Here is a 72,089-nt window from a genome sequence, read left to right on the forward strand (position 1 = left end):
GGTTTACGTTACTGTGACCTTGAGCACTGTGAGCACACATTGCAAATCTATAACAAGTGAATATATATTTTTTGAGACTATAGCTTTTGACTACTCTTGCAGCTCATTTATTTTACAGGCAATATGTTGCGCTGATGGTGTTTGGAATAATGCAGTGTGGCCAGGTAGTTGAGTTGAAAACACATCCTTATCACAATCTGGTACAGTATCTGTTAAGCAAATTTGTATTCCTTAAATATAAAAGTTCTATCTTTGAATACTAAGATAGAGCTTTTAAGAAAGCTGCATTTCGCCCACAAAATATACAGTCAATTCACTTTAGAGTATATTCTGTGAAGTGCATTGAGACGTCTCAAAGGTGTGATTAGGTACTATATATAATGCAAGGATTATTATTACTAGGAGAAACATCAACTATAGAAAGCAGCTCATTTAAAAATTGATGTTTCTATGGAGTATAATTTCGCTGCTGTATTTGTCATTAGAAGCAAAGAGACTTCTTAACCATGAGTGAATGCATAACTCGAAGGAGGTATCAGAATGATGTTGAAATTCAGTGTTAATTTTGTGCACTTTTGGGGGGGGGGGGGGCGTTGATTTATATTTGATTAAAATGGTCCTATCATTTGCAAGGATTATTATTATCATCTATTAATGCTTCTTGGGTCGTATGGAGTTGACCTTTACTGAGAATATCTTAATAAGATCCTTTTTACTGGGGATTGATTGCTTTAAATACTCCATCCAGTGTTCTATTGGATCACGTTCTTATGAAACGTAAGGCAGCAAAGCTCCACAGGGAATCTTGTAGTTTAGAATCTAGGATATAATTTCGAGAATGTAATTTGACAAATGAAATTAAATGATAATGCTAATTGTACAAGTCTCTGTAATGATCGCTGTAAGTTCATAAAAAGCTGATTAGAATTCTGCTGCTGCTTTCCTGTTGCACCTGGGGTAATTGCTACCTTGGCCAAAGACTGAAGTATGTTTATTGAATAGATTGATTTTTTTCAGATCCAGCAGTAATGTTAAGAAGGGACTGAATTCTGCAGTAACCCAATGTTGGCCATATCCTGTTAATATAGTAAAGGAGTTTGAGGATACATTCCATGTTTCGCTCACAAAAAGACAAAGTCAAATTACAGTATATTCTGTGAAGAGCTTTGAGACGTCTCGAAGACGTGCAAATGCAAGGATTATTATGATTATAGATTGGGGCTCTTAAAAGGGATGTGGATTGATCTCGGAGCTGGTACTGTCTATTCTTATCTCTATTTTGAGGTGAGATGAGAAAATTTGGATATTTAGTAGCTGGAACATTTTAAAATAAACATTACAATCTATTACTATGAAAACTCTTCTCCATGTTGCATGATACATAAAATACATAATAATCTTTTAATGATTGCTGGTCATTACCACTGAAATGTGAGCTCATTCAGCCCAAGTTGCTTTTTCTCATGAAATTCCTATTTTGTTAAATTTCTGTGATAGATGCAATATTTTTCTAACTAAGAATATTTTGAACAAGGAAAAGATGCTCAAACCTTCAGAATAAAGGGCTACCAACAGGAACCTTGCAAAAAGCCAAAGAAGGACGATGCCTTAATGTTCACTGACCCCGTTACAAACATGGCTGAAGTACACATTTTGACACAATTGATTCATAACTTTCCCCGATGTGACTTGAGCTGTGTTTAATGGGTTCTTTAACCCACCGACCTCTGACTGGCACAGATGTAATTCTCCTTAGTTTTCGGAAATAATGTAAAGATAAGAAATCTTCCTTGTTTTAAAGGCGTACTATTAATAGACACATTACTTTGGTTCTGTGGCTTGTTCTTGCTGAAATTTGATGTTCACTCGGATGTCTTTCCACAACATTTGATAAAAAACTGGTTGGAAATGTTCCTGATTTAACACAAAGCAATTTACGGGATTGGGCTTTGCTCTGAGATTTCCCTCGGTCAAACAGCTTACTGGCACTCGCTGTCAAGGGCTCACAAGTGAAGAACAGTCACTTGGGTGATGTAGCAGAACCTAAGGATCAGCATCCCAGTGGAAGGAATGCCTTGGAGGGGAATAGGGGGAAGAGAAATAGTGATGGCGGGGACAAATCCTTTTAAATTTTTAAATCTTTTTTTCAATGTATTTATATATAAAGACTGAACAGGCGATGGAAAGGAATGTAGAAATATATCATACAATGAAGAAATTATACATTTTAAGAGTTGGATTGTGGCAGGCTATTATTTTGGCAGGCTGTGTGTGGGTAAAGCATCCACATAAGTGGGACAATTACCTCAAAAAAGCAGCAGCTGCAGTGAATTGATGTTCAGGAGCTAAATGAGGTGACAGTGATTGGAAGACAAGTGAACCCATCTCATGTCAGATCCGAAACCTTGACAAATTAATCTCAGGCGATAGATCATGACTAAGCTGAATGTTTTTGTTAACGTAAAGTATCATTTAAGATTCTTTTAATTTTCTTCTGTAGGCTACCTCTCTATAGTAAAATACAATACTTTCTCAGACAGCGATAAGATGTGATGTGGAAATCCTTTGGACTCTGAAGCCACCGCAATGAAGTTATATGCGCTATTTGCACCTCTGCTTCCTTCCTTGGCAAGATAATCGGATTCGCTTCCTGACTCAGTGTCTGCTTTTCATTAATGGTGAATCTGGATGAAGGCCAAAACTGGTAGAAATGTCCAAAATACACACAAAAGGAAAAGGACATGATTAAACTGGAAAACAGTATCGGGGAAAAAAATAGATAAAAGCCAAGACTTTGTGGTTAGCACTCCAAGACACTATCCTGCATGAAGTATGATGACAATCACAAGACGTATATGACATAAGGTAGTGGTAGCTTATCTCCGAAAACTCGCTTGGCAAAAATCACAATCCGGTTGGAAAGCGAGGTCCTAGAAAGAGCTTTCCAGCTATGGGAGCAGTACTCAATCTTCATAATAATAAAAGTAATAATCCTTGCATTTGACACAGTGCTTTATCATGCTGTTGAGACGTACAGAATGTACTATAAAGTGAATTGACTGTATAATTTGTGGGCGAAATGCTGCAAACGATTGTGCACAACAGTGTCCTATAAACAGTCGTGGATTGAGAGACCAAACTATTATTATTTATTATTGTACTGCTCCTAATGTGGATATAAGGTACAGGAATCAGAAACTGGAAGGATTGGCACTTTTTTTAAGTATTTAAAAGTTAACTGAAATCCTAGAAGTGAAATTGTGGTTTTAATTACATGACTCATTTCCTTCTCCATGGACCATGTGAGATGATACAGTGTTATGAGTAAATTATATCAGGAGTGACTCTTATCTGTAAAACAAATCACTAATTGTATTTTGTAACAAGAATTCATTCGTCTTTCCTCCTGCAGTTGTTAATATTATAAAGAATGACGGTTAATAACATGAATCGCATGACCTATTCACATTGAACATCATACATTGTCAGTGGATACAATTTCCTACACAGATTTTAAAAAAACATTATGAAGTAACATTGTGCAGAGAAAGTCTCTTATAATGACTAATACTTGGATTTCCTGATTTAGTTGCTACATATGTTGTAAGATGATGCTAGTTTATCTTCAGAAACTTGGCTGGCTTAGCGTAAAATCCAGTTGCATTGCTGCTTCAGTGATGTAATCACTTGTCCATGATAAAATGGTAATGGATTAGTTGCTCTTTGGTATCCTGATGCAAGACAGACACTTGTGTGTTCTTCAGTGACTCTCTTTTGACTGTTAAGAAGTGCCCTTATCTCAAAAAGATTGCCTTCTGACCGCATTTAACTCTTGAAATTGCGGGTGGTAATAAGTTAAAGAAAATCGCTTTAGTGTGCCTTAAAATTGAATACTCGTAACATTGTATTAAAAAGTGGAAAGATGGAATATTGGAACCTACGTACGGGACTCAAACTAGCTTCCTCAGTGATAGGAACCATTGACTTGAGCATTGTGATAAGTCAAGCATATAAGCTCACATATGTTCATAACCTTTGATTAATTAGAGGGGCCCATTTTGTTTTCTCTTCTATTTCCAGAATGTAACCTCTGTCTGAATGTCACACATGTCATCATATTAAATGCACTTATAGTCAGATAGGTACATTAGCCTTTCCCGTGCCGGAAATCCATTTGGATGCACAGCGGAGAATCTGTGGTTAGCAGGTCAAAGGTTAACAGTGCTTACTGATGGGAGGAAGATAAATATTGAGCGGGTAACAGCTATTAGAAGGGAAAGTGGTCCATTTAGAGCAGCTATTTAGCCAACAGTCTTTGCTCTGGAACAAACCCTGGATCATTCAAAGGCCTTGTTTGTTCTTCTAAGATAAATTTAAGCAGCCGATTCATGGGTGTGTAATCCAACATGACAGTGGTCATGGGATCTGGTATAATATATAGTAAATATAGTAATGTGCTGTAAATATCCTGCAAAGTGCATTGAGACTTTTTGGCACAAGGATTGTTATTATTAAATCATACCTTTAACATCATTCAAAAATCAGAAAATAATTATAAAAATAGTCCTTGCATTTGATATAGCTCTTTACCACAGCATTGAGACATCTCAAAATGCTTCACAGAATATACTGTAAAGTGGAGTGACTGCATTTTGTGGGCGAAACACGTCACCTAATTGCACGTAGCGATGATGACTCCTTGGAGGGACTCAATGGGTGGAGCAATGCAGTTTCCAGGAAATTGCAGATTTACTGGAATTATAGAAAGTAATCTCAGTGATCAAGGATTCAAAGGCAGTCAACTTATCATTTTTTTACAGTCTTCATGAGCAAATGCTGCATAAAATGTATGTGCTAGTGAACGAACAAGACTATACTCGACAGTGTCTCGGTAGCTGAACCTGTAGAACGAGTAGCATATCTACCCTTATCATTATCGTAACTTAGTTTGTAGAAGAAGTGAACAGAGCCAGAATTGGTCAGGGATAGGAGCCATGTTATGCCAAGTTGTAAAATGCGGAGCAAATTCAGACTATAATTGCTTACATCAATGGTGGTCAGCCAACAAAATAAATGTTCTTGATTGAGTATATTCTTAATTGATGCCATAAATCAAAAAACTTGTCAATCGAGAAAAAACACTACAGATCGAAACACAGACTTACCTAGACTCGAGTGAATGTTCGGGGGAGAGGGGATTGCTTCTTGACAGGTTGACTATCACTGGTGTATATCTTTAATAACAATGGTTTATCGCTGTATAATTTGACAGTCTCACTCAGACTGGAGTGATGGATTTAGGGCTGACACATTGCCAGCCAGATTAGAAGGAAAGGTCACCTGAAGCAATGAAGTCCAAGGCTTCATTCTTGTGGTTTGTCATAATTAGAAGCTCTGAATTGGATAACTTTTATTTCACCATGAAAATGTATCCATACATTCACATATCAATCACTGAATATTTCATGCACCACTTGCAGCCCACACTGTTGTTATCTTTAATGCTGCCAAGAGGTCCCAATCCAATAAGATTTGCATTATCCAGTTATGTTTTCTGATATCCTGAATCTCATTAAACAAATAAAACTATTTTTACTGTGGATTTATGTCTGCCTTGGCTATAGCAGCTGGCATTTGATTTGATGAATATGATTATTCAATGAATAAAATCACAGTAAAATAAGCCTGCCACTTTATGTGGGCACCATTGTAAATGGTCGATCCAAAAGAAAGTTTAATCAAAAGTATACTCACATAAGATGTCTCAAATGTTCATCAAATATTTACAGACATTAATGCTAAAATAAAAATAGGAATAAAAAAATGAATCGAATTGCAGCATCAGAAAATAAGTATTACATTTCTAAATATAATAATGCAAGGTAGGATACACGGTTAAGCCAGCAGCACACTTTGGTTAACTTTTAATTCACTTAAATGAAATTACTTATTCATTTGTAAATTGAATCTGAGGGTTTAATAAATCATATTATGGAAGTAATAATCTAAAGGTGTGAATTATTTATAAATAAAGTACTAAAGGGTGCTAAAGGATGTAGACAGTATACCTGTTCTCAGGTCTAGGCATTATTCAATCTTGTTGTGAGATGTGCCTTCGAGACAGAAAGAGAGAGGGAGAGGCAAAACCCTGTTAGTGCACATCAGAGATTGCTTCTTCACTGTCCTTGGTTTGCTTGCTGAATACAAATCTATTTCTTCACCAGACATATCACTAGGGCAAGTAAAGGATGCAGGACTGAAGATAATTCAAGCAGAAGGATGATAAAACTACTGGGGATAAATATGCAAAATAGTTTCCATTTGCAGTCCAGCAACACAGTGCAGAAAACATCACAAGTATAAGTATAAGTAAGTGTAGAGTGATATCTTACACTGTGTTGGAACATTCAGCTACATACACTCTTTACAATTTTGAGATACTGAGATTGTGGCAATGGAATTCAAACACCGGATTTCAAGAATTAATTGACGTTTTTCTTATTTTAAGAAATAAATAGTGTAGAATCAAAGAAAATAGGGTCATCATCATAATAATAATGATCCTTGCATTTGTTACAGCACCTTTCACATCGGGAGGTCGTCCCAAAGTGCTCCACAAGGATTTCAGTGCAGAGTGTAATGACTGTATTTGTAGGCAAATGCAGTCTTGCCTACTTTAAGTGCTCCTGTATGAAGGATGCTATATAAATGCAAGTTATTGTTGATGTAGTTGCTCATTTGCGGACAGGAAAATCCTATAAACAGCCTTGAAGTGACTAACCAATTTAATCTGGGAGATTGTTGGCCAGGACATCAGCAGAAACTCGGTTGATTGTGGCAATTCAACAAAAAGTTGCACAAAACAAGTTATTTCCTGAAAAGAAATTGACTGAAGTCTAAGTCACATGTGGTTTCCAAACCTTTGGCAAAAGTTGCCCTTTTTTCACTCATGAACATATCTTTGTTGACCCAATTTTATTTGGAGTTGAATTCACTCCAAAGTCTAACAAATTTCAAGGTGAATAAGTACACTCACTCTGGCTGTACACACCAAAATCAGTGCTATCACAAGAGTCATCTGCTTTTGATAATTACAACGCAGATCCTTGTGCAGTAATACATAGCAGCTAATTAAAATCGGAAGCAGCTGTTCTTTGTGTGTTCTTGAATTGTTAGACTTCAACAAATTTATGATGTGTTAATTGATTCTTTTCCATATCCATTAGTTGTATTGCTTTGTGTGGCTCAGTATGTTAGTCAAGGTTATTTAAAACTTAGGTGACTATCCTCCTTGGGATAGGATGGAGGAAAATGGGACACAAAACAAACAAAATTGCATTTGTATAGCGCCTTTCATGTCGGGAGGACATCCTGACACGGAGGAACTCCTTGGAGCTTCAAAGTGATATATTTGGCAATGGAATGTCAGAATCAAGCCAACCTTCTGTGGTGGTCTCGGTGGTCCCATTCCTGAGCCAGATGAGTCAGCAGTACTCCAGGGCACTGCTGATAGTCCAGGCAGGACACAACAATTTAGAAGATTGTGTAAAAGTCTTTTATAGGCAATGGATAGCTGTGACATCAGCACTTGTCTTCTAGCAATTATTGCACTCCCATAAGCTGCAACCGTAAATTAAGCTTGCATTTTCCATTTCTTATATAGCCTGTACCTCTGAAATTCTGTGGGCCATTATCTTGGAATATTAAGCAAAGTGTTCGACTGCAATGAATCCCTTTCTTTTGATGTGCAGAATTAACACCAATTGTTCGATTTAGAAGCTAACCAAGTTATGTATGAAAATTAGCGTTGTTCCTGTGCTCCAATCTCAAAACTGTTTAAAGTGCAGGTATTTGAACAGAGAACACCTTTGGTGATTTGTGTTCTTTTCCATTATTGTGCAGATATATGACTGGTGCCAGAGTTTTCATCAATGTTGTAAAGCAATCGGTAGGAAAACTATACTACTTCTAAGTCTCAGGATGGCAAGTACATCGAGGAGGTCACAAAGTGGTGCTTTGTCATTTATGGGTTTAAAAGCCAGGGACTTGCAAACAGCAAATCAGTCATCAGCCTTTGCGTAAAAACTGTAGCACATATGGCTCCTAGTTCTTGTTGAAGGCTTGATGTAGCAGCTCAGAATTTCTAATTGCCATATCGGAGGGAAAGATAAATTCACTATGTCGTCAAAAATAGACTTGTCACAACCTGGAGTTTGCTATGGTACATGCTCAGAGGAGTTGTATAAGTGTATGTGTCCATGTGGGGTAGGGGTGGAGGGGAGGATGCGGGAATTTGCAGAAAGATATAGTCCAGAAAACTAGGTCATTTTTGTCACAGGCACAGCAAGAATGTTGGTAACACGGTACAATGTGCATAACGTTGACTTGCCACATAAAGAACACTAAAAAAAATTATATTTTTACATCGTGAAAGAGCTAACCTCAGTTTAAAATAGTAGTTTTTTGACAAAGAACAAAATATAACAAAAATCCTGGCAAAATAGCTCTTTTAAGAGCTGCTGTTTTGGGGGAACCAGGCAAGTATATTTTTAACCTTTACTCTCTTTATGCATTCCATCAGCTCACTGGTGTGTCATCCAATGGGATAATAGCTACAGGCTGAAAGCTGCCACAAGCCTAAAATAGGAAGCTGAAATATCCTCCATATTAATTGGATTTCTCCAACCCCAGAGAAAAGAGGTGACCCTGAATGCTGACAATTAAAATGTTATGTATGATTAAAGTCCAAAAACAGCAGTTTCTTGTTTCTTCAGCCCACAGGGCATGTTCCATTTTTTAAAAAAATGTACACATAATTCAGAAAAATATCTCAATTCCCTGATGGAAAATGTTTAGTGTTTATTTATGTATCCATAAATGCAATTGAGAGGAAGAACCTTAAATGATGGCCCCTGAGGGTTATATGAATGACTGGGAGTCTGTATAAAGACAAAATATGAGGATATTATTGCTCTATTCAGGCCCCTTTTGTTTAAAAATAAATCCCTGGGATTTGGAATATTGGCAAGAAATGGTCTCTCCTCTAAATCCCACTGATGTTATTTGCCCTGCAACATGGAAAATGTTATTTTCCCCATGCCTTGGTGCCCTATAATTTTCTCTTCCCCTCTGCAAAAGATTTAACATTGTTTAATACATTTGAATGCTTCAGCCAACTGGATTAAATACTTAATTTTAGGCACAAAAGATCTCTTGTTTGAATCATTGAAGAAAAACATAATTTGACTGGAAAAGACCATTCCTTTTCTGATCGCTATCAATCACCAGCTGCCTTCCTCTGTACCATATTTCTTAACTAAATCTAATTGAGGACACATATTGATAGTTCATCAATAAATATGGTGGACTAGTATCACAATTTTCTTTTGGGTTCCTGAGTTTCACCACCTCAACTCATTTGTTAGTTACCTTTCAATAAATGATACAGCAGCACAGGGATAAGACATTGGGATCAGCAATGGACATGAAGCAGCAAAGAGGAATGCATTCATAACTGATCTAGTCGCAGCATGTAGTGGGAATATCGATGTAGTGATTCACATCATTAACTTGTCCAATATCAAATTATATTGCTTGACTGCTCCTGCACAGAAATGTATTGTGGCTTGTAATCTAAGCCTCTGCTTTTTGGCTATAAAAGGAAACAAATGCATTGGAGCCACACTAACTCTCCAGTTTCACTTACTGGTCCCAATTCCTTTTTATTGACTCCTGGTTTACCCGTGTGAATCATATGATTTCAGGAATGTCAAACAACGATGGTAATTCACTAAAGATTCAACAGTATTGAAGTCCATAGGTGTGGTGAAAAGATATTCCCGTTCTATTTTTTCTTTCAATTGGAAAATGTTGCGGTCTGTACAGTGCTCACTGTAAGTGCTGCGAACCGAACCATTTTGATCACTATAAATGTTCCTATAAATCTAAGATGACTGAAGTCTAAACTGTACTGGGTTCACTGTGCTAACATTGTTTCCATTTTCTGCATGTTTAAATGTTTCCGAAACTAGTTTTTGAAACATGCTCAGTATAATTTGAAGTATATTCACATCCAGTTTGTTGTTCACATTTGATCAGAATTTAAGTTTCTCTCAATAAAGGAGCACTGCACAAATGTGGGGGTAAAACAAAATTTCTCTTGAGCTTTCAAAAAAAACATTTGGCTTAAGAAACACAGTTGTTTTGTGCAACTAAATAATTTGAAAAAGATTTTGCTTAACAGGCCAATAAATTGAGGCAATTTGGATCATTAATCAGGAGAAGAACAATTTTTGAAGACCTTAACTGATCTGTCCTGGTGCCTAGTTCATTAGTCTGGTCAATTGTGGAGTATCTACTGGGGAAAATCTCTGCAGATCAATCCTAACTGAAATCAGATATCTTCAGGGCTTGATGAAGGTGACTCTTAAACCTCAAACCTAAGGCAGTTAACTAACTGTTGAAAAAGGGAATGTAGAATTAGTCTTCTGACATTTTGACATTCTTTCGAATGCAGCAATAAACTTCATACTTGTATCAAGGGCAGATACAATGCTGTAGAGGACCAATTCTGGCTCTGAGTTAATTCAACAGATTGAATCAATCCATCTCAACTTTAACTCACTCTGTTTAAGCGCACTGAGACACTACGTGAAGTCCACTATGTAAATGCTCTTTGTTGTTAATAAATGTAATGACCCTTTAAAAAACTGCTCATTGCTCCCTTAAACCAAAGGATGCAAATGCTAGAAATGGAAAGTAAGAATAGAAAATTTAGGCTGGAAACGTGTCTTTATACAGAGCAGACATGTGTATCAGGATCAGAGGAGAACAGAGAGAGTACATGTGCTAATTGTATTCACAAATTGATCATTGTTCAATTGTAAAATACTGGGACTTGCTGTAAACTAAAATAATAATAATCCTTCTGTGAAGCGTCTCAAAGCGCTTCACAGAATATGCTGTAACGTAAAACTACTGTAAAACATATGTTATCTCAGACAGTAAATGTTCTTCTGGTCTGGCTTCTGATTGTAATTCATAAATTAAACAAATTTATTGTATATTTGAAAACCTCAGTTTACAGATGGATATCTGTCCTCCAGCTACTGCAGGCCGGGGTGAACAGAGGAAAGATTGGCTGGATTAGTAAACCAGTTCTGCAATTATTTAAATACAATTTTTAAAAATTAATCTGAGCAACTGAGAAACAAGGGAACATTAAATTATTGTTTTTAAAAATAAGTGTTCATAACCCCCTGAAAGTATAACCTTATTCATACATGAGGGCATACATGAAGCCTGTATGGATTGATGTGGCTGCAAAAACACAATGCACTCCAATTTGTGCTTAAGGTCTTTTGGGGGAGGGGGAGAGGAGTGAGTCACGCCTTCAATTACATTCCGTGCTAATCAGATTTTTGTTGTCTTCAAACTAAATAATTAGAGCTGTTAAACATCTGCTCCAAAATGTTTACACTGGTACTTAGTCTGTGATATTCTGTAAGGAATAACAACTGTTTTCATGGTTACTTGAGTCTTAATTACTGCCGCAGATCAATGGTTTTGTCCTCCTCCTCTGACAGTCACTGAAGTTTGGTTTCTTTTACATTAACAGCAGTAGTTCTGTAACCTCAGGCAGCAATCTGTTAAATGGACACTTTGCCTGGCAGTAAATTTGAAATGATGAAAGAAACTCCCATTTGTACAGAGACTATCAAATGTAATTCATTGGGATATTTAGCTCATCGCTGTTTAGGGACATTATGATTTTATTTCATGTGTTTAATTGTTTAAAAACTTTCCTTAATGATCACCCCTTTCCAAAAAAGCATTAATACCAGATGGTCGGGGTGAATTAAGAGATTATAGGGTCTGTGGTTCTCAATCTGGTTTAGGTCATTATCCATCTTCCTGCCAATGCAACGAATGTACCTCTGGGCTCAAATGAGTCACCTCTAAATGTTCACTTCAACACTGATCATCTGTTTGCACAATTTTCCCTGCAATTTTCAACATGAGCAATGGGTAATTGACAATAGGTTAAATTAACTGCAGAGAAAATAGGGAGCAGTGAATGGTAGATCTCAGCATCACCTAATCTACTCTGATCTGTGTGGTACAGGGTAGGAATGAGTTGCGTGCATGTCGGCAGCTTCCTGTACCATTCACTCTGATGTGCTGAACTAGGAGCAGAATTGAAGTAGTCAACTGGCTTCCCCCATCACACCACAAAGTGACATGCTTTGAATTGTGCCTATTTTATCCTTCTGTGACCTTGGACCTTCACTTTTTTCAAGGCACAGATGGTGACTTTATTTTGTAATGCTTACCCCAATACTTTGTCCAGACTAGTCCTTGCCTGGCAAATATTCAAGATCTAATACAGATGGAATGAAAGATGGTCTGAGTCAAATATGAAAACTGACAGCGGTCACAAAGCAGAAAATGACCTTAGAGGAAACTTAAAAAAGAGAATGATGATTCACAAGTTAAGCCAAAACAATTGGAGATAGACCCAAATCATTTTGCACCAAATTTCTCACACACTGCACTGCACACATAATCCAGCTTTATTGAAAAATGATCACTTCCCTCTAGGCTCACTCTCTTGCTATTCCCTCTGCTTGCAAATTCGGGTCGATGACGCAACCCTCACAATTTTTGTTCTCATCACCGCCGACTGAGTTTTCAGCCGCTGTGCCTCAACTCTCTGGAACTCCCAACCCCAAATCTCTTCCAACTTGGTGAATTGCTTTTCTTCAATTCTCTTTTGTCTTGCGGGAGAACTAGTTGCTAAGGATATTGCACACATGACTGTGTGCTGTGTGTTATGGAGGTTAATTTAGGGAGTGGAAAATTGACAGCATAAACAGTAAGGTCATCATTCTACTATAGCAGACTCAAGAAACAAAGTAAAGCTACATGAAGGCTATAGGAAAACATTTTTTCACACAATCCCACTGATTTAGATTTTTGAAGAAGGGTTTTGTAATATACAGGATGGCAAAGTGAATAGTTCCAACAGTACGAACAAGAGAAAATATAGTGGAGACGAAACCCAATTGTAGGAAATACTTTTAAAAAACTGGACAAAGGAAAGTGAAACATTAATAAAGATTAAAAATACAGAACAAGCCTGAATCCACTAAATAAAGATATTGAACAGAAGCACATGACTTTAAAAAAAAAGGGTGATAGAATGGAGCAGCAAAGTAAATAAAGGAAGAAATAATCCTATTTAAAAAATGATACGAATCCATGCAAGGGAGGATTGCAAGTACAGTGTATTGAAACTGGACAGTGATGGGGGAAAGAGAGCAGATAAACAGCAACCATTTATAACTCCAATACACATTGGAGTTCAAGATATTTAATGTAGAAGGAGTATGAGTTAAAACACAACCAATATAACTGACCTAAATCCTTTCTGGTAGTTTGAGAACAGAGCAGAACCTTTCAGATTTTGGTACCAGAAACTATTATACTCTTTGCATTATTGCATTATCAGCAATGAGATCATGAAAATCCAGCTAAATATATAGAACTGTGCCTCGGGAAATGTGCTGAACTAAAATAGTGGGTCTCAAAGTAAGCATGAACAGCGAGGTTTAAAAGGCTTGAAAGAGTCGAATGTATATGTCTTCAATTGTTCAGAGGCCGTCTTGTTGTTTGTATAACTGTAATGTATAATACATTTCAAAGATACACTTAAAATGAACAATGTACTTTGTGTGTACATTATTGCTTACTGCTGTTGTTTGCCAGAATTGTATCGCAGGATCTTTTTTTTACTGTGCTTTTGTGTTTTGCCTGATGCATGAAGATCCTAGTAGCAGTAAGTGATGATGTGGTGAGCAATCCAACTGCATCTGCACCAGGCAATGTATTCTTAACATTTTATGAAAACAATAAATACTAAAGATTACAAACCCACAAATATATAACAGATGCAGTGAAGTTTTAGACTTTACTTAAAGGCATTGTGGCTACAATAAATGCAGAACAGGGCAACTCTGGACTTTATTAAGTTCCCCGGGGTCTTTGAATACACATCTTAATACACTTCCCTTAAAATTCTGGGATAGATTTATTTAGCAAAGTGGATGTATTATGACATTATAATCAACATATGAACAGTAATATTCTGCACTAAGCTATAATAAAAGGGGACTGGGAATCGAGGAGCATGTAAATTAATCAGAGTTTAAACTGGTTTCCATCTTTAGAAATTGTTTCTGTGGTAATAAGAAGCAATAATATTTTGGTCAATCCTGAAATTAATCTGGTTTTAAACTCGTCTAATAAAGAAAGATTATACAGAGATCACATGAGCATAATCTGATTTCTGCTCGTTTTAAGCCTTAATGGACTGTAGAGCCATGTTTCTGTATCTGGGCTAAAGCTGCTTACATTCAGAATTTCCTTCTAAGAAGTTTATTCCTGTCCAGATGAAACACAAAGTAACAACTTTACTTCTGTTTCTCCCAGTTTTTTTTCTCTTAAGACATTGATTTAAAGGAGATTTATCTGATTATTTTTAAAATTTACCATTGCAGTCGCTTTTTTTTTTAACAGTGAGCTCAATCATCCTTGGACCTCAGGTTTGCTCCTAAGATAACCTTACTCAAGAGAATGAACAGTGGTTTTCCCAGCAATGCTGTAGAATGTCGCATATTGAAGTTAAAGCTATGTTGCCTGTTTAGTGAAAAAAAACTTTAAACTCCAATGCATTACCTGCTATACTCAGCCCAGTCTGAGAGAGTGACAGTGACTTTGGCTGCAAAACATTTTTCTAGTGCTAATACTCCTCATTTTGAATTTTCACCAACAGCAAACTTCTTGAAAGGATGATCCAGCAGTATTTTTGATTGGGTGACAATTTGAAGTTGTCTGTTATGGCTGCCGAGCCAAAAGAATTTTAATGCTTAAAGCTTTATTATTTTTATTATTATTATTAAAGCTAATTTGCTTGTCTGTGGTTTACATTTTAGAATAATCAAAGCATGTTCAGTAGCGTATTTCACCAATACATCACAGAGTTACTTCTCAAGTCAAACATAAGTAACACAACACTGAACTGACAGTTTTCTTGGAAGAAGAAGTGATGTAATATACTCTTGCCCTTGGAACAATAGTTGCATTCTATCAGAGTTTCAGGTCACTTACCAGAATAATTCTTAAAATGATCCCTTATCCCTTGCTTGCCAACCAACCCCACCACTATACTGCACTTTGAGAGGTTATCCTATGTGAAAGATAACATCTCTGTTATTCTACGCGCTATAATAATGCAAGTTGTTGTCTTAAAATCCTCTGATTTTTAGCAACTTTCAAACTGCATGAAAAGTGTAAAAGATTTACTGTACACCCACACAGTGAATCTCATTCAACTTCTCACCTCATGAATTTGCTTGGTGAGTGCCTTATTTTAGCCTTTGTGTAACCTGTCCTAATTGAGCCATGAGCTACAATTGAGTAAACTTGAGCCATATTTTTGTATTTAGATTTTAGTTCAATATTTGGTTGCAGTCACCCATTTATTATTCTTGTGCAAATCCAGTTTATTTAGCAGCGCAAGAGATGTAACTGGGCACAGTACAGTCATTGTCTGAAAGCATATCAAATTATTCCAGTAAACTCATGTTTTTAATTAAAATTCTTGTGATCGAAAATTCACCTTTCTGCTGTCATTTGCTGCTAGGATGCAGAACTTGTTAAGCTTATTGAAGTGGTGCAGTGCTGTTTCTTACATTTATTACCAGAGGAGTTCTATCGTGCTCTGATTATTAATTTTTTTTCAGAGCCTTGATGCCATTTATTGGTCGTTCAAATTTTTCACAGGTCAATTAAATTTTCTACATGCACAGTTCATGCAATTTGCTGGGGACCATGTTTGCAACGGTGTGTCTGCTAATCAGAACAACATTAGCTCAATCAGGTCTTCTTATCAGCACATCAAAGTCAAATTGTTGCAACAAAACTCCCTTTAACTCCAGCTAAAAATAGAATAACCTGTAAAATAAAGCAGAAAATCTCTGTGGTAGCTCCGTGGGTACCATCCTCTGTGCTTTTGATTCATAAAATATGGTTGCAGAGTGCATAGATGGTTGATGTTTGACCTGTGCAAAGTTCACTTCTCACAGCTGGGGTGACGATGAGTGTATTTCTGTGCAGGGAAAATAAATATTAAATAAAGACTCTTGCTCTTGATTGCTGTTGAGTAACCCTTGCTGTTTGGTGATCATGTTGAGAGAGAAAAGAGTTGTGTTTGGCTGTGGAGCCACATAGTCAAATAGCTTCCTGCTAAAGACAACTAAAGTTGTCTGTTATCAATTTTCACCAATAAATACCTGGATTATTAGGATTATTAGCAGTTTCTAAATTCAAGAAAGTTTCAATTTGTTGTTACACTGCACCTTAGATTTAAAAAGAGGATTAAACAAATCTGCAACGGGGGCAGTTTGCGTAGGAAATGCCTTTAAGAATCAAAAGCTAATTAAGAAAGAGCCAATGAAGGTAACTGCTGTTGTGGTTTTATGTTTGGAGTATTGGAGTATGAGAAAAAGGAGTTACGTAATACACCAGTGTTGTGGATTGAGAATCATTGCAGTTTGAGTGAGCAATGTACTGTACTGTAGCAATGATAAGCTTCCCAAATTTTACTTTCTACATTAAATAAAGTGAAGTGGGGAATTGGGAATCTCTATCGGGGTTGACCAGATTGACCTCATTAATGCTTTCTGGTTATGTATGTTCCTGAGTAGATTGTATTTATGTTCATATTTGGGAATCTACTATTTTGACTGCATGATGCACAGCCCTTCAGCACATTGAAGGCATTCTGTTCTAATGGACTGAGAATTAGTGTCCCACCAGTCCATAGGACAGATTATACAGCTGATGACTTGAAGATTAGAATGCCAAGCCTCTCGGAGCACGAATCGCTTTATGTCCTCTGAGAGTAACTTCATGATCCCAATGGTGTCTTCAAATAAGAGCACCAGCTGCACAAAGTGCATTGCATTCATTTCAGCTCCAAGCTTAGGTTGTCACAATGTCAGATGATTTGATGACTACCAACTCTGCACACTTTGAAAAACCTTTGCATTTAATGTGATTTGTTTATATCAAAGTCACAGGACCATTGTGATTTAACCCTATAACTACATGATTTTGCCACTCTAAATCCACAACTCTGTTGGCTGTTGTTATTGGGTTTCAGAATGTCTTTCATGCCTGACCATGGACTTCCTATGTGTGCAAAATTGGACTGTAGGGGTGGAGATAATATTTATCCCATCGAAACTTACAAGATTCCGGACTTCAAATACTCCCCCACTCTCCCCCAAGGAGTCGCTCTTTGTAAATGCACCTGGATTATAACGTGTGGCAGTTTTACCCCTCGCTCTCTCCCCTCTTTGTGGGATCATCACCATTGAGTTCAATCCTGTTCTTGCCTGTTGCCCACTCGCACACGTTTCCACCAGAATTGTATCCCCGTATAGCTCCAGGATGGCTTCTGGTAATTCAAAGTCAGTTTAGAAATGCTGCTTAGCATCTCTTTGTTTATTGTCAATTTACACTGTTTGATCTTGGATAACAAACAAGCTATCAACCTTAGAGTAGCAGAAAGTACTTTTGTAACAAAAGCCAACGATTTGGAAATATACAAACATTGATGAAGTCCATTAGTAAATAAGAAAGAGGCAATAATGACAGGCAACATTGGCAAACAAATGAAGTATGCAGACGTCTTCCCAACGTGAAAGACGTTATATAAATTTGTATTGTTGTACTGTAAGGATTTACCACTGTATTCTGCCACAGAAGAATTTATAACACGTGAAACTACAACAACATTCACTCATCAAAGATTAATAACAATTATTTTCAGTTTAAATCGACAAGTAAAATCAAATCTGGTGGAATAAATGTGTAACTGAAATGAAGTATCTTAAACTGTGTGGTTCATACAGTTTCACATGTTGATTCTCCAACATTCAGTCTCTTTAAGGATTCATAAGGGGGAATCTATATGTCAACTAGAATACTGGAAAACACTCTCAACAACCCCTCAACTTCTGTTCCCTGTTGCTAAACCCTGCAACTCCTGACCCAGCTAAATAGCACTCAAGCGTTAGGAACCCTGATGTCATAGCCCGGGATTCAGCTGTTTATTTTCTCCATAAAGAATAGTTATTCCCTAAACATGTGCCATCTCAATCCTGAATTTCTGAAAGTGGGTCAGGCGACAGCTGTAGAGTGGCTCCACTGTGTTTTTTGTGCTGTGTGGGAAACTGACAAAGCAACTGATGAATGGGTCAGCATGGCATTATCTTCTTTCAAACACAGTATTCTTGTGTGTGCATGTGCACGCATATCTGTGTACAGCATCGTTTCTGTGTAGTGCTTTGAGACTTTCCCCTACTTAAGCGGTGCTATATAAATGCAAGTACTTCTTGTTATTTGTCGATCAAGGCAGGGGGCTATCGCCAACTGAGCCAAGCTGATCATGTGTTTAGACATGGTACATAATGGTCCTGATTGTATATTTGCAAGTGCTTCATCAAATTTATATTAGTTCCTAATCAGAACGTCAATTTAAATGCTTAAGGGATTAATTCGATTATTTGGAATTTTGAGATTTACCGCTTATTGGGAAGAGGTGTGTTTTTGTGCTATGGCAGGAAGATGGTGGTGCTACTCTCATGCCTTTCATGCTGAGCTGTGGTGCTCACCAAACAAAAAAAAATCTATTGACATTCAGCCATGTATTACTTTCCTACTGCTATAAACTGAAAACTCCTCAAATAGAGTATTTCTTAAAAAATCTATCTCGAAAACTATTGTTTGCAGAANTTTTTTGAAACGCACTTCAAGTTTGACCAGTGATGGATTTGCTACTGTGGTAGTCCAGTATTAGGGAGCTTACATTGCTTGTGTTATGGGTTTAGGAGCGAAATCTCGATATCCCACGGGTGATCGAAACATCTTCAAATCGTTGGAATGCGATATGAAGTCGAAGAAAGTAATTGGGTCTTATTCCTGGAATTAATATTATTATGAGATAATGAATATATTTTGGTCTAAGAAAAGTGAAACCATTTTGTTTAGAATATCTACTGTGTCTATTTTTCTAATGGGGTTTGAGTCCCTGAAGTCATGGTATGATCCCCATTGGACTTGATTGATTTTTAAATGGGATTACTTAAAGTCCATACAGATGGTGTTAGTGTGAGGCACTTACCAACAGCTCCCACAAAGTATGCAATGACACACAATCATTCCCATTAGCATCTCTTTCCAGGCAATACAAGCTTTGTGGCACAGAATAATGCTTCTACCACCAGATATATCTTGTTTCTATGCACAAAAAGCCTCACATACTGAAACAATACTGTTTCTAAGAACCTCAAGGCATGAAACTTTTCCATAAACTTCAGACTGAGTTTATGGAAACATTTCTTCTTTCAAATATTTACTTATTTGTGTATTTGCATGAATAAACAAATGCAGCTTGCATCCTAATGGAACCCATTGACCCAGTAACTTTAATTTTAAAAATAATTACTTCCTGTAGCAATCTGATCAAAGCCTTAATAAAAACAGGAAATGTAAGCAGATCTGATGGGATATGATCAGATGGTGAAACAAAGCATGAATATAATACCAAGTCTCTGGAGTTTGCTGTGTTCTTGGTAGGAAAAAAGGAGACCTTGAGGTGACTGAAAGGAAGTTTTCAAATTTGTGAAAGAAAGTTAGCCTTGGTCTCCAGGTGCATTTTGAAGATGTCTCCCCTCAGTCCTTTCCTCATCAATAGAAGGCAAACATTTCTGGATTGTTTTGTTACTCTCCTCTGAAATCCCTCCCATTACCTAAATATCCATTTGAAATTAGGATGGTAGTATATTTTCGTAATATTCCAAATATGGCATAATTTGCAAGTCTACTGTCCAGTTTGGCTTGTTCCTTTGACTTGCAAAGACTTTCTATTTCAAAAGCATTTAAAAAAAAGTAATGGTGTTTTAGCAGAATTAATTTTACCTGATGTTTTGTCGGACTATTGTTCCCAAAATTGAAACTATCCATCCTTCAGATGAGACGTTAACCTGAGGTCCCGTCTGCCTGTTCAGGCGGACTTTAAAGATCCCATTGCACTATTTGAAAAGAGAAGGGATTTTCTCCCAATGTCTTGGCCAACAATCCCGCAAATAAAACTGGTCATTCATTTCATGCTGTTAGTGTGACATTGCTGTGCGCAACTGGCTGCTGCGTTTGCCTGCAAATACACTGTCACTCCATTTCACAGTAAACCGCGTGAAGTGCTTTGAGATGTCCTTCCGACACAATAAGGTGCAAGGATTAATATGTATTATTATTCTACATTGCTCTGGCATGTCTGCCTAAATATAACCACAACTGCAACTAACACTGATGATCATCAAATCACACCTATATCAGCATCCACGACTCTCCTGACATCAGACCAACATTTCCGAAATTTAAGCTGTTGTACTGCTCACGTTAATTTGTAAAATCTGCATTACCTATAATTCCTAAAGAATGAAGGATTTGCAACACTTAGAGATTCAGGCCAGGGAATTTCACATGCTCAAGGGTAGCATAATGTCTTAAAATTAATACTGAAATCTTGCATTTCAATCACACAGGGTTGGAGAGATTGCCTACAGTAGTAAACCATTAGTATACACAAACATTCACTTTAAGTACTGTAATTTCAGTTTGGGGAAGATTTAAAATTCAGAGTTTAAAATTGTATTAATTTCTTTTGAATTTCCATTCACCTCAACTTCATGAATTCAATAATGAAAACAAAATGAGTTTAAAGGAATCTTGTTTTGTCGAAGAATAAATACAGTTAGGCACCCAGAGACTTCTATAACCGGCTTCTTGAATGCAGAACAAGTACACAGCGCAAGAACTTGAATTTGCTTCTCTCTCCAAAGACTACTAGTGCATTGGAGAGATGCTCTTCATTGCTTCTAATTGCTTTGTAGCTTCCTTACTCTTCCTTTAGGTTACCTCAGATGCAGAGTAAAGATTGCAACAACCTCCTTAAATGGTTGAAACATGAGGTGTTTTCACCCAAAGGAAAATTTACTCTTATTGGTCAGTTATTTAAAAAATGGTACCTATTTCACTTAGAAATTAATTTGACTGGTGCTTTCTTGTTTTTCGATTGTAATCATTCAAGGATGAAGAATGAGACATTTTAGAATTTGCTTAGAGGATGGTTCTTACATCAATTTAGCGGGAGTGAATCTATGGGATGTGGCATAATTAGTTCAGCAAGGATGCAAACCATACTTTAAGATGGTGTGCGACCAGTGTGTTACTGCTTCACAAAATCTCCAATTAAAGCTCTGAGTTCTTCATTAATCCTTCACTGGATAATTGCAATTATTCCAAATGGCAAGTAAAAACTGTGAGAGTTGCCTAGGAATGGCATTATAAGGTTTTAATGTTTTTTTTCAAAGATCCAAGGATATGTCTGTAAGTGGAGTTTTTTTTTGTTTAATACTTACTTTGAAAGAAGCCTTTAAAATGAATAAATTTGTATAAGACATCCCAAATTAACAGATTTCTTTGAAAAGTTTCAAACCTTTGAGTTTCTCTTGCTTTGCAGCTACATATATTCGAATCTGTATTCTTCACTCATAAAAATAAACCATATATTTTATAAAAAATCACTCATATTGTGAACATCACCAGTAAAAAGATTCAGGGCTCAGGAAATATCTGAATGAATTAATGTGGGCATTTTCCTGAAAGAACATCATCCAAGAACACAGCTTTTCTTTTAATGCGGAATGAGAGCCACAGCACAGAACAATATCCAGTATCCAACACACTGCTGTAAGTTTCAAAGCAAGAAGTTGCACTATGTGTCATCTTTCTACTTTTGCTGCACATTGAAAAGTGTAATTCCAATGCACAGTGTTATTTTAATTTGCTCTTCACAGGAAATGTACCACTTGCAATTTTTAGCCCATGGTAAACACATTAAAATTATTTTAGTTATTTTAATTTCAGTTTGAGGTGGCCCAATGTGAAATGTGTACAAAGCTTCAGGTTTCCTAATACATGAGTAGTGCTATATAAGTAATGCATGAGTAATGTGTAAAAATATGGATAGGGGAGAAGAATGTTCAATTGTGAAACTTTCTGCTTAGAAAACTTGCTCTTGCCAGCGAGAAATTAACCCTCCACATAAGCCACCTTGTGGAAATCCATCAGGCGCTATTGCCATCCCTCAGACCAAGCTTTGCTCATTGATCACCACTATGTCCTTTCTCTCGCAAAGCCAATCTCTCATTACTATTGGATCACAAGATTGGTCTGGATGAAAAAGGACCTTCAGCTCATCCGATCTCATAACCTTCTATTAAACTATATGCACCTTTATCACCTTCAGAAGTTTCAGACACAAACTTTTGCAAAAGCATTATGAAAATCCCAGTAAATTGTATGTTCACTAGAAGAGCTTGCCTTCACTAATTTAGTTACCTCCTTATGGAATTGCAACGGATTCATGATCCATGACCTACAGCTTCTGCAGCCATGCTGACTTCTCCTTGTCGTCTCCAGACACTTAAGATAAACGTTAATGGAGGCCTGTGAAATGCTCTGGAGCATTTTTTTCCCCCCAACTGCTGATGTTCAGTTAACTGGCTCATAATTCTGCAATTCATGACTGGTTCCTTTTCTGAATGTCACGATCACATTGGCTGTTCGCCAGGCTTGATGCACAGCTTTACAGCTACTGAGATCTTTAAGATATAAAAAGAGACAGGAAACTCTTGGGGGAGTTTTTTTTTCTGATCAAAGTACTCCCCGTAGATCGAGGAGAAAGTTATGTGCTTATAAATTTTTTTTATAACTTTTTACTAGAAAGCTTCATGTATCCCCAGGACATGCTCTGCTTGGCCACTCTGGTGATGTCATGACTGGTGAGAAGCTTCAGACGTGGAGCTCCATTTACTTTATTCAGGGCAAACACTTTGGTCCAGCCTGGAGGCTGCTTGACCTCAGAAAGCAATTTGCCAGGAAGCAAGTAGCAATATCTAACTAATAATAGGTATTCCTTCAGTTGAATAGCTCTGGATCAGCTCCCAAGTCAATCCAAATGATAAAGTAAGTGGAGCCTCTCCAGGTCTCGGGAAATCCTCTCCATTCGATAATGTACCACTGTTAATTATCAGAGGAAAAGGTCTCTGGGTCACTTGAAACACAACAATTTCTCATTAACGATATAAATATTGGTACATTTATGAAAATCGTTATCCAAGAACACTCTTTGGTTGGTATCTCAGTGTTGCGAGTTTTTAATGGACATGTCCTTATACTTTCATCTTTTATATTGCATATATTTTACACAAGGCAGGGAGTATAATGTTATTGGCCGGCAAACTCCATAAGTTTACTCATGATTGGAGAATCGCACCCATTATTGCTATAACTTTTTTTATCCGCCAGGTGTACGGTAAACCTATTGCCATGCTTAAGAGTTTACGAACCAGACTGAGAGTTTCCCATATGCATAGATGTTTCCCTTTGTAGGGAATGGTAGGGAATCCCAGAACAAGACGGTATAATCTTAAAATTGGAGCTGAACCATTTAAGAGTGAAATTAGATTTTGTTTTATATGCAAAAGGAAGTGGAAATGGGGAATTCATGGAATTTACTAACCCAAGAGGTTATAGATACCAAGTCAATAGAAATATTTGAGAGGGAAGCATATGCATATTTGTCAAAAAAAGGAATATTAAGCGATATTGGAAAAAGGTGGTACGTTAATATTGAGTTGCAGTATCTAATAAAATGGTAGAACAGGCTCGACAGGCTGAATGATTACTCTTGTTTCTATCTGCTTGTATTCTTGAAGATTTCTGAACTGTTGCAAATTCCACTGTACATTCAAGTTACTTAATTGATGGCAATTCACTTGCAGTGTTGTACGCAGTCTCTTTATTAACCAGAAGTCTCAGATCTATCCATGTCACAAAAAGCAGATGGACTGGCTCACCAGGGGGTGATTAGCAATCCATGCTGATAATAAGGGAGCTTAGTGCACCAGTAAGAGTGCACAGTTGGCTGGCAAAATAATGCTCTTAATTTAAATAACCAGAATTAGTAGCTTGGTTAAGAAAATAATTCTGATTTTAGGCCTTGATCATGCTTTTGGTGGATGTGCTTCCTCTGAATTAATGCAGACTATGCAACATGACATAACTTACACTTTGTACTTCAGTAATTTTCTCTTGCTGCTCTTTGAGCCAGATTTTGGAAGAAATCGCAGTTTCCACTTTTTATTCCTTTTCCCCAGTCATTTGTGCAGATTGAAAAGTTTGGATTGGCTTCCAGCGACCAACAGCAATCCAGTAAAATTCTGGTACCGTGTGTCTCTGACACATGTCTCATCACCATGCTTAAGAGCACCTAAACCAGACTGAGAGTTCCATGTATTTATGCTACCTATTCATGGAAATTCGACTGTAAATACCGTTGAGAAAGTTCCCCAACAGAACATCCATCCTTTTAACCATTTGAAAGTGGAAAATGTATTTGAAAATGAATCTGTTCAACTTCAATCTCGTTCAACTTTTCAATTCCCCTGTTGCAATGCTTTGACAGCATTTTCCCTCTTATTAATAAAATCTCTTCTTTGTTCTACATCTGCTTATTCACATTAAAATAATCGCAGATTTGCTGCAGTCTTAATTGCCTTTTCCAAGACTGCAAAGTAATTTGTGGTAAATCAACCTTTGCCTTTTCTGCTCCTCATTATTGAACTCAATGACCATTAATATCAAAACTGTCTTCATCATTAACAGAGGTCTTGAGGAGGAAATCAGTGGCAGGATTCATGTGATGAGGACCTGATCCATGTATAGATGCTGCTGTGCTCTAATTTGGACCAATTTATACTGCAGAAGAAAAACAAAGTGATTGATAACAGCTCTAAAATGCAGGGTATCTGTGCAAGGAGGGAATTCTCATCATCAACACAATTTTAAGAAAGAATAATCAATCCAGACAATTAAAATGAATCTCAATGCCCTGAATCAATATCAATCGAGATAATTATTTTTGTCACAATTTCCTTTAGAATCTGTATGTTAATTTACTTTGTTACAATGGGATTCGTCGTTCCTTCAAGCCAGTTCATCCGATCATGGAATTCAACACTCACCTTCGAATCAAAATAATTCTATTTGTTAACCTTGCATCAGAAGATTTAAAATAAACCGACGTGAACATTATAAATAGTTCAATTTTTGGAAGTGTCATTGATTTGTTCAACTCTCCTTTCAAAAAGATTTACACTAGAAAATTGTGAGATTATCAGCTGCCTGCTCCCACTTTACATAGAAACTAAAAGATTTTCTTCAAGTAATCATTTCCAATAAACAAATATTAAGAAATATCTGTACCTAAGCAAATGTCACTTTCAACTGAGTGATTTGCAGGAGTAAGGTTTGCTTTAACTGATGAGAATTGTATAGCTTAGTGTTAATAATATTTAACTTGCCATTTCTTCTGCACAAGTGCTGCTGTCACTGTATCCAGAGTATTAATGGAGTTCTTGCTTGCCACAGGTAGTCATTTCTGTAGCGTAAGAACAGTATAACCTACCATAAAAGTAAGACAAAATGTAGGAAATATTGGAGCAAGGCTATTCATCCGCATCAAAGTTTTTTTTTATTTCAGTGGTTAAAATTAATTATACAGTAATAAAACTACTCCTGATGTTTAAGTGGCTTTATTGCTGGTAAAATGAGTATTTTGTGTCACAATGTGTGAGCTGAAAATGTACACAAATGGTTTGCCCACAGTAGAAGCAGTATCCAAAGTTTTGGGGTCAGCCTAAAGGGTTAAAGCATTCACTGCTTCAGCTGGAGGCCTGTTCAACCTCAAAGGAGTTTTTTCAATCTTTGGGTTTGGTGCATTCAATCTAATTTATCATTGTATAAATGAGGCTCATTTTTAAAACACTGATTGGAACAGTACTTCCTGTCTACTGGATAAAATGATGCAATACTGGGCTAAACTACTGTATCATTTCTCAGGAAAGGCTAATTTCATCACTGTTAGCCTTGCACAGCTGAGTGCCAAGAAAAATGGAAATGTAAGTTTATATTTGATTCTTAATTATAATTGTGGCTAGCTAGCTTTTGGCACAGTGCCTCGTAAATTAATCCGTAAAATTGAACACTGTGAGATGGAGCGAATATCTGAAGTGGATCAGAAATTGGCTAGATGATGGGAGCAAATGGAAATTGTAAGTAGAGCTGCAGCAGGGTGGAAATACATTACTAAGAATGGTTTGAAAGTGGGAACAGAAACTAAGATATCCAAATTTGTTGATAATACCAAACTGGGGAAAGTTGCAAATAACGGGTAACAGATCTATCAAATAAATAGGAATCTTGGAGCTGGATTAACATGCAGAAAACGTCAGTGAATGTGCAGTGATGAGATTGGAGAAAGGAGAATAAACAGTGAGAAGATAAACCACACAGATAAGTGCCGTAAAAAGTCGTGACACTTTTCATCCAAAGGACACTGAATACCAAACTTTAAAACTTTTCAATTTGATTTCTGATTTAGAATTCTCTAAATGAATCCTCTTTCAACCTTCTGTTGGAGAATATTTAACATGCTAAATTGTTTAATTACATTTAACGTTAAATCCCACGCTACTTACAGAATTGCTTCAGTTAATGGCTTGAAAAAATGCATTGCGTAGTTCAGCTAACACTAACGCACAGAATTGATAAAATCATTAAAATCAAAGGATTTAGTGCTGACAAATGGAACACTTTCCTCTTTGCTGTTTGTCATCAACATGGTGTTCAAGTCAACACTAATGACTTTCTCATCTGAAGCTGGATTAAAAAAATACTCTGATTGCTCAGAATTTATGGTGAAAAGGTTCAGAATGTATGGTTAATGAACAACATCTTGATAACATTAAACCAAATCAGATAGTAACATTATAAGGCAGTTTTTTTCCAATGGTTCTTTAGAGATTTTTTGTTTGTGTTCACTATTCACAAAGGTATGTTGACCTAATCACCTCAGTGGCATTCAAATTATACATGTGACATTCTCCATAAGTTCAATGGTTCAATCTGTCAATTGTCCCCTTGATTCTTGTGATTAATTGTAAGACTCAATGCTGCTTAAGATCTTTCTTCAAATTCTTCACTGATTGGAATCGGAATGACACACAGGCAACTAGTGCAAATTATTCATAGCAAGGAGTTAAAAAACTAATCACGTAAGCCTCATTACAATGGGGAATTTTCTCCAAAGAGCACATAAAATCAATGCTCTTAAAGCAATTCTGAGCTAATGCGTTTAAGATTTTTGGAACTTCTGTTGAATCATTGGAATTGTTTATTCCATTTACACGCCAAAGTACAGTATATCAGTTACAGTTTCACTTTGTGGCTGCATGGTAATACTGTGCATTGGTGATATATTTTCTGCCCATCTTATAATGGTTTTATCTGTGAATGACAGATGGGATGCCCAACTGAAATTTACACTAGGTTCCTATCCCAGTCGTAATGTTAACCATCGATAATAATTATCATTGCCATGTTGTTCAGATGTCTCAAAGTGCTTCACAGAATATACTAATTATATGGTCAATTCACTTTGCAGCATATTCTGTGAAGGGCTTTGAGACATCTAGAAGACGTGAAAAGCACTATACCAAATGCAAGGATTATTATTATACTGTAAAGTGAAGTGACTCTGTTTTGTGGGCGAAACACGGCAGCCAATTGCACACAGAGTGTTCCACAAACAGTTGTTGATTGAGTGACCAAATTATTATTAAAATATTTTTTTAAGGGATTATTAGCCCCGGAAAAATGATCTGCCAATCGACTAACAACCGGTTTCCTACTTACAAGCAGAGGCATGTGAGTAAGGAAACTTACCTAATGTTTCGCCCTGCCCAGGAATTGAACCCAGGTCCTTTTGCTTGTAAGGCAAGTGCTCTAACCAATAAACTACACCACTCCATGATTAGGAAGCAAGAGCCCTACCACTGAGCCAGCAGACACACACATGTCACGAATTTAGAAGCTGATAATGGGACATGACAGCTCTATAACTCCCAAAGTCAAATGTTTTCCAAACTGTAAATATAACTGACTAGTTTTATTAATGCCAACAAACAAGTATATTTGGTTTCAACAACACTGGAGCCCAATTTTGCAAACAAGCCCGTTTCTCATCCAGTCAGTTCCAATACTTATTTGGAAGCAGGAGGGGAGGGGGGGGGGGAGTTCAAGCCATAGTCCTAAATTACCTCCCCAAAAGATTCCTTATGGCAAACAGCAACTACATTGCTCCAGAGGAGATAGACAGACTTTAGGCTCAAAATAATTGGTTAGGAAATGCTAGATTTATCTCATTCCAATTTTGACAAAAGAGTCTACTTTTATCTATTAGCCCTTGTTTTAATGAATGCTTCTCTTATTGTGCTTTCCTTGCAATGGGACAGTGATTGCTTTCTTCCATCTGCTTACTCTTCTATTAAACTTTTGTCTTGTGTCAAAACTGTTGTTTGAGGGTGGTCTGAGGTTGTGTGGACTTCCCCCTGAATTTTTTCATCAGCCTGAGTTGTTTTAAAAGGATTTATTTTTCTAATGAGAAATAGTGCTCAGTCTGTTGCCAAAATATTTCTAAACCTGAATTGTTTCTACAACGGCACCAGCATCTCTTATTTTTTAACGGTCGATTGTATCAGTTTGTTCATGAGTATGTTCCATTGTATCTGCTGCTGATTTTGGGGCAGCTATTTATGTACATATTTGCTTTTCTCCTCAGATTGACTATATCTTTGCTCCTCTTTGAGATCTCACTCAATTGTCTCCAAGAAGAAAGAGGTGAGTAAACCTTCCCTTCCACATTGCATCAACATGAACAACTTGCATTTATATCGCGCCCCTCACGCAGGGTAGCATCCCAGAGCTCTTGACAGTGGTGGAGCATGACTTTGAGCCACGGGGTTGGTGACCATAGGCATGGTCGAATAGGAAGGTCTTCTGGCGAGACCTGAAAATGGGGAAGGAAGGGGCAAGGCGGTGGGATAGAGGAACAGTGTTCCAGAGTTTTGGGATGAAGTGGCTGAAAGTGCAGCCATAGCCATAGTGCAGTTCAATGTGGGATAAGAGGGAGGAGGGAAGGAGTGTCTATCTCCAGGTGATTGCTGTGTCCTTTTTCTTTTCAGTAACTAAAGATTGAAAAGAAAATCTTTTAGGGAACTTTTTACGTTATTTAGATTTACTATCCGAGGTTGGGAGTCTTGTGTTACACTGATAGTCTTTGAGCACGAATACTCTTGTGTGTACAAAACAATTTACAAGTGTTGCCGTTCCCTTCATATGAACTGCACCAACATTAACTGCTTTGTGCTGCTTTTTTTTTAATGGTGAGGGCAAGCTCATAGAAAATCTAATTAATGTTGTACTTTACTATCCAAGATAAATGTAATATTTATGGCTTATTTATGTGCAATAAAGCAGTATATTATATCATAACAAATTGTGTTCTATGATGCATTTACTGCGATGTGGAAAACGTTAATGCGGTAGATCTTTTAATAACCAAAACATGAGTTAGTTTGTTTCACTTAGATCTTCTGAATGTAGTCGTGTGATGTCAAATAGTTGCAAACTACGTGCACTTGTCTATGTGGCTTTCTACGAATTGTTTTCTTGTGATTGAACATTGGAAATTACATCTCCCAAACCAGTGTAGTGGACTTTGGGAGAGAGGAAAGGATGCAGGCCAGAAAAAGCAGTGTAGGAAGAAGCCCCAGTGATCCTTGAACCCGTAATCTACGTCAATCTAAGGTTTATACAGTAATATGCAACAATACTACTTGTTCCTCGTCATTGATTAAGTTTAATGTGTGAGCATTAAATACTCGACAGAATGGCCAAAACCCATTAGAGACTTGATTTTAAAGTCAAAACAATGAGTTCCACAGTTTGGCTGAGCATGCTATGTAGAAATAGCATATTACCCATGAAAACAAGCCAATCCACTTGAACCATACATCATGCTTGCTAATTGGAATTGTGGTCATAAAATGAAACTCAAGGGCCACCGTGTCCATTTCCAACATGCTGAGGAAGCACATTGGAAAATGAATCATGTTGACTGAAAATATTCAAGGCTGTGTGAAGGAAATGGAATTCCATCCTGGATACTATAAAAATGTTGTGTATCGTCCAAATACTAAATTAGGTTTTGTAAATGGCTGATCCATATTCCATGATGTTGGTCTCATTTCCAGCTCTTACTCAAACTTTGAGTGCGATCAGATTGGATGTTTACCTGAAGTTAATGACCAACAATTGTAACTGGGAGATTGTTGGTAAGGACACCAGGAGAAAGTCTCTTCTCTTTACGATTCATGCCATGGGAGCTTTAACACCCATCCAAAAAGACAGTCATGACTTTGATTTTACATCTCATCCAAAGGATGGCACCTCCAGCAATTCATTAGTCCTCTAGCAGTACATTGGAGTGCGCGTTTAAACTCCCAACGTGGTGCTTGATCATTTGCCACTGGAGTGAAAGACATTAAAAATGATCAGCACTGTTTCCTGCATTTGAAATTGCTTTCACTGAATTGAATTGTTATATGACGTTCATGCCAGAAATTATTCAATGAACAAGAAGAGAGAGAAAAACGCAAGGCACCAATTCCAACATTAACTTCTATTTATTCAGATAATTGCTGCACTGTGAGTGTCAGTTCATGGTCTTTCTTTGAGTTGAGATTATATTTTTCTTGGCTGAAGGACAAAATTGCCGTGACGTATAACTTCAGATGCGCTTTTCTTTTTAGATACCTTCCTGCTGTGTCTCAATTAATCAAAGATTTACTGTAAACCTTGCCTCGCAGCCTCCAAAGCCAAATTGAGGCGTGAAATGCGCTGCCTATTTTTTTCTAATTTGTGTGGCAATTAAAATTCATACTTTTTTCCCTTTTTAATTGTCCTCCCACAGGGTGGTTGAGTGAACATTATACACACTTGATGTGAAAATGATCTTCTCATGGACATTTTCCAAATTACGATGATTTTTGTCTGTTTAACTCATAAGGCACCAAAACCATTTGGATGATAAATGACTAGAGGAATAATTAGCAAAATGAAGTGGTTTGGTAGCTGAGTAATTAAGATTATGCCATGTGCCTTACAGGCAACTTTATTTAAACAGCTGGAATTAAGTGAAATTGCATCTGGAAAAAAAACTGTTCATTTTAAGTAACTTTCTATATTTTTGAAGAATGGCACGAGTTTGGGAACTTGCGTTCACTATCCATGAAAATTGTTCGCTTTCCATGTATGCGACCGAGGTCTTTTTTTGATAGAGTGGTTATGGAATTTCATGCCTTTTTACAGCTGTAAAGTGTAATGGCCGTACATTTCTAGGCTAACTATGAAGCCAGTAACCAATTTTACCTGGGCATAGTCTGCCAAGACTCTGGGAGAAACTCCGTTCACCAGCTTACAACCAAAGATTAGCATGTTTGTTTTGTCTTTTCTTGAGAGAGAATGGTTGACTAGTTGTGCAACTCCCAACGTTTTCTTCAATGTTTTTGTGTTTGAAATACGATCACAGCTTTAATTAATATTTGTGCAATCAAATCCATCTGTTGCATATGACAATTAATGTTGTGCAGACTTGTCGAGTGTAACAAATCATCCATTGCACCACATAATCCTTATGAGGAATATTTACTTACAAGGCACACTGCAGCATGCTAACATTGTTTATCATACAGGAACTGCATGTTATTTGTGTGGCAGGCAATTGCATTTTGCACTACAACTCTATCCAACTGAGATGCCAGAAGGACACATCACTGTCGGTTAATCATGCACTTTGGCAGGAGATGAAGCAACAATATGAGATTTACATTACCACATGTAAACAACTTGTCCAGTTTTAAACAAGTGTTGTAATGGGAGTCCAAGGCTCTGCTTTACTACAAATAAATGATTATTTTGAGATTTTGGATGGGTCATGATGAACATTTTAAAAATTGTAAGTCATTGACATCTTATGATCTAACTAGAAATTCTGCTTTGCTGTGATATTAGAGACCAATGTCACAGTCTAATTAGCCTGCGTTCCCTGCACCTCCCCCGCCCCAGGAGAAATTGGAATTTGACATAATAAATGAAAGGTAACATTGGATAGAGCAGTTGCCTGCAACAACTGATGCTCGTAAACCAAGAGCAGAGTCCCGAATGAGTTATTCCAATCTATCAAGTTCCTGATGCATTTTAAAGCAGATCACATTTCCATGAAAAATCAGGCTTCTGAAACTCCTTTTATAGAAGAAAAATAATTACCAGTCTAATAGCCCCACCAGCAATGTAAATTGCTGTATTGCCTCTTGTTCATCCTTCTCGCTTCGCAAAACTTTGGCTAATGGTCTATTATGCATATACATAATTCAGTGGAAGATAAAATCCTTCTGATCTCAAATCCTGATTGAACCTTGTTAATTTTGTTACTCATTCCCTCTAGTTTTGTGTTAACATTCCACATTAAATGCAATGTGTCCATCTAGATTACCTGTGCTTCTCATCTGTCATCCTCCTTCAGAGGAGGAGGTGTTTGAGAATCCTTCTAAGCCTGTATGTAAAACAAGTCGTTTGCAGAGTTAGGCTGAGTTGAAGTCAGACAGGGGATTTCCTTCAGCAAGCTCACATGCCTACTTAAAATAACTACAGGAAAAATGAAAAAGATTAGAAAATACAAAATAGCACAAGAAGCAAGAATGAAAATATAATTAGAGCTGAAAATAGATTAGAAAACCTAATTGTAATGGGCGTCAAAAGCAACAAAAAGTGGTTGTTTTCACAGCAAAGGACATTTGTACCCTTAATGCAGGCTAGTGTCTTGCAACTCTTAAGACAGACACTTTCAGGATGAGGGTAAGCTGGTTTTAAAAGCTAACATTTGAACATTTTCCTCCAATATATTCCCAATCCAGTAAATGAATAGGGGAGCGAGAGGGAAATGTGTTTTCATGGAAATATAGTGGTGTATGATTACATTCTGATTAAGAAAGCAGACAGGTTTAGAAATGAGCAGGTCTAGGTTGACTGTTTCCCAGCATTATCATGGCAATCAGAGCAGAAATGGGGACTTTCATATCTTACCCAAGGTTCATTGGCCACTGATTGTATCAGAATACTGGAAAACAGTTACTGTGATTTCAAAAAAGATCAAATGCATATTTTTTTGCAAAGACTGGCCTATTAGCTTGACATTTACAAAGTGAAAGTTGTGGGAATACATTTTAAAGGAATTTAACATCATTTTGGAAAAGGTAGTAAATCAAACCCAAAGAAACTTTATCAAACGCACATCAGACATAACTAAATTATTGAATTTTTTGAAGATCAAACAGAAAGTAAGTGGATGAAGGTAATATGTTTGGCACTGCATATAATTTGTACTTGCAGAAGGCTTTTAATCGTCTCTTACAAGTGACTTGTGGCTAAAATGAACGCTTTGGGGATAACTGAGGAAGCAGTAAGCTGCATAACGAAAGACTAAAACATGAGGTGACTATTATTTGTACTTTTTCATTGAATTAACTGTGATATAATGCTCGCAGCTCTGCTGTTAAATATTTTTGCTGATCTCAATGAACATATGGCAAGCAGAATATCTAAGTTTGTGCATGATGCATGATTGTGTGGGAAAGCATCAGTGTTCCAAGAAGAAAAATAATGAATCACAGTATAGTGCAATCATTTAACATTCAATGATCTTTTCCCATTATAAACAAGTAACAAAAAAAGTTATATTTCGTGATTGATGCTTAATAGATTAAATCTTACAGATTGGTATTCCTCTAACCAGTGGCTTAGCAATGGTTAGAGGAATACCAATCTGTAAGATTTAAAAAACACTGTTGGAAAAAAAAACCCAGCATAAAGAATGCAATAAGCACATGCTATGCATTAATTGACATCATGAGGTTTTTCAGTGATGCTGTGAACTAACTAGTCCAATGTTGACCTCAGGCCAGAAGTCCTGTTCAAGATATCATTAAATGATTGTTATGGCATCATCTGAGGAAAAACCCTGCTCAAAATATCCAGCCCTCGACTTGCTGGTAGTTTTAATGCAACAAAAAAATTAATTGAGAGACATCAGTAGCTGCAGATAAATACAAAACATTTAGAATTATGATACAATTAAGTAGAATACACTTAAATTTGAATAATGTGTGTCAGCTTGGCTCAATTGGTAACACCCTTGCCTTTGACTCACAAGGTGTAGGTTCAAGCCGACATTGGGACTTTGAACTCATTACATCCTTTACTGTGTGGCGCCAGTGCCTGGGAGCGCTGTACAATATGAGATTAATATTTTTCAGCAACACTTGATTTTAGCGCTCATAAGAAACAGTGAGTGAACAAGAGGTTTGCTCTGACCTTTAGTTTGACAAAGGCCCTGAAACACATTAGCAGTAATCCATAATTTTGTACAGAAGTTTCCAAAACATTATAAGGCTGGAGAAAGAGCCCACAAAATCTGCCCAACATGAGCAGAATTCATTCAAATGTTAAACTGTCCCAAACACAGTCCAACCAGCTCCCGGTTAACCAGAATCCTCTGCAATAACTATAGATATAATGATCGATGTAACATATAAAACTTGCTAACTATACATTATTAAATAGGTAAATTTAGTTTGCAGAAAGGTGTAATGGATGCTAATTTACCACTATCACTGTTGTTTTAAGTAGTAACTAACATCTACTAACGCCTTACCAGCGTTCTCACTCCCTTGCTTTTGGATATCCACTTGACCGTGAGATGCCCTCCCCTACGTGGAAGGCACTATGTGAATGCAATTTGTTTGTTGTTGTTAAATAGCTTTATCTCATGGTGCACTTGTTGCTAAAAGTACAATGAATATTTAATCGGGACATTCCCTTCCTATTCCCCCCCCACCCGAGCCCCTTTCAAAGTGAATTCCTTTATTTCCATGCTAATGGACAGATTATACTTATGAATACAAAGGGAAAATAGAAAGGACTTGGTCATGAAAAAAACAGAGTTAGAATTCTAGTCATGTTCAATCCCTTTAATAGAAAGAATGACAAATCAGATTGGAAGATTAAGGGACAAATTAAAGGCTATTTCACTCTGACACACACCACCACCTTTTCAAATGGGCAGGGTCCCATATATCAGCTCGGATTCATTGAAAGCAATTTTCACATGTTTTGCTTGGAGAAGCATTTCTTTGACATGAAGTGATAACATTTCACCTGCTTTCTTTCTCCCCCCACCCCCCCCAAACAGAACCAGGGAAAAAACGTTTACCATTTGCACCTTGAGATATTGTGCACAAATAATTATAATAAATAATTGACAGGGAAGTTTGATAGACATTGTTGTCACTGCTGTGTTTGAAGAGGGCACTTTCAACTTGAACTCTTGAAATCTTCATCTTGAAGATTGAAAGTATTATGGTGTGTGTTGAGTGAAGTTGTAGGTACCAATGTCACCTTTGAAACCATGCTATCTTCCCTCAGATTTGTAAGATGGAAAGAATGAATCATTGGATGAAGTTTATGGATGATGCGCCTTGGGACGTCCTCCCGACGTGAACGGCGCTCTATAAATGGAATCTTGTTGTTGTTGTTTACCCGTGCACATTTGATCGTTTTAGACGAGTTGGTATTTGTTTTTTTTAAAAACGTTACTTCTTGTGGTTTGAGCCCTCCTGGGAAACACACTACTTCCTACTAGGGTAAGATGTGACCCACTGTCTTGTCTCAGCTTACGCCATTCACTCCGCAGTTGGGTGTGTGGATGTATTCAAGGCAAGGAGCTGCCCTTCACACAATACTGTCTGCACAGATTTGTGCACAGAGACATTTTCGGCACAGATACGATGGGCCAAATGGCCTCCTTCTGTCCTGTATGATTCTATGATTCACACAGAAATGGAGTAGAGTCTGACGAGCACCATAGAGGTGGTGGAGTGCATGAAGATTAGTATGGAAGCTACAATCCGCAATTGCATTGGGGAGATTCTGTACCCCACAACTTCCTAGAATAAGAACACCGGGATTTCTATACTATCCTACACATAGGATAGCATCTTGTATTTTAACAGAACAGGTCTGAAGCTGAGGAAGGAAGAAGGGGGAGGTGACTATAGGCATGATTGATTTTAAAGTACATCAGAGGGGCCAAATTAGAACGTTAGAAGGAGGAAGTTCCAGAGGTTAAGGGTGTAGTAGCCCAAGTGGCTAAAAGGGTCTGCTCTGAAAACTCCTCTCTAAAACCTTTCACACTGGAGGGTTTGTGCTGTGTGAAGCATATCATTGTGCGGAAGATGATTCTTACCAGCCAGCATTGCTCCTGATATTTGACGTGAAAATGTGCTCACTTCACTTTAGCAGCACAGATCACCAGAGTCTGCAGACATGTAGAGCTGTCAATATAGGGAAAAATATTGAGTCAAATCCGTCAGTGGCCTTTTCAACAAATGAGAGCAGTCCTCTGCTCATCTGTGAATTCAATTACTTGGAATGAAAACACTTTTGATTTTCCACAGTCAGTAACTTAACCAGCCTTGGTGATGAGAGTTATTAATGAGATTATAATTGCACTCTACCATGGTCAGCAAATATACCCAGAGAATAAGATGCTCTCTCCTGCCAATGTTGACAAAACCACTGATTAGAGATTTGTTTGTATTGCCACTGTGCTTATTTTTGAGAGATGCATTGCGTCAAAATGATTACATTTTTTTAAAAAATGAGAGATTGACCTTTGACAGGTTTGTGTCTGATGTGATCTATCACATCATCTGAAAGGCTAACAAGGATGTTTATTTCTTTTGAAGGTTGAACCTATTCACTCGTAGCTATCCTGGTCTTGCTCTAGATTCAACATCTGGAGTACAAATTGAATGTAATGAAGGCAGGCTCAGGACTGTAGGCTTAAGAATATGCATGAATTCCCTGTCTAGGTAAGTATAGTACTGTACAAAGAATAAATTGCCTGCAGAATAGCATGTGGTGCATGATGCATAACAGTTGCTTGTCCGTTACACTAGGTATTCTGGGCCATTAAACTGCATTGAATTCCATGGGAATTAAACCTGTAGCATGATCCTCCTGACTCTTAGATCGATACGTTGATGTATCCAGGCTTCACTAAACAGTTAACATGATATCATATATTTTACATCCTGTGCTGCTGATATATACTCAGTCAAATTTCCTGTGAGTAGTTTGTCCATTCAGCACAGCCCTCTCAATTGCCCGTACCTCAGTTAAATAAATTCAAACACACGATAAATCATTTTGACTTGGCTCAGTCTGCATTGAAGGGTTCCTATGGAATAGACTCCCTCAACTCATCTGTAGGTCTTAAACTAACTGGAGTAATAGCCCATTGAGACTATAACCTTTGTTCCTTTCCTTTTGTTACATAAGTCCTTGCTGGAATAAGTAGCGGAATGATTATAAGTTAATTTGTTTAATAAAGTGCTTATCTCGTGCTTTTTTTAAAGCATGTAGTCTCTTCCTCTTCTATGTAACAGTTTCTTGTCATATTCCCTGCTGTCTGGACTGTAATATGTGGTGGGTTTTGAATGCTCAACCATTCTGACCTTTTCAAGTGAGTCATGGAGAAAAGATCAGGTTCAACAAAGTTCTAAAGTCTCTTCAGTGGCTTTGGGTAGATTTCGAGCATGATTTTTTCCAACAAATTTGGCTGTATATTCAGTGGATATCCTCACAATCTCTGGGACACCTGCTCTGTAAATCAAAACATCTGCATTCTCCATTCCATAACACAGGCAGCAGATGTACTTTTTTTTCTTCTGGAGGTTGCCTGCTATTACTGCTACTACCGGTAATGCAATCCTACATTCTTGAGATGAGATGTATATTGACAAGAATATTCCCCTTGTGGCCCAGAAATCCTGTCTCGGTTCCTGAAATATGACACTCGGGTTATTTTTGCAAAGAAAATACATAAAGTGAATGAAACCCTTTGCAATTTGTGTGGTGTCAGTTTGCCCAGATCTGGGGAATTCTCAGTTATCAATCATTCTCCACAAGAAAAAAGCGAGAGAGTCATATTGTCCTGCGATAAATTATTCCTTTTCATGTTCTCCTGTCACTGGCTATTCTTTTCACGGAACTTGATCTGACTGAGGACGTTCATCATGACTGCTGCATAACTGAAGTGGTCTAATTTTTTGATTTTCTTGTTTTCCCTTGAGATCCATCAGTTCCTCTAAGCAGACTCTGAAACATAGGGATTTGAAACTGGATTCCACAAATAAGGAATCTGGAAGTGTGACTTGCAGGGACTCCCTATAACACAATCTATGTTTGATTTATAGAAAGAATTACATCAACTGCTGACCTATAAAATAGGTCAGCAAATTCAAATTCTTGATGGGAGAATTCAATGGATGAGTGAGAGTATTTCACTATTGTGAATCCTACCCGAGTAATGATGGGAAATCAAATGAGCCTTGCCTTGTGTTAGCCAGGGGTGGAGAGGGCTCTTTAACTCCTCAACCCTAGTCAAACTCATGGATATTACAGGACTTGAGGTAGATCATTAACCCGGTTGGTAGTGATTAACAGAGACAGTCATGTTGCTCCAGTGATATCTAAAATGCAGGCTCTTTGGAGGGTAGGTGGTCTCTGCCAAGTATAGCTTTTTCTGCAATAGCTTTGCTCCCATTGTACCAGGGAATATCTAACACTTGTACAGGAATGTGGAGCTATACTGCCTGCTCAACATTACGCTCTCCTGAAGTAAAAAGGAACTTGTACTCACTTCCATTGCACTAGTCAGGATTTGGATGCTGACATCATTGTATCTTCCCTAACATTAAAAATACAAAGGTGTTCAAGTGCATCTCTGGGAACTTTGGAATCTTAATTTGTATAATTAAATTTCAGAGTCTCAATGCTTTATATACCACAGCTCTACATATTGCTTGCACAGTAATGCAGGGTCATCTATTGACACAGCAGGCATTTTGTGTAATACTAGCTCCTGTTAGATGAAGAGATAAAGATTTGCGATTTCTATCTGAAAGTGCACTCCAGAAATTGCTCTAATTTGATGCGGAATAAGAATCAAATTGATGTAAACACTGAAGTGCAACTGACTTATAAGAACAACACACACTTGGAGGAGGGACAAGGACCTTAGATAATGAATCCAGAATGGCGACTAAGTGAAGTTACAATGACTGCAGCACATTTATGTATTCAAGAGGGAGACTCTGCTGAAGATATCCTTTTTTTAAGCTATTAAGAAATTTGTCCTTGCTGTCTGTGGCTCCATTATTCATTTTGTGAAACCTTTCGAAATTTCAATCATGGAGCTACCTGTGCTAAGAATGCAAAGTTCCGGTATGTGGTGGCAGATAGCTTTATAAATGGAAGTTCAAATAAAATGAATCACAATGTCATATCTACCACATTCGGTACTCTGGAGCTCAATGTTACGAACACAAATGACAAACTTGACTTGAGCAGATTGATTTTAAATCATTTTAAACTTGAGAGATCACTCTGAATGCCCCCATGCTGGCTGAATTCATTTCTAACTAATCCTTGTCTCTTGTTTTATTTTAACATCTCATGAAATCTATTAACTATTCTTCCATTTTCTGCATGCAAGGAACTGAAGAATTAATTTCCATCGACCTTTTGTAGACTTGAATTGTTCTTCTTTGTCCCCTTTTTGCTTCTGTGTTGACCCAAGGCGGTAAAGTGATACCATGCCCTTCCAACGTGTTGAAAACATGAGTTATCATTGTGTTCAATTTTCCCAGAGATATCGGATAAAAAATGCTCAATTTCTTTCTCTATCGCTCTGTCTCTCAAGATTGCCAAGTTCCTTTAAAATTGTCGTTGTTTGTTGGATCATGTTGGAACAGAGTTCCAGTGAGCTGGTATGGCATGTTACAACAGGTTACCCCACATTATTGTAGAAAGTATTTCAATGTAATTCTATTTTTACGTCCATCATGGCTGAAACTTCAGACCCATCTTAAACCTGCCCCTCCTGGCAGATGCAAATCAACTTTGTTCACACCTCTCGCTCCACTTTGTACTCACCAAGCCCACAGCACAGAGACAGCGCTCTTCAAAGTAACAAATGATATCCTCTTTCTCTGTGACTAGGGCTCCCCGTTCCTCCTCATTCCCCTGGATCTCTCCATCGCATTCAACACAGTTGATCACACTGTCCTCCGTCGCCTCTCCTCCCTCATCCACCTTAGTGGGACTGTACTCGCATGGTCTGAGTCCTATTTGGTAAACCGCCAACTGGTTTGGCATCAGACTGTCAAGAGCTCCGGGACACTGCATAAATGCAAGTTGTTGTTGTTGAATCCACATTGTCAACATAGGTGACAACATTACCCAGCAAGGCATTTATTTCCTATTGTTGTCACCTATATTGTAATAATAATAATAATCCTTGCATTTGATATAACGCTTTTCACATCTTCTCGACATCTCAATGCCCTTCACAGAATATACTGTAAAATGAATTGACTGCATATTTGTGAGCGAAACGCAGCAGCCAATTGCGCACAGCAGTGTCCCACAAACAGTTGTGGATTGAAGTGACCAATTTATTATTCATTTATTCTTGAGGGATTATTATCAGGCGTGTGGAGTAAGGAAACTTGCCCAAGGTTTCGTCCTGCCGGGAATCAAACCCAGGTCTCTCGCTTGTGAGGTAAGTGCTCTAACCACTGAACTACAGGACTCCACAGGACTACAGGACTAAATATTGACTTTCTTATGGTCACCGGAAGGTCAGTTTGAGGCAACTGGTACTATATTCCCTCCAATCTGAAAATTAACACCATGGAGAATGTCTCCATTATTCTCTCAACAGTTCTCACAGCTATGCATAAAATCTCTAAATATGAAAAATTTACATATGGTATTCCACTTTGCCTCAGATTTCTAAAATTCTGTCTGGCTCCCAATGGTGTCATGTGGTTGCATTTTTACAGACCGAATTTTCACTTAATGTTGGAATCATTTCTAAATCCGTGATCCCGTCTATTAAAAAAATATAAATTTGGATTGTTTTTGAATATTGTTTGTATCTTGAGGTCAAAAAAAAAGAAAAAATTTCAACTTTATTTTGACTAAATGTACAGACAGATAGTATTCACTTACTGGAAACGTTTTTAATGTTAATAGATCACTGTCTCCTGGGCCTCTTTGTCTTCATTTCAAGTTTAGAATTCCAGTTGCACATTGCTTCCAACTGGCACAGCAACCTAATGAGTGGTTAAACAATTTCTGGATTCCTCTGCATCATGTGTCTTTTTTTTATTCGGTAGATCTTGTCTTCATTTACATATTGATGGAGCGTGAAGTTTAGATTATGCCATTTCACAAACGCACATAAGTTTGTTATAGCCATCAATTTCCAGACACTGTTTTTTGCAAGAATGCTCTTTCCAGATAATGTCATAATGTAGCAGTGATGAGATTTATGTTAGAAAACTTCAGTACTCAGCATTATATTAAAGAACCCTTGTTTTATTGCTGGAAATATTAGCAATGGATAAAATGGTGGCACATTGTATGACATATTTCAAGTTACAATTTGACACAAAAATCTTTGTTTCAATTGTCTTCCAGATTATTTTTTTTAAAAAACTGTGTCAAAGATGGATCTTCTAGTCAGCTCCTAATTCCATTGGGTCTGACCCTTAAAACTTGACTTACTCTGGTCTGTAGCACTCCTGGGCACTACAAATGACAACCCAGCCAGCTCATCGGCAGGAGTTGGAAAGGCAGACCAGTCACTGCGGGCTGGGATTCACCCATCCAACCCCTGTTTAACCCTGGAAGCCAAAACATGATGTTCTTGAGCATGATGATGGGTTTCCGCTTGTGTTAGACACCCCGCTGATCATAAAAAACTGATGAAATTTGCGACATTTTGATACTTTGGGTGATCATTGCTTAAATAAATGTGAGCTAGATGATAAGAGTGTCAGTAATTCCACCAATGTCCCTGAATTTCATCCAACTTCCAATTCTACATCTGCCAGGAAGCAGACAGGCAAATGATTTACTCTCTGAATCTACCTTCAGTCAATCTTTTACCCAATTGGTATTGCGGGGCTAAGGGCTGCACTCAGCTCACTGCATTCTGTGAAACACAATTAAACCTCATTTTTGGTAGAAGACCCTTTGGAATATTATAAGCTTTAAATTACTGCACATCTGAAGTGAGGGCCGGGGGAATGATCAGTTGCCCCTTGCACCTCACAAGAAGTAACAATCCGTTGACAGCTTTTTAAACGGTGCTTCTGTCAATTCTCAATGACCATTGTTATAAATGACTGGCCCATCCAAGATTTATTAAATACTCGGCTGTACCTCTGCCCTATTGAGCAGAAATCTGTCATTCAGCAATTGCAAAAGTGAAGAATGCCCACTGACAATAATTACAAAGTCACCCATGCCATTTAGTGGTGTTGCACGTCACCCTTTTAAACTTGGCACAGTTAACTTCACATCTTAGTAAATAAATTACCTTGGCTTTGGATGTGTTATATATAATTCAAATCTTCAAGATTCAATGTCTGAAAATCATGTAAAATGCATTACTGGTATAATTTATTTGTAAGAGTGACATGACTTTGTGAACCAGGGCACACGTTAATTAACTTTATTGCTGAGTTACCCACCCCCAAAAGTTTGATGAATTCAGCGAAGTACAGTAAGACTTTTCCTGCAGCCAGCACATCCTATTAGTAATGATATAGCCTTCTCTGCCTTGTATACAATGTTGAGAACTGTCATAGACAGTCACCCTCTTGTTCTGTTACACCATTCAATCTAATGAGGTTATGCTTTGAGATGATGCCTAGCCTAGAAGATTAGCTCAAGCTTGACTCACAAGTTCAAAAACTAAGACTCCGGGCTCCCTACTGTTTGACTTTTTTCAGTTTGGGTGACTTTTATTTGTTCTCAGCCTGAGTTACTAAATGAGTTAGTATTTGCAGCAAATAAGCCATTGCCTCCCATGGTGAGTGGAGAGAAAATTAATTTTTTTTGTGAATCAGATGGCATATTTCCATACAAGAATAAAAAAAAGTGTTAACTTAGCAATAATAATAATCCCTGAATTTCATATAGGGCTTTTCACGTCTTCTGGATGTCTCAAAGCACTTCACAGAATATACTGTAAAATGAATTGACTGTATACTTTTGGGCGAAACTCGGCAGCCAATTGCGCACAGCAGTGTCCCACAAACAGTCGTGGATTGAAGTGACCAATTTATTATTTTTTTTGGTTTTTTTATTACAGTTAAGAAGACAAGTAAGAAAGATAGACAGAATAGGCAAAGTGTAAACAAACAAGATTGATAGGGAGCTATAAATGAAGTTGGCAAGGAAGAACATAATTGCACTGAAAATGACATCTAAAGGCTCCTGAAGCAGGATATGATGCCCACAATTAACATAGTAGAATTTACTGGGATTGTAAAAAGATAATAAACAGATTGATTTGGTGTTAAAAACGATTTGGTACAGGAGTGACTGAATAATTTAGATTTTCCCATTGAGCAACATGTACAACCACGTTAGTACACAAAAGAAGTGGACTTCGCAGCTGATACAGCAATTCTGTCTGAGAGAAGAGGAATCTGCAAGAAATAGCATTTAAAAAATCAGGAAGCAGAATTGGTCTTCATTATCCCTGACAAGAAACATTATGCTGATAGTCATTTGTCTACAAAATAGACAGTCAATCCACTTTACAGTGTATCCCGTGAAGCGCTTTGAGAAGTCTCAGCGATGTGATAAGGTGCTATATCAAATGCAAGGATTATTTTTATCAGTCAGAAAGAATATTAAAGAGATTGAGGGAAGAGAAGCTGTTGTGCATCGTGCAGTCTTGGACCAAATAGTATTGGACAGAAGTAGAAAGACAGATTTTTAACATCTAACAAATATGAAATAATAGCAGCACCCATGCTGGACTATGTGGAAATGAACAACTGGATGGACATATTTGACGATGGGCTGTCTATACTGAACACAACTGAGCCAGGAGCATGACAGCATCAAGCCAGAAAATGAAATTGTTCTTGATATGTGGAGATAAAGGGGAATGACAGATGACATGTCAGCAGGTTTTGAAACAGGAGGAAAAAGGCAAACCACAAACATTCTGAAAATGAGAAGAAAGTGGGAGTGTGGATGGCTCAGTGTAAGGACACAGGAAATTATTGCAAGGATTATTATAAATGATGCCTCCACGGTGATACTGAAACAACTTGTGATCTGAATAGCACAGTCTGTTTTAGGCTTCAACTTGTAGGAGACTCCACTGGGTTGTAATGCAGAACCATGCTGGAAAAATAATCTTTTTTTATAAACGCTGAAAGACTTGCTATTTTTCCCAGCTTGTGCGCTTTTTCTTACTTTTGTCAAAAATATATAGATGCACCAAGCATAATGTGGACTATACAACCAGAAAATGGTTATTTCAAAATATGTACTCTTCCAGTAAGCAGTGGTATTTTACATCTGAGTGGTTCAAATATTGTGAATTATTTCACTACTGCTTTCTTGAGACATCATCGAAGTAGTTCTGGAGGAGTCAGGCCTGAGCTGTCATGAAAGCAGCAGTTTTACAGCAAGTGTGAAAGCATGGATTTATAGCTCAATGTAGCCACAGTGTACAAGGTAGATTACTTCAGAGCTATGCGCCAGCAATCTGCATCTGATTACTTACTAAAATAGCACATAACTTCCACTAGCCAGAAAGCAGCAGCCCAGATGTGCTCTCACTGACCTTTCTACCTGAATGTTTCTGTGTGTTTTCTTGTTCACAGAACGACTTCAATAATGATTTCACTCCCTGACCTGCAAATCTAAGCAGGCTTTCTCTTAAAATCTGATTTAAAACAAAGTGTGGCACTAATTAAGGTTACTGCATTTTACATTAAAAACAATACGAGCGAAATCTCCTTCGCCAGTAATTGGAGATCTTTAATGTGTACTAACAGGACTGATTGCTCATTTCTAAAGATAATCAAAGCCACCAAATCTCGTGAGTGAAGAATTTCTCAGCCAGGATGTCTTAATTCAAACATTGTGTGTGAATTCAGCATTGGAGGGTTGAATATATTTTAGGTTCCGAGTTCACCCTTCCAATTCCTCCGTTCTCTCCTAAAGGGAATGACTCCCACATCGCAGGGTCTCCTCTTCCCCTTTGTCCAAGTGGCCTTTCTTCAAATGAGACCTGAGACAGTGATCATCACTTAGCTAATAGACCATGGGGGCCATTCTGGTGAAGGCTCATCCTTTAACCCTCACATCCCGAAAATTGCAATTTCCCAACTTCTAATTGGGCTTTGACTAAAACGCTCCTTTAACAGCTTCCTGTGTCATCTGAAGCTAGATACAGCTTTAAAAAGCACCATCATTTTGATGGCATTTTGTGAAATAAAACACCAATAAATTGCATTAATTAATGTTTACATCTTAAGTCAACCACAACTGTACCTTGTTCATGGGCTACAATGGCTGTTTGCTCAGATTGTTTCAGGCCTCAGGAATTTCAGGCTGTTAAAGGAGAACTATTCTTGTGCCTCTGTGGAGTCTTTTTACCATGTAAATTCCATAGTGCTTGTTTTTAATATTTACTGTGTAATGGAGACAAATTTGGTCACTCAATCCAAAACGGTTTGTGGGGCACTGCTGTGCGCAATTGGCTGCCACATTTCGCCCACAAAATATACAGTTAATTCACTTTACAATATATTCTGTAAAGCGATTTGAGACGTCTCAAAGATATGATAAGGCACTATATCAAATGCAAGGATTATTATATAATCGATTTGTAATCAGTACACTTGAGATTATTTGAAATACTTTAAAGCAATTCAAAGTGATAAGGAGCTATATGAATGCAAATTTTTACTTTCTTCTAAATAGCTTCTTTGTTAGTGCAGAGATTCTCCTTGAATGTCTAACTGAATATGTAACTTGACCCAGAACCACACAACTTACATCAGTGTGGCACTCCGCTTTGCATTATCTGATCAATCTGTCTCAAACTAACCTACAGAATGATTGAGCACCGATAATATTTGGCAAACCTGGTGGGATTCATCCAAATTGTTGATTGCCCAACGCCTGGAGGAAGGATGCAGTGTTCTGGGATGCTACCTGCATGAGGGATGCTATATAAATGCAAGTTGTTGTTGTTCTTCTTCTTGTTGTGGCACTCCCTCCAGAATCAGTGAGGCCCCTTTAGAAGAAGACTTCCTTTGAATAACAACAGTTTACATTTATGTAATGCCTTTCACATTTCAAAGCTCTGGGACACATGTAGAAAAAGCAAAGGACTACCTTCAAAATCATAAGGAGAAAACCTCAAAAATGACCTCTTAATGCATTTTCTTACCTGTACTTTAAACCTGAAATTTTCATCAACTTTTTTTCTCATGCAGTGAACTGCAAAGAATGCAAGGAACAGTTCTTTCTTGAGCACACTTAAGCATGCACAATCTTTTTCTGGTGTTTAATCAGCTTTTAATCTGTTTAGACATAGGATTGGTTCTGCTCTTACTGATGATTTAAATCTGAAAGTAATTGGGCACATTTAAAATAGTTATGGGAGCTGTTTTTCCATTTAGGAGCAGTTTGTCATCCACGAGTACATGAGATTAAACTAAATTAGTAGAAAAATGCTTAAAAAATCTTATTTATTTCAGTTAATGTATTTTACCAAACAATCTAAGCCCAGCTCTTAAAATTTAATGCACTTCTTAAATTACATAGTGATGCTGTTGGTCATTTTGGTTGCTGCTTCAGCTGTATTAGGCACTGAGTCATACATTTAAACCTTTTAAGATTAGGTTAGCACAAGCACTCATGGCTTAACAAGATTGTATGTATATCTCAATGCGCTTTACTGATATTTATTTTGTGAAAGCTTTGATCAAGGGAACACATCTTAAGTCTCACGGAGTTCAAAGACCCTCTGTTGTTTTTAATGTTCAGTGCCAGGATAGATAAAAACCTAATCACGAACAATGCCAAATGGGTCAAACAGCTACCCGCAACCCAAGATCAGAACATTTTCTGGATTGCACTTTAGAAAGATCAAAATCTGTTTTGTGCCTGTATCCATGTGTGTATGTGTGTGTGTGTGTATGTGTCCGTACCCATGTGATTGTGTGTGTGTGTGTGTGTGTGGGTGGGGTGTGGGGATTGGGAATGAAGTCCTCCTGGCCACTATTTCATGATGATCACCATGATAAAGTTCCGACCAAGAATTCATCATGCCGAACATTCATGATGTGCAGTAAACAGTTCACAAATGTTCAGCAGAGCTGGATCTTAAATCTATGGCCTTGAGCAAGTGTTCCACCACATCCGTTTCTAGGCAATTGCATATGTATTTACCTAAGCTTTCATGAATACCAAGTTTAATCAAGTAACCAGCTCAAGCTATCCAACATTGGTGGAATCCAATGCCCAGGTGCTTCCACCCCACAACTATAGCTTCTCAATACCTGCCTTAAAAGCAGGAAGAAGAAACGGAATCAATTTTTATTAACTCATAACAGCACTGTTAGAAAAGCAATTTCACGCATGAGGTAGACGGCCTTTAATGCTTCGGATCTCAGAAACCACTTCCAATTAATTGAGCTACAGCAGAAAACCAAGGAACAGCTGGAGACATTAATAAATCAACAATGCAAAAATAAAGAAGCAGGAGTACAGTGACCACAGATAAGTGAGTAACTGTTTAATAGACAACATCTGACATTTTGGGTTGAACGAAAGGGTCTTTTGAAGAGGATCATTGATATTGTGTTTTCCGCTAACAGCTGCCTGCAATTTGGATGCTTTCATCTGTCTGGCACATGTAGAAATATTCCAGTTCAGTTCAATTTTGGATGAATGATTTGGCTATGAATTAATAAGTTGCCTCACATTTTTATGGCCAGAGGTTGCAGCAATGAATAAGGAGTGAGTCTGTTCCCTGTGTGGGTAAAAAAAGTTGAAACATAACCAACAGTTTCAGATTCTAATCAACTCAGGTGCATAGAAGCTTAAATTGGCTCGAAACTCTGAAACTCTCTCTGTCAATCCCTCTCCCCAAAATTCTGGAACTCTCTCTCAATCCCTCCACCTTGCCCCATCCTTAGATCGTGCCTGAAGACCTTCCTCTTCGACCATGCTTACAGTCATCTTCTCCCTCCATCCGGCTCGGCTTCATGCTCCAACACTGTCAAGCACTCTGGGATGCTACCCTGAGTGAGGGGTGCTATATAAATGCAAGTTGTTATTGTTGTTTGTTTTAACATATCCTCGTTTGTGCTGGAGTTGGGTGCGAGCTGAGCATTTTGCCTCGTCGGCATTGAATCAAGTTGGCTTTGTGAAGGAAACTTCAGATATTTATTCCTCTTGTGCCAGTTTTCACACCTTCCCTCTTTCCCTAGGTGTTTAATTCCTTTACCCTGCAACTGGTGGTTGGATCCATAGGTGGCAACCACCTACTGTACTCAAGTGCCCATTTTGCAAGGTTTGGCAGTGAGTGTAGGTAAACTGTTAAACCACAAGTTTAACAGTGTGTCCTTCTTTGATACAGACCTTCAGAAGGAGTTGCTGATAGCAATCTGCAGTGGGAACACTGTCTGATTATCCTGTACTCCTCCCCCCACTCAATTCAGACATCAGTTATAGCTTAGCATCAGTTCTAAGGCTGAATGATTGTAAAACATCAGGTTCAAACGTGGCAGCGTAAACTAAGCACAATAATAAGATGTATCATTTCAATGGGTTAGAATCTGTTACCGGGTTCAATGAATAAGGAATCCTATTGGAATTTAAATTGGAATGAAAGAATCTTGGGAGATTTAAGAATAAGAGAGAACCAGAACACGTAAGATCACAAGTGCACTCTTGAACAATCACAACAAACCTGCTGCTGTTCTCAACTGTGGGAGTTTTTTTTATTAATAACAAACATATTAGAAATAATGTTGAACAAAATTTTAATTAAAGGCTTTCTCACTTCCAAACCAAAGTGGCTTTGATTCTAATTAGACGTGGAGCACTTGTTCTTGGTATTCTGCTGGTTTAACCCCAAGTGTGCCAATGCTGAGAGAGCTTATTTTGGGAAACTCACCTGTTAGAGTAGTTGAAAATATGTCTTATTCTGCAGCCTTTGTTTACCACAAGACCTGGAAATACTGACTTATCTACTATGCTGACACCAGCAGATCAAATGCCAAAAGTCCTCCCTCTTTTTCTCTCTCTGTCCTTTTTCCAGAAAGAAAATAATTAACGTTGTTTCTACGATGACAATCGAGTCATGATGGCCTCGGTGATTCAGATGCCTAAAGACGTAGGATTGTATAAAGAGTTGGGTTGTTGTCATTGTGTCCTCTTGGTTACTGAAGACTCTCTAGTCATTCATTAAGCAGTGGGATCTGTCCACAGGTCTTCATGCAAGTGGGGAAATTAGAAGGGAATTCTCACTGTGGTCCAGGGGTACTGGGGAGGAAGGGATGATGACAATTGAGGTGTCATTGAGGTTGAATGATTTTGTTCCTTATTTCCCATTTGGCTTCTCTGGTGAGTAAAGAACCCCCAAATGCTGAGAGTCAGAAACTGTCTTAGAACAGTTTAGTTTGTCAAGCAGAAGTACAATACATATCTTACTGCCATTACAATAATAAAGCCTATTCTAACATCAAGGAAGCAATATTACTGCAATTTTAAGCAATTTTCTTGTCAGTATCCTGAGGTAAAATAAAATTACCATCCAGAAGCAAAATATACCACAAATGCTGGCACTCTCAGCAGAGTCATTCTTAATAGTACTCGTTCAAGCAACTTCTTGTGGGGTCAACAATGAATGAATTCCAAACATAAAGTTAAGCAGAGTGAAAAGCTATGCTTTTGTGGGAGACGTTGATTCCCCTTAATGAACTGAATGCATTCTTGGCTGAGGGAATAGTTGGAAGCTTCTCCCATTCTAACTCTGGTGTTATCTCCAGAAGTTATCTTCTTTTAGAACTGTAAAGAGAAAAAGACAACAAAAATATCAAAATCTCACCAAAGTATTGTGTGACACTGTGGTCTCCAATGTTGAAGTTGTACTGTCCTCGTCTCCCGAGATTAGTTGGCTGCACATTCTGAAGTGTCTCAGGAATGTAATGCAAGAGGCAAATAAAAAACAAGCAACTTCAAATGTAACAATATATTCAAAGCGGTGGCCCAGCTGATTCCAAGGGACCAAGAGAAAGTAGATGAGGTATAGGTATACCCGATAGCAGTCTGCAGTGGAAATACTGATTATCCTATACTCCTTCCCACTACAGATATACCTAGTGCTATATATTGATGCATGTGATTTATCAGCTGAAGGTACTAAACAGTGCGATTTGATGTAGAGGCCTTGATATTGGAAAGGGACCACTGCCTATTTTGATTTTCATCCAATAGCATGAAAGTCCCACTCCATGAGTATATCATAAAATTATAATGGGCTATTGCTAAAGGCGTCGTTGTGATCCAGTGACTCTACTGAGATGCGCAGACCAGGGTTGAGTCTAACTATACCATATGCCATTCCATTTCCACGCTAGTACACCTTTCTCAACACTGTAAATCACTCTACTGAACTATCCACGTGACATTCTGATTGCACAATTCTCCAGCTTCTATTTCTTTCCAGTGATTATTTTAAAATCTACTTTGGGGTTTTATGGATGACCTTGACCTTATTAAAAATTGTTTGATGTTCAAAATCAAAGTAATTTTTCACAAGCTCAAAGTTACTTGAAAATATTTTGTAGAATTACCGCTCACATATGGAATCGCGAACATTGAGATTCCTTAAAAATTAGAACCAGGATATGATTTTAAAATGTGTAACAGTTGTTTGAAAGCAGGCTTGGCCTACATTATCTTCTCCGTGAATGAGACAGAGGTAACCCTTTCACTATGGAAGTAGCAAATTGAAAAGCAAAGGGCAGGGATCATTGAGTTAGACCTTATTCATCCCTTATTGGATCTACCATTATTCTACTAAAAACCAAAGAATGGAATCGGACAGACATTTGATCATTCTATGTCTCCCTACAAATTACGCCATGTTCCAGCATAAAATAATTGTGCCAGAAATATACTTTTAATGAAAAATTGAACATTTGAAAATTCATATGAGGTTTGTGGTTGCCTATTCATTTTCAATCTGCAATCAATGTGCATGATCCAACATGTAATAGCTGCAAACACAGGTCCTTCAATACACCATTGTAATGCAAACCTTGAATTCACCATTATTCTATATAAAACCACAGAATGGAATTGGACAGTTCTAAATGTTCCAATTTGGAAATAATTGCCTGGGTAGAATTTTATTGATTGCTCTTATCGATCAGATCAATGTTTCTCCCAAAAGATAAAAGCGTGGGTTGACCAGAGGACAAACAAAATAAAGAATGCCTTGACAAAATAATTTGGTCATTTAATTCACAAACATTCTGCCAATCTGCAAGTCGGGGATATATATTGTGCATATTTTGTGAAAAATACCAAAAATTTAATAGAAGCCTCATATGAAATTCCAAGTGAAAGCAGTAGTAAGACAATCTCCATTGTGATAAAATAGTCCCTTTTAAACATTCATTGGAACTCCTGTATCACTAGGGGGTATTGGTCCCTGAGCAATTGTACCGTTTAAGTAGATATCCTTCTTTAAAGTCTGATTCATTGAGATTTCTTTCTTGATTGCTCAATTTCTTTTCAAAACAAATCATGTTGGCATAGCAACAATTTATTAATGACCCTCAAAAAGGTATAAAAAATAAACGTTCTCCTTTGTGTTCAGTTAAAACATTTAAAACATTTACACATGGGCACTTTTGTTTAGTTTTAAAATCTCTATGACTGGAAATGACCTGTAAGTGTGTCAGCTTAGCTCATTTGATAGCAATAGGACTTGAGCAATAGGGCTGCCAGTATTCTCATACCATACTGGAGGAGAGAATATGTGGACGAATATCTTTTGGATGAGATATTAAACCAGGTCCTTTTTGCCTGTTCAGGCATATGTTCAAGATCCTGTGATATTATTTGAAAAGAGAAGAGAGTTTCTCACAGAGACTTAGCCAACAATCTTCCAAATTGAATTGAGTCATTCACCACTTGGCTGTTTGTGGGATCGTGGGATTAATACTATTACTGTAAGTGGCATTTGACAGCAATTATTTTTTTGAGATGTTTCTCTGTATATAAGGAACTATAAAATACTAGGCTCCTTATTTCTTAATAGCAAAATTCAGGCAAACTAGTGGGGTGACAGGTGACAATAGAGAGAATTTGTAAACGATTCTGGTGAGTGTTGTGTAGTGCCTTTGGTGATAGTGATTATCAATGAATAATCCCATGGGTGGCCAATATCACCAAAGGCAATGTACATAACATGCACTGGAGTTTTCCCCAAAATAATAATATAACAGAGGAAGCTCAGTTAAAAAGCCAGAGAATTCTGTGATAATGTTGCAGTATATATTTTCTATTTAAATTCAATATAGATTTATGAACCAGAGATAATATCATACAAATGTATTTTTAAGGATGTGTGTTAGCTGGTAATTTGGTGGGGAATGGAATCAACTAAGTAAAATGACTTTCAAAAGTCATTGAACAACACTCCTTACGAGTGAACAGAACTGAAGATGAGTGTCTGTAGAATTAGGGGAGACATTGTAAAATTGATCAATCACTGGTTAGACTACAGAAAATGGAGTGTAATTACAAAAAGACATTATTCAAACTGGGAAGAAGTGAGTTATGAATTTCCCCAGGGATCAGTCCTTGGATTAATACTCGTCACGATCTACATAAACAACTTAGATGAAGCAGTTTTACTAAGTTGGCTGACAGCATAGAATTATGCATGATGGAAAAATGCAGGGTGGAGGCAGATGTTGTTTAAAGGGACTTGTAAGACTCTGCAATTGGCTAATGATTGGTAAATGGTACTTAGCATAAAATAACGCAAAGAGATGCAGACTTTAAAATGTATTTTTAACACACGATTAATGGTTGTCTTCACAATATTGAAGGAAGTAGTCCAATACTCCTGATATCTTGGATACCATCCCTACAAAGTAATTGGTGCCAAGCTGCTTCACGTTTTTTCAGAACTGGTCTTGAACCTGTTCTTGAGTCATCTCCGAACTAAATGCAGGGTGAGACTATCTAATTAGACCTTGTCCTTCAGCGGGACAATATATTTACATGTCTCCTATTGCTTCATTATATAACCAGTAAAATATATAAGCATTATTTGAAACAAACACTCAAGCATCTTGAAGTTTTCGTTACCTGTTCCTTATATGTTGAGAAAGCCTTTGTTAAAGGTGACCTTTCCTGCTAATAAAAACACTCATCTGTGTATTGCTGTTTCCACTCTACATTGGAATTTTCAGTTAACAGAGTCTATTTTCCATTCATGTCAAGTGGAAGAAGAGTCCTTCTTGATTTGCCAACATACCTTTCAACCATTGATAAAGTCGTTTCATGTTTTTTCTTTCCCCCTCCACCCTATGTGCTAATTTTTTCCTGTCCTCTTCTAAAGACAATAACTCCTTGTGTATCACACAACCGGATTCCCCCCACCCACTCCCTAGCTCAGAGGCATAAAGGGCTCATTTTCCATTGCTGGACAACAACAATAACAAAAATAACTTCATTTATATAGTGCCCATCACATAGGGTAGGATCTCTGGTGCTTTGAGAAGCGTAGATCACAAGGTCTAACTCCAGTCTATGAAGCCACTATAAAGGGTTCTTGATTATTGTGATATCAATGGGAAATTGCAGAAACCTGGGAGAACAGAGTAATGGAATTATACCTTTGATTCCCAGGAATAAATTAAATACATGTGCAGTTTTGTGTGTTGTGCAAATTATAATTTAAAACTAAATCAATTGAGTGTGAAATGAGATCAGATGTCTCAAAACACATCAGGGACTGAACCTGACATTTTTCTGGTAATAAATTATATAATATTGCTTGAGAATTCTTTAATAATGATGTAACCGCCATGATAGACCAAGCCAAGGGATCAGAGCAAATTGATGGACTGAATCATCTTTGAGAAAGAAAGAAAGAGCCCCAAACTGGGTACAAAATTCCTCATCATTAGTCTGGATTACCATGGGCAATGTCGCACAAATTTTCAAATCATAAAACAGATTTAATAAAATACATTCAAACAACTTTTTGGTGTGACAATAATACAGTGGAAATGCCATTGATAAACATAACAGTTGAAGGCAGGAGCAGATCATTGGTCTATCTAGGGTAACCTAACGGCAAGCCAAGTAATCTGAATTTGTGGCAACTTCTCCATGACTGAAACCATCTAAGGTTTGAGTCACTTTGAGTTTTGCTTCATGTCAAACCAACTGATCACCATTTATGTTTGCTGCTGGATGCAGTCCAAATTGGATACCGAGATAAATAACCTGGAGGCGTCCCATTTTTACACAACCACTTTTGTTCTTCGGTCAATTATTTGTCAGTGGCATTGACAAACGGATAGAATCCTTGCTCTAAGGGATGGTTATTAACAGCTCTCTGGCACCTATGTTGCCATGCAGTTTAATTAGATCCAGGGAAAGAAATTGAGGCTGGCAAACCATTTGCACATCTGCACTGGAGATGTACCGGCATGATGTCGACCTCCAGAGAGAAGGGCTTCTGTGCTGTGAGGATAGACTCTGTGGTGTGCAGTGCAGTAGCACTCATCTTTCTCTCTCTCTTGTTGAACTGCTCCTGTAATAACAGCTGGGTTAGATCTCTATTCAGTCACGTTGAAATATTTATCACAACATTTCTGCAAACAGTAGGAATATTGCCAAATATTGCGAGGAGCAAATCAAGCTGTTTGCAAACCTTATACCTAATAACCTGTTCAGTAACATGCCGAAAGGCCTTACGGAATGGTTTTACCTGCACTAAGTGGGGTTAGAATGTAAATCACAACTTCTTATTTATATTCACATGCTTTCTGTAAAGCACTTTGAGACATCTCCCTGCTGTGAAATAATATTAATAATAATTATTTAACACAGTAAATTGCTTTGGTCTATTATAGGCATTAGATTCAACTGATGCCTGCAGTGCAATTGAGTTCAAAAGCATTCTCAAAAGGAAATTTCAGCATAGATGTTGCAGTAACTGGTCTATAACGTCCAACCTTATTGTCTCATTCCTTTGTTTGGAACATCAGGATTACCTCAGTGCTCAAGTACAGTTAAAGTATACCAAAAAATATCAACCGGAGTCTCACCTATTTCCTCCAGAAGATCATCAAAATGTTTGAGTGAATATTAGAGTGAATCAAGTCTAAGGAGATGATTGGCATCTCAGCACAACTGAAATGAGCTAATGTGCTATGGAAATCCTGAATTTATAAAATAGTTTACAAATTAGCGACAGGGGAGTTGACCTTTTATTAACAGTCTTCCGTTCTGAGCTGATAAAAGCAGCCATCACACAATTCCCTAGAGAAGTAACAGACGGCTTTTGAATAGGCAAGGACATTTTGCCATTGGTGATACTGAATGCAAAAACAACCCTCAGTTTGATTAAAGCTTTACCATTTAAGTTTATTATTGTCATTGGGTCATAATGTTTTTTAAAAGGGATGTTTTATTCTTATCTGTAAATTTTTAGAAGCTGCTTTCAGGTGGAATAATGAAGTATGTTCAATTAAACCGTGATTTATCATCGCCTCTGCAGTAGACTTCAGACAATTAGGTCCCTTTTTCATCTCTGCACCTGTTATCTAATTTCAGCACTGTCAGGTACAGAGGGGTTCCTCTGTTTAAAACCAATCCTTGGGAAAGAAGGAAGGAATTTATTCACAATACTTAGGTTAAGAAAAGATGTAATGGTAGCCAGCTCCAGAAGCTATGTTCAGTTCTCTAATGAATAGTTGAGAAACGGTGCACATAAACAGATACAAAGGCAAGTGCTCTAAGTAAAGAAATGAAATTAACAATTTCACCAGACAGGTTGAATTCCTATTTCATCTGTAACATTACACACATTGTTTGAAAAATATTTCTTGCCCAGCAAGTCTCAGTTCGAGATACAAACATAAGTTGGAGAGATGCTAGTGATACCCTTTTGAAACACATACACTGTGACCACAAGGAATGCTCCAAACAAAATGAGGGTTACATGTATTGTGTTTTGTGGAACAAATGTCAATTGCTGATGCATTTTGTAGTCAGGTCCTCATGAGAACAGCTGGGAAGGTTGATTCTGCGTATGTGTGAATAGGTGATTATACATTGCCTTATCAGAGATCTCAGGCTAGCAGATGTAAGAGTGTTTGTTAAGGGAGCTTTGTTACCTCAGTGGGGAATTTTCAAGCTGGTTCAGTTCCTGGAAGAGCCTAATCTGAAAACTGGTACCATGTGAGACATTGACAAGTGCACACTCCAGCAAATTGTTACATCTGCTGTGAAATTGCTTTCAACGTTTTTTTGGGGGGTGGAGTGTAATCTATACTAAAAAAACAAAAATGTGTGTCTGTGTGTCCACCAAGAACTCAATAATCGATTAACGTAGAGACATAATGTATATCTCATCAGGAAGGTCTTGCAAGGGGGTGTGCCATGGGCATACTATTGTTGATGATCTATATTTAAAAAAATCCCAAATATGAGGTAAAAAAACGCCAAAATACGAAGTAGTAACTGTACCCAATGCATGGTATTCGGCAACAAAGTAGTGACAGAGGAAATCACACACCCTTCTAGAGAGACAGGGAAGAAGGGAAGAGAGTAACCCATCCTTGCTGATGGTAATCAAGTCACAGACAAAGTTGGTTTTTTGGAAGTATTTTGAACACTTGCTGGTTTGATGGAGATTTGGTTGCTTAGAGTTAGGTAGGTCTCATCCCTAGCATTCAGTTCTAAGGAAAGGTCATGGACCTGAAATGTTTATTCACTTTCCTTTCTCCATAAATGCTGCGAATGTTAGATACTGGTAGCAAAAAACTACATTTCAAAAGAATAACACAAAATACTTCCCTTTGCTTTTCCTCAGTCATTTTACTCTCTGACCTTTTTCTCTCTTAATATGGCTCTTTAATCTTAATTTCCGTATAAAGAAACTGATACATAATACATCCAACAAGTTAATTAAAATACAGTGTGAAGTGAATTGAAAGGAAATACAAAACATAATTGACAAATTCTTCATTTAGCATGTAATTGCTTATAAATCTTTTATGAATAATTTTGATGAGTTTCCAAGATTTTATGCATGTAATCCCAGTCTTGCTTTCCACTGAAATGGAAGTCCTTGTGATTTGTTTTCAATAGGAGGTCTTATATCTACTTGCATGAAAGTTCTATGAATATTAATATTATTTTAAACTGACACTGTTCTTTTGTGCGAAAATAACTCGTGAAACATTCCTCTATTCATACCCCAGCCTTCTAGCTTTTAGTCATTTGAAATAAAATGGCATTCTTATTTTGTGGTGGCCTGTGGTTGCAATTTCAAAGTGTATTATGCAATCATTTACTTCACTGAGATTTTAATTTAAATTCCCCAATCAATAGCACAACTAGTTAGTCCACTGGCCAGTATTTTACAGTCATTCACTGTTTAGACTCCTATTAACCCTACAAGCCAAAGTGTTAATGGGTAATGTGGTCCTAGATGTCCAAGCAGCGGGAAAGCTTGACAGACAGTGCTATCAATGGCAAACTATGCAGTCTTAGTTGGTTAGAATCCAGCAATACCCCAACACTTATTCTGGGATTCCCAAACCTTGGGCCACAATATTTTCCCAAATTAGGTAAGCAGGATGTGTCTCTCCAGGGAGAGGCTGCACATTCCATTCCAAAAGTTTATTTCCTTGTGTAGGTGGGATGCATAAAATTCTCGGTTTGGTTAGATACTCTTCAGCATTGTGATGGGTTTCCACATGTCTCCAGCTGACCAAAAATCAGACTCACAGGATACACAGGTATTGAACAAGAGGCCGACCAATGTCTATGGAATGGTACCCGATATCAGGGATAACTTTAAGAGAGAAAATCGGATATGCAAAACTCATTTTCAAATTATTAAGGGCTATATTATTTAACTCTTCAAAAACTCTGAACACAGAAAAGAATTTAAGCGATTGCAGTTTATTACTTGCTTCCTTTCCTTCCATCTTCTAAGGTAATTGTTCCATTAAAATATGCCATTTTTGGTGAGTGGATAGCGCTCTTGTCTCTGGATCAAAAGGTTCTGGATTGGGACTTTGAGTTCTCAATCTAAGACTTACCTATCCAGTGCAATACAAAAAGAGCTCAGCATTGTTGAAGGTTCAGATCAAATGTTAAACCCAACTCTGCTAGTAAAGCTATTGTGACACTATTCAAAAAGGGAAGTTTGTTGCCAGGTATCCTGGCTATCATCTGGATAAATTAATCATTCACTTTATGGTCTCAAGGGGCACTGGATATTAGATTTTTGTTCCCCCCACAGGATAGTGGATATATGGAATAGACTTCCAATAAAAGCACTGATGAAGTGGAACATTACCTATTTTGGAACAGCATTTAATAATAAAGGGATAGGAGCAAACTGCATTTAACAAAACTCCACAACATACAATGAAATTCTTTCTGAACAGGGGGAAGCAATTGAATTCTATCTGAAGAGGGGAGCAAGTTTGAATAGTGGAAAAGAGTGGATGGAAGACTTCTGTTTGTTTTATTAACAGTAGTGTCAGTAAGCCTCTGGGTCCAGCTTCTACAGGAGGCAAAGTGGTTGTGGTGAAGTATATGATAGGATTGGCTTTTTGTAACTGTGGAGGAGAGGTACATCTATATATATATATCTATATGTCAATATATATTGAATACATTGAATGCTTGAAACATTCTGAGCGAATTGTTCTTGACATAAAAATGATGTATTGTGGGAATGTACTTCTGCTAAACAGTACAATGGAAAACATTTGTGCCTCTGTAACTGTTACTTCTGTGAAATGTGAGCTCCAGCATTTCTTCAAAAGAGTAGTGTCTGTTTGGGATTATCTAAAGGCCTTGCACAATAAAACTCTTGTAAATCTTATCTTTATAAATGGTATAATCACCTAAATTATACATGCACCCAAGCAATTCAGTTTTCTATCAAAACCACTTAGGTATCTTTGCACTAGTTATATTTTATCAGGAAAATCGTCTCCTAACTCGCAATGTCACTCCCCTATCCTCCATTACTCCTGCGCTTACCGCTGAATCACGAAAATGGCATCCTGACCCATTGCTGCACACACACTTACCAACTGGCTGCATTGAATGGCAGGAAACAGTCTTGAACTTCAGGATCTGTGATTCAATGCGATTCCAATGCTTGCCCGTAAGTGCACATGCGGCAACAGGTTGAATCGCGGGAAACATAGTCTTGACCCATCATCGTACGTGCATTTTCCAGCAGCAGTGATGAAGCATTGCATGCATAGTTAGCGTCTGCATTGAATTACACATGCACAGTGCAGACTATTGATTAAATCGGAATTTATGGAAATTTGTATGCCTTCCTTTAAAATTAGTACCGCCATAAAGCTTTGGCAACTCGCGCAAAAGTCTCTGTGAGCTTGCTTTTCTTGGTCCAAATTCATTGACAACTCACAAGAACGTACTGTATGTTTATGTACTTTCAAAGTACGCACATCAACACCCACATTTTCAAAACCATGTTCTCCTACCCTTGCCACTAGATGGCCCACGTGAGATGGACAGAAAAAATATTATCTGATACCAGAAAAAAGATGAAGTTACTTAACTTACACTCCGAATCTGGCTGGCAGGCCTGACAACCACAAGCATGCTAAGACCTACATTTGGCTTATATAAAAGCGGCTGCTACTCATTCAACTTAATAGGTTACTATGCCTTAAGCTGTTTGTGAAATCGCAGATGTAGCATCAAAAAAGTGTCAGCTGAAATCTTGCTGTACTCTTTTGCTTGAACAGTATATTCCCTCTTTGTACAGAGGCAAGCAGGTTACATCAACAAAGAGACGCAAGCCAGGCACAATACATAATTTAAAAATCCTAGCCGTACACATAATTATGGTTGTAATTTCTTATACAGCCTACAAAGTATTCCCAAAGTCAAAATGTTTAACATCCTGCCAATGTTGTAGAATAACAAGCAGTACAAGAATTTTCAGCCACTTTTTAGTTCAAACCCTCACCATTTCCTGGCATTGCTCCTACAGAACCCAGTGGCTGGTAAAAATTCTTCACGCATTCCGGTTTCTGTCCTGAAGATCTCTTGTGCACAGAATGTCACAACATTTGCACGTCTCCCCAGCTAATTCAACTCAAGTGCCAGCAATGATAGACGTGATTGTAGGGCTAAGTGTTTGAGGCCTTGAGGGCCCCAGCAGACTCCAGGGGAAAGTGAGGCAAGTAATGTTAAGGAGATGGGAGGTGATTTTAAACAATAGTGTCCATGGTTCTGAAGATGACAGGACAATAGTTTTGCCAGAAACAGGCACAGGAGAAAAGTAACAGAGACTCACTTTGTTGCTCAGAGAATTCCGGTAAACTGTTAGGAAGGAACAGATCCACAATGTAACAAATGACTGCAGGGCTTTTGGGGATCATTAGTTATTACCCATGCCTGGGTTCAGACACAATAAGGGTGGACGGGAATAGGGAGTTTGAACTATTTCATTAGTTAACTCACAAATCAGCTATATTTATTAAATCTGATGAATTCATAAGCATGTAATGTTTCTGGCCCGAGCAGGAGGTTGCCAAGCAGCTGGTGTGATATGAATCTCCTATTTCTGCTGCGCAAAAGTATTTAACTCTTCAGTTAATAATAATAATAATAATAATCCTTGCATTTGATATAGCGCTTTTTACGTCGGGAGGACGTCCCAAAGCGCTTCACAGAACACACTGTAAAGTGAATTGACTGTATATTTGTGGGCGAACGCGGCAGCCAATTGCGCACAGCAATGTCCCACAAACAGTCATATGGATTGAAAATGACCAATTTATTATTGTTTTTGGTTTTGGAGGGATTATTATTAGGCTCTGTGTGGAGTAAGGAAACTTGCCCAAGGTTTCGCCCTCTGCCTGGAACTGAACTCAGGTCTCTCACTTGCAAAGCGAGTGCTCTAACCACTGAGCTACAGGACTCCAGTTACATGGTTAGTGGGAAAAGCAGAAGAAGCATAATTCTCTGCCAAGTTGTGCAAAAATAAATTGTAGAAATAGTAGTAATAATTATTATAGTAATCCTTGCATTTGATACAGTGCCTTGTCACATCTTCGAGACGTCTCAAAGCGCTTCACAGAATATACTGTAAAGTGAATTGACTGTACGTTTTGTGGGCGATCACCCTGACTGGAAAGCTTCCAAATTTTGGTTTGGAAGTTCCTGAATATCTGGACTGAACTGAAATAACTGATTTCAGCCAAGCTGGCATTTCATACTCTCGAACTGAACTCAATTGAAGTCCCCTGGTAAATTGGAGGAAACAAATGACTAGAAATTCCACTCTTGATTTCCACTCTTGTTACTGAAAAGTATCCGTTCATTCACAGACTTCTTCACAAGTGGACCAGTTGTGGTGTGAGACTTACTTTTGCAACATTCCGACCATAAGAGCAAAATACCCATGAGAGGAAGAATCATGATGAGAGCTATTGTTGTCCAGGAAGCTCATGGCAGTGCCTGGTGAATGTGAAAGTTGGAGAAATCCTAAGTTTCTCAAAGTTCGCACGTCATATTTTGGCACATCAGCCCTGGTCTGCAAATCTCCGCGATATCCACAATGGCAGCCATTATTCATTTTAATATGCTTGAACCTCTGTGGCTTCTCAGCATGCTCTCGGCTGAATGAAGTCTCTCATTTCCAAAGAAGCACATTTAAATCTGATCTTAACTCAGATTGGATCTGTGCAGATGGCATGAATGCAGCATTACAGAAAGTTAGATGCCATCCAATTAGCTCAGCATCTCGCATTCCATGTAATAATTTGAAGTGTCAGTTTGCATTGATTAAAGCGTAAAATTTAATGTGGTAGCATCAATCAATAGGGAAAAATCAATAGCTCCCAGGTTACTGCATGAGTTATTTTATATTAGGCAAGCATTGCTTCCAGGTTGCTTGTGATTGTAGATGGTCATTTTCTTAACAGATGAGGAAAAGTACAAATGATACCTGCCACAAAGTAGTCTGGTTTGTTAATGCAAACTAGGTTTTTCAACAAGCATCTCACTTGGAACTGATAGGCAAGAACAAACTGCGTGCAATGCAGAATTCATTTGATTGCCCAGTTAGCTGGAACTGGCCAATACACACACCATATTTTAGAAATATTGTTGTAATGCCATAAAATGCCCCCATTGTTTCACAATAATGAAGCATGCACTCGCGATCATTTAAAATGCAGCCCATAACCTCTGTAAAAGGCATTTTTCAATGTTCTAAGAACAATTGGAAGGATCCCTATTGTTCTGTGCGGTATGCTATTATAATTAAAATAATGAATGAGATGACCTGCAAATAGCAGATCGTTAACCAAACTACTGATTGTTTGCTACAAAGCAAAGTGACCTCAGTTCTCATTCATCGCCATTAGATCTAATTCCTAATTTGTACTGCTGGAAGCAAAGCTATATTACTTCCAGCCGAGCAATGTGAAGCAGAAAGCCTAAATTATGTGGTTCCTGTACTGCACATTTCACAGCAAATCGAAGCTGTTTCAGCAGCAATTTTCACCACGAATCATACAGTGCAAATTGGGATTGAGTCCCACTTGGATGGCCTTGAGGGATACAGTTCAAATTGCATTGCTGCAGTATAAAATCAACAATACAAATCAATACAGCCTTTGCTCCGCAATGGTCCCTTCAAATACCTGAAAAGATTCTAAACAGCCCAAGAACTTTCAAGTAATCAGTTTTAATAGTTTAAAAAATAAGCTGCACAATAACAATAAATAACAACATTAAAAAACCTAACACCTTATTTTGGAGTCATACTAAATTGAGGTGAATTCCTGACTTCTTATCATATAGTCACCTGGTGCTCCTGTTCTTATTTTGCACAATCCCGTTCTCTGTTATTGATTCCTTTGATTATTTTAAAAGCTAAAATCAGTTCCTCTTGCTTTCTAAATCCAATGAGATAGGTAGTTTCCTTAATCTTACTTAATTGCTCAATAATCTAAAACCTTGAATCATCTGTGTTACACTGAGATAATGTTATTAACCCTATATCTGGTCCTTGACTTATCCTTTTAATGGGATATCCTTCATTTCCTAATTATTTTTTTAAATATCACCTTTCAACTCAATATTAAGTGCAATATGAAATATCTTCCATTGCTATAACGTCAGATAGCTTTGAACTTGTTCCCTTTGCTAAAAACATCTTGCCTTCTGACACAATGCAATGTCACCTGGAAGCACAGATATTCTACTTTCAATAGCTTCAATCAGACTGTAAATACCATGAACCAAGGTCTTAAGGTACTCCCTGCAAGGGAATAGCTTAGACTAACCATCATCAGTCACTGCTGTTATTTTGCCATTTTATTATCCATTTCAAACCGGCCCCCTTCATCCAAAGAACTTCCACTTAGCTGCAATTCTCTTGTGAGACATTTTTTAAAATATCTTCTGAAAGTTAAGATAATAGCCACTGTGTCGCTTTGATCCACAAATTCTCTTACATTCTTAAAGAATTCCAATACATTTGCAAAGCATTTCGTAAATCCACATTGACTTAAAATTATTGCCTTGATTCTTGTTCAATGCCCTTGAATTACTTCCATTATAATACACTCCAATTTTATTTGTTGATGCAATCGATATTAAGCTAACAGGCTTATGGTTCCTAGGATCACATTTCTGACCCTTTTTAAAAAAAAATTGGAACCACATTGACATTTTTTCAATTATTTGGGATTAACTCCATGACTAATGAGTTGTAAAAAAAATTCAGCCACAGCTCCCACTTCTCTCATCATTTCCTTTCTTATTCCAGGGTGTGTTCCATCGGGTCCTCTTGCCTAGTAATCTTCCATGTCCGTCCTCCTGCCATTCAATCATTATTATGTTACAAATCTCTAACATCCTCTATGAATTCTGATCCATCGCTTACCCCACTCTTTGTCGTGAAAACAACATTTGACTTTTTCTGCTCTTTGTTTTTCTTTGCACTCTCTCACTCAATAATGATCATTACATTTGATGTAGCACCTTTCACGTTAGGAGGAAGACTCAAAACACCTCGCAGGATATATAGTAAAGTACAGTGACTGCATTTTATAGATGAACCACAAAGCTCACTTACCTCCTCACCCTTTTTTTTACACACATCGAATTTTGCCCTTTACCCCTTCTCTCCTGAACGTGGGACTCCAGTATAAACGTGGGCCTCCAGCACATTGTCCAAGTGACCATTCCTCAAGTGTGAATCTGAAAAATAAGTGTTGTCTGTGGAAGCTATTGCAGTTGAGCTGAGCTGAAAACTGATTTTTCTTTTAGAAAATAACATTATGGGAAGTAGTACATAAGTAGTTTGGGACGTATGCGCAGGCAATCACCAGGAAGGTGGAAGGCGAACTAGACAGACCTTGATATTTTTTCGTCAAGCATTTCTTATGTTCTAACTGTACCTTCTCTTGATGTCTATGCACAGGAATAGAAACCCTGGCTGAATTTACTCTCCTCAGCCCAGTATATTGAAGCCATTTGTCACACCTCACCCTTCAGGAGAGCAACAAATTCAGCTCAAACTTGGGAGTGAACCTTACATCTTCATGGTTTGCATGGTTCACTGCCACACCATGGAACACAAATGTCCGATGTCAGATTTGGGGGAGGGAGGGGAGGGGAATTTTATCTTTAAATAGTCCCTTTTAATATTTGCTTCCCGGAAACATACTTAAAACATCCCTTTATCTCAGCAAACCGAAACACATGGTTGTAAATCATTAAATAAGGATAACATTTCATTGCAATACAAAGTGACATTACATTATTCTAGGTCATCAGTAACACTTGTCGTGTTGACTATACATGCAGACTACTGAATAATGAACTGCTTGCTACAAACTACATTATACCTAACATACTCAATCATATTATATAAATCAGGACTTGCACTTTATCATTCGCTACCCCTCCCTATACATTACACGTTGCTGACAAGAGTTTGCTATGTCTAATTGATGTGGGGCAAAATATTTACAGCAACATCTGTTGTGCAAGTAAAAAGCAAAAAAATTCCATGGTGATGCTGCTCACAAACTGGTTATGCCTTGTATGTTAACTTGATTTAAAGGTCAATTTTGGTATGATGAGTTAAAGGAGGAGCCTAAGGAATTTTATTCCTATTTCCTATTTTAAGAGGGACTTATTTATATTCCTTTTCCCGAGGCTGATTTACCATTCATACCCCATTTAATATATATCTCCCAATGAATTAACTCCCCGCATCCCCCCATTCACACACACGCGCACAAACATGAAGAGTTGGAAAAGAAAAAATGGAACTAAACATCACTCCATAAAAGTTACAGTGTATGTCACAAAGGAATGATGAATGTTAGGGAGTAATCTCAGGGTAATTGTTTCATCCGAGTTCAGATGAAAGTTGTCAAGTGCCTGATCTTTGCTCTCGTGGTTTATAATATCATCTGAATCCCTCCTTGCAATTGTTGCCTTGCAATCAATCCTCATTATTTATTATTCTCCATTGAGTATTGTGGTAGCAATATTTTTCCCCCATTGCTTCCAATTGTTTTTTTTACTTTCTCTTGATTTGCAGTGCGCCCATGAGTTTCAGAAAACATATTAAAAACATTACAAATGCAAATTCACTGAAAAGGGCATATCAGCAGCTGAGGAATTGATCCTTTCAAAGTAACCAAATCATGCATTTGAATGAGTCAATGTTTACTGCATTATGAATGATATTTGACAAATATCTAAATTTCTCTCCTTTGAACCCATCAACTGTCGTACAAGTTTTTTGGACTCCCCATCTATCTGACTTGAGGTCAGGCAGCTCTTTATCTCGCAACACTTATCTTTTTACTGCAAATAAATCAATGTTGATTTCTTAGTTTACTCCAGAAAAGTTGTGGCACTCTCGCCTCTGAGTCAAAGGTTGTAGGTTCAGGTCAGAGCTTTGAACTCAGCTTTGAACACTCCAAAGCAGTGTTGGAGGGCCACTATATTGTCAGAGGTGCCGTTCTTTGGATGAGACGTTAAACAAAAGATGCCTAATTGATGTGAGGTGAAGTGTAAGGACTGTTTTCCTGTTCAGATAGACTTTAAAGGTTCCATGACACTGTTCGAAAAGAAAAAAAACTTCTACCAGTGGCCTGGCCAACAATCCCCTGGATAAAATTGATTATTCTCTTTTTGTTGTTTCGAGGACATTAATAATTACTATGCATAAATTAGCTGCCCCATTTGTCTACAAACTACACAGTCCTTACATTTTACAGTAAATTCTGTGAAGTGCTTTGAGACGTCCTTTCAACTTGAAAGAAGCCATGTCAAAAACAAGCCATTGTAAATGTTCCAAAGTATTTAGTAAATATTTTTAAAATATAATGGAACATGTTCGTGCTAATAATAAGGTAAAATGGTTAGCACCTCCCACCTGCGATTGTTTTGTTGCCACACAAATAGACTAAGCAGATTGGAATCTTCTCAATGAAATAACCCCTGGTGAGAAAACAAACAATTGTTAAATTTGGGGGAGCAGATGAGATTATTTTCCAATTATCTCAATAAAATAAGAAAATGTAAGAAGTGGAGTTGTATTTTACACATATTAACAGTTGCTACACGTTTGTGATCCTGATGAAAATTCTATGAAATGGTTATTAGATTTTGCTTTAATTAAAATGTCCAATTCGTTTGACAAGTGATTTCTCAACGTTTTAAATGGAATTAGAACATCACTATGGTTTACATCCCTGGAATCTTGGCATTTGCTGAGGCTAGATAAATAATAATAATAATCCTTGCATTTGATATAGCGCTTTTCACGTCGGGAGGACGTCCCAAAGCGCTTCACAGAACACGCTGTAAAGTGAATTGACTGTATATTTGTGGGCGTCAACAACAACAACAACAAACAGCCAGAGCCCAGTGTAGTATGAACTGATGATACATGCAGTATGTTTCTAGGCATCCCAACGAGCAAGTCATATGTTTCTCAAACCATAATGCACATCATCAATCCTGCCAAATAAGTTAGTTTGTGAATAAACGATCTAATATTGTCACACATGATTAGTGATATTCAAAAAATCTTTTTTTTCAAATAGTTGATGCTTTTTAACTCTTGTATTGGTGACTTGATTTCTTTAGAGATACAGTTCAAATCCTGGTCCTCACCTTCAAAGCCCTCCATAGTCTTGCTCCCCCCTACCTCTCCGACCTCCTAACCCCCTGCCACCCTGTTCGCTCCCTCCACTTAGCGGGCTCCGGCCTGTTTCATGTCCCCGCCTTGCTCGCCCCACTATCGGCCGGCGGGCCTTCCGCCACTCTGCACCCATCCTCTGGAACTCCATCCCGCAGTCCCTATGTCTCGTCCCCTCCCTCGCCACCTTCAAGATCCACCTCAAGACCCTCCTCTTCAACTGTGCCTTTGATCATCCTCGTTCCCCCCCTCCGACTTCCATCCTCCCCGATCCCAATCCCCAGCTCGGGTCCGAAACACTGATTGTCCAGCGCTTTGGGACGTCCTCCCAACATAACAGGCGCTGTACAAATGGAATTTTGTTGTTGTTGCTATACATAAATACATGTTGTTGTTGATTTGTAAAACTAGGACCAAGATCTGATCCAAGCAGGTCAAGCTTCCAAACTAGGTTTCTAATTGGCTGCCAAACAAGCTTTCAAAATGGGTTTCAGCCACTGAAAAGAGTACTTTTGCCAAATGTGTTCCATTTCTAAAATGAAAGATAAATTAGCTTAATTTTTAAAGTTAATAAAGATGGGAATGTATTTAATTTGGATAAAATAGGTCATATACAACAACATATACAACATATAGAGTAATTACAGAACAAGGAACAACAAGCTGAGCAGAATTCGTTAATTTAACAGCAAGATAATTATAAGTGATTACTCAAAAGCTTTCCAAGATATTTATATGTTTGAAAGGTGTTACATAAATGTAAGCTATTAATTTCTTGTTATTCATCATTATTTGAAATAATAGATTGTTTCAAAATTTATAATGTTGATTGATTAAAGTACAATTGCCATTCAATGTTGCTTTCTCCATATAATGTGCTGACGGTAACTGGGAGAAACTGCAGTCAGAGTAATAGTGTCCTTAGTAATGAATAACAAATCATATTCACCTTGCAGATTCTGACCTGCTATGTCACTCCCAACATGATACTGTTTGTGTAATTCATGAAAAGCAAATGTGCACGATGCAAAGGTCATTCCTGAATACCAAGCTTCAGAAAGAACAGAGGCAGTATTGTAGGGAGCTTTCCAGACATATGTTTTATATTTGTGCAGAACAATTTGTGACTGTAGGACTTCTTTTTGGACAGTAGCATTATAATGATGAGTTTGGATTGCTTGCAGATCTTCTATTCTTAGATCTCACTTCTCTGCTGATACTGGAGTCATTTAGACTGATTTGCTTCAGATTATGTCTTTTGAAAGTCTGCTTGTCAAGATTGCACAGAAGCCGGTTGATAGCATATGGAGGTTGGTTTAAGTGATTCCTAAATCACTGTTGGTTCCGGTGCAACTGCTGAGTTCTAAAATATGTCATATTCAATCCCAAATAAACTCCCTCTTTCAGGAACACCACAGTTGCAAATGAAACCCGAAAAAGTGATTCCTTGGGCTTTGATTCTGAATAACTGCAATAATCCAGTAATATGCGATTGAGATATATGAGTTATTGGATAACGGGAGACATAGAGTCGAGAAATGTATTCTTCATGGAATCATAGAATTATAGAATTATACAGCACAGAAGGGGGCCATTCAGCCCATTGTGTCTGTGCCAGCTCTTTGAAAATAGCTTGCCTTTAACAAATCTGTGTTGGCTGTCCTTTATTAACCCATGTTATTCTAAGTGAAAATTTATTTTGTCCCGGATTATATTCTCTAATTTTCCCCACCAGTAGTTCTGGGGTTTATCTTTCTGCCCTTTTTTGTACAGGGGAGTAACATTTACAACACTCCAGTCCTCTGGTACCACCCTAGTGTCCAAGGAGGATTGAAAGATTATGGCCAGAGTCTCATTTATTTCAACCCTTACTTCCCTCAGTAACCTAGGATCCATCCCGTCTGGACCGGGTGACTTACCTACCTTGAGCAGCGACAATCTTGTAATACCTCCTCTCGGTTTATTCTTATCTTATCGAATTTCTCTACCCTCTCCTTCGAAACTGTGGCATTGGCTGCATCCTCTTCTTTTGTGAAGACAGATGCAAAGTACTTATTCACTACATCAGCCATGCCCTCTGCCTCCATAGGAAGATTTCCTCTTTGGTCCCTAATTGGACTCACCCTACCTTTGACTAACCTTTTATTCTTTATATGCTTATAAAATACCTTAGGGTTCCCTTTTATGTTACCTGCTAACCTTTTCTCATATAATCCCTTGAAAGTTTTTATAAAATTGCAAAGTACAATATATGAGTTGAGCATCAATAATGATCAGTTTGGATATCATAACAAACTGAGTTTCAAATTAAATTCAAGTCCACATGTAACAGACAGTATTTTGAGGTGCTCTTAGAATACTCCAGTGCCTCAGTTTAATGCTCCTTTTCAGGTGGACATTCCCAAAGATCGCTTCAACTAAACGTCTGAAGGGTTCAGATCTGAAATTTCAAAAATATCACGCAAATTCAGGAACGCTTAATTGCCAATCTGAAGTTCTGTTAAGTTATTATTTTATAATGTGCTATTTTAAAGCCCTTTTTTTACGTAGTGCGATTTTTTCAGGATAAGCCATATAGTATATTGAACTTCACAGATGATGCCTTGTGTGCAGAGACATTGCAGTGTGTCAGCAGAGACAGAAGGCTTGTCATTAGGACATTAGTTAATCAAGCATAACGGATGGTTCACACTGTAACTGGCCTCACAGCTGGAAGGAGTATCATGTCAGATGCCTGAAGTTTTATTATTCTAAACTCATAATTCAAAAGGTTCAGTATCTCAGACACAGATTTATTTTCTGTGATTTTTCAAGAAGAATGCTTATCTTTTTTAAAAAGACATTTGAGGTGAATGATATACCCAACCAAATGATTTTTTTTTGTCCAGAAAATTTAACTTTTTCTTATCATTGGAACTCAATATCAGGATCAAGCACTACCAAACGAGATTTAACATAGATGGCACATTGGTACTACCCTACATAGTGAGTTCTCTATAGCAGCCAATTAAGGTACCGCCCTACACAGACATGGGCAGTGGTGCTGAATAGCTCTTGGAGCAAATCCACAGCCCACATACTCAGTTTAGGGCAAACAGCGAGAGGTCTGACAATGGAGGAGTGGAAGAAATTATTGCAGAGCCTGAAAGGAAGTAAATGGAAACAAATTCAAGGCTGTTTCTATCTGACAGAATTTACAAATCTGTTCCATGAATTTGGCTCGTTACTTAGCAAATAAGAATCATTTCGCTGCTTGAAATTACTTTGCGAGCACAGCTCATGAATTAGGAGGATTGGTAATGTGTACTTTACTGAAAAATGAAAACAAACGGTGGCGAAGCTTTGTTTGCTCACAAAAGGACAACATTATACATACAGTCTCTGCCAAATCGATGGTCAGTTTAAACAAATGTTAGACAAAAGATTAGGTAGCAGCCATGAATTGACAGCAGCATTGAACTGAGGAATTTCAAATATTAAAGATTGCCCCGTGGTGATCTGTCTTGTGTCTACTTTGTCTCTTGTTGTGTTGTCTGTTAGACACCCTTGGGCAGAAACCCATTTAATTAAGCTTTGAAGCTTAACTGGAATATCCTGTGCAAATATCTATTAATAAGTAATGAGCTCACTTGAACTGCTCAAGGCTATTAACAGCAGAGCTTTTTCCTACATTTTTGATTCTATGTCCAGCTTCTTAGCTTCCTCTTTAATTTATCCAGGAAATTGTACTTTTACCAGAATGTATTTGTTTACCTTTTTGTTTCCCCACAGCGCTTTTAAGAAAATCAGTCTGTTCCCTCAGCCTGCACTCTCTCTTCCCCTTCCCCCATCCATATTCCCTTTAAACCTGTTCAAGTCACTTAGTCTTTTCAGCTTTCAATCACAATTAATGAATAAATCTAACCTTAAACCTCAGCCAAGCACTGCAATTAGTCTCTATTACAGCAGATGCTGTGAAATGGTGTTGCAAGTGAAATGGACAAAATAATGCTTAATGCCAGATTGGCATATAAAAGGAAATAGCAAATGATGCTGGTTTTGTCTGGCACCCAGCTGTGAACGTACAGAAAATGTGGGTTTTCTGCCCATTGTGTATTTTTCCTTCATCCTACAAAATGGTACAGGCAATTCCAATTGATGCCGAATGCCTGATTTGTCTAAATATTACCTCATTGCCATTGATGTCCATTCTTACAGAGTGGCACATTTTAAACTTGTTCTGGAGCTGATTCTAAGGTGGGAGGTGTTGGACACAAGCATCTCAAAGGAATGTCACAACCCAACTTTGGGCTGCTTGTCTTGGGTGGCCATATCCTTCTGACATTATGTACAAAGTCGAGCAGAAACAGCAGAGCAAATGGGACAACATTTAACCAAATGACCTGCTTTTCAAATACCCTAAGGGCTGCACAGATGTGGCTTTCGGAGAAACTAGCCAGCAGTAAACCTAGACATCTTGACTGTGATGGTT

The sequence above is a fragment of the Callorhinchus milii genome, unplaced genomic scaffold (assembly GCF_018977255.1).
Source record: "Callorhinchus milii isolate IMCB2004 unplaced genomic scaffold, IMCB_Cmil_1.0 Scaffold11, whole genome shotgun sequence".
NCBI lineage: Eukaryota > Metazoa > Chordata > Chondrichthyes > Chimaeriformes > Callorhinchidae > Callorhinchus > Callorhinchus milii.